Below are 72,089 nucleotides of genomic sequence, written 5' to 3'. Positions count from 1 at the left end.
GCTTGCATATAACAATTTGCAAGCAATAGTAATCACATCTGTCAGTGTCCATGGATACTGAAACGTATGCAAAGCATACAAGACAGTTCCTGCGAACACAAAATGAAGAAGCAAACACAAATGCATGGCAGGAATAATGGGTCCCTATCCCTCGAACAAATGACATTGAAAACCATGTGCCCATAGTCCAACGCAGTGTAGATAGTTATACCAAGTGGAAGTGAAACGCATCATATGTTAGCGCACCACCAATAGGTAAGTCCAGCCCAATGGTCAGGGTCACCAGCTGATCCATATTGTGAGGGAGAGTACACAGCTGGGCAGATGTGTCCATAACAAAAAACACGATAAATGCAAATATCTAGCGACCGTATGACCGAATTCTATCCCACAACGCATGTAATAGTCACAAACAATAGGTATGTCCGTATTTAACATACCATATGTGACAGGAAATAGAATAAGCATGTAAACAAAACAGAAGGAGCATATAAACTGCTACAACAGTAAGGCTACATGTAGGCTGAAAGGAATAGTATTATCCGTAGCATTGACTGTGGGTACGTGTTGTCCAGTACAATCGGATATGTGTCCGGAATATATCCCATCCTGGACATAGGAAAAGGTGGCATCCTACCAATTATTAGAACAGTCGGCCAAAATCCGCACATCTGCAGTCCAAGCTGAACTTGTCAGGATGTGTCACAGTTGAATGGGTATTACCCGGGTATACCAACCATGTCATGAAAGTTAAGTATGGGCATGTACCTATGTGCGTGAGGTATGGCATGTGGAAGGTCAAACATGGCAGGGTAGTCCACACAACCATACAGGTACCTGACATATGTAGGGTATGCAATGTGTTACCTTGACTGTGTCATGGGCCATCAACCAAAGCAGTGATGGATGGAGTGTCAGGAATATGTGTGTGTGGGGAGGTGGGTAATGGTATAATCCTCAAAGGTAAGACTGTGTCGTATGCAAAACAGATTATCTGGAGGTGTATGAGGGAGCAGCGGGTGAAGCAGAAAGAAACACAAAAACATGTATACACATCTGCAATACAACCAGACAGGCCATACTGTAGAACACAATCCCACAAACATATGAATATTAAAATGTGCGATACAAATGTACAGAAATGTCACCAGTACATACCCACAGATTGGTCCTGATGGAACTGGCCATATCAAATGCAACATACCTGGATGCATAATGGACTACCCAGCATCCCCCCCACAGCACACAACCTGCCCCCATACCTGAACGGCCACCAAATCCAGCCATACTTGGCGTACTAGTTTGGCACAGCCACATTTACACATAGTGACCACTATGCATATGTAGTAGGTAGTGTCACCGTAGGCAGTTTCAGGATTGCAAACTATGTATCCCTTGCATGTAAAACCCCCAGCACATTTTTGTAACACCAGAAGAATGGTCGGTATCATCTTGTTATTTTCGGTCTTGTTAAATTTTTGGATATCCCTCATGGGATAAGTAACCTGTGTAAACATTAGAATGGGTATCAAGACACAATGTCCAGTCCTGTAGACATCTGGACACAAGTTGGAATGTGCAGTAGTGGTGCATGAGACTGTCCAGCCTTAGATGGCCATGCAGAACCTACTACCCAGGATCAAACACCTGCCCGTGGCGCACGTGTCCCGACACGAATAAGCGAGAGAATATATTGCACACATTCGCATAGTGGCACATGGTATAAGGGTGATGAAGGCACTGACGTAAACAGGATACCCCCTGATCCACTGTGTGAGGGACAATTACTGTGGGTATAGGTGTGACCTGACCAACAATGATACAATGCCAAATGTCCTGTGATTGTAGGAAATAACTATGTACCATACTGCATGTAACAGTTGCCTAAAGTGGTCACGTCAGGATAGAATAAATGTAATTCATACAAGAAACAGGCAAACAACAAAAGTGCTAAAGGTATAGGCTCACAGCTAGGAAACTAATGAATGTTCTAAACCTGCACTGACCATGGCTATGTGTTGGCCTAATCAATCTGGTGTCCCCAGTAGGGTTACCACCTGTCCCACTTTGTGAGGGACAGTCCATCTTTGGTCAGTTGTGTCCTGACAAAAAATATTAAAAATGGCAAATGTCCTGAGATTGTAGGACATAATTATGTCCCATATGTTATGTAATAGTTGCATAAAATAATTATTTCTGTATGTAAAATACCTAAATGTTACAAGAAACAGAATAAGCAACTAAACCGCTACAAGAATAAGCTTTTATTTAGGCAAAAAAGTAAAGTTCTATCCTTTGTACTGACCGTGGGTATGTGTCGGCCTGTAAAATCTGATGTGTGTTTCGAAAATGTCCCATCTTGGCCATTTGAAAAGGTGGCAACCCTAGTCCCCAGAATATATCCCAACCTGTACATATGACAATGTCAATGCTACCAGTGGTCAGAGCATTCACACAATAACTGGCCAGCCTCTTAACCACTCACAAAGCCAGTGACCTTTGGAGGAAAGGTGTTGAATGAGAATGACTACTTACAACAATGAAGAGTAATAGACATGCCTCTCAACCTGGAAATATCAAAAATCTGGACAAGGCCCATGAAAAATAGGTACAAATCTGTATGCTGATTAACATCTAATTTGCATACATAATTATGTAACCCCACCCACTCCAATGGAATTGTGGGATACCAACTTTCGAACGCAAATTGAAGAACAGACAACCAAAACATGGCACCAGACCAGAGTCCCCCTGCAGCCATTCCAGTGTCCTGTTACCTGGCTATTTTTCCCCATTTACCATAAACACTAATGCATGCATACTGCTTTACTTCTACAATGATACATTTTGCAGCAGTATAAGTTTAGATTTGGCTTTACTGTAGAGGTAATGAATAAAACATACATGACATCATTACTGCAGTAAATATCAGTTACTTTGCAGTGAAGTACAATAGAAATAATATTACACTTGAGTATACTGTTAGGTTCCAAAAATGTTATGCTAAAGTACTCATGGTAGTCTAAACATTGTTAGACTGGCTGGTTATTTTATGTTTAGGCATAACATATTGTGTTACCCCTAACAGTTATTTTCATAGAACAGTCAAGAGCAGAAGTGACTCACTTTAAAGATGTGACTCATCTTAGCAGCTTATCAGTTGCTATAGGTACTTTGGTTAGCCAGCTAGAACGACGTTATTTATAAACCAGAATGAAGCATTTTTAGTTTACATGTCATATGAAGTTACCTGATAAGTTTGCTTTCCATGTAAATGTGTCATTGTTCAGGATTATTGGATGTTCTGAAAGTAATTCATTGTCATTCTAACACTTTCACAAAGCTAGTAGCAAAGAATGCCTACACCCTACAGGGATGTCTTGAGAAATCATAACCTGGCTTGCTATACACATCCCCACAACCATTGAGAGCAGTAAAAAACCTCTTTCATTTCAGCCTCTGTTCCCTGTTTTCAGGATCCTTATGTACTTTACTGGAATGGATGTCAAAGTAGTTGCCTTTCACTAATGAACCTTATACATGGACTGTGCGGTTATCATAGGCTGCAGTTGTAGCAAGGTAATCAATACTTACATCTAGGGATTTATGTCCATTAAAAAGTACTAGTGTATGGTAATGCACTGTGCCCACATAGGTAACACTGGTATTCATTCTCCTACATCAGTTCTTCAAGCTAAGAATCCTCTATGAATCATTCAGCATTTCCAAATCATAAAAAGAAGTCTGAGCGCACATACACACACACACACTTACCCTGAGTAGTGCCGGCTACGCTCTCCACTCTTCATGCTGCCATTAATCCTGGCTCCATGCTGCTGCCATCCATTTCAGGGCTGCCAGTGCCTTCATCCTGGCTCCACTCGCCACATCCATTTACCTGTATCAGCTTTGTCACCGCCATTAATCCCGGCCCTCTGTATCAGCTTTGTCACCGCCATTAATCCCGGCCCCTGTTCTCCATGCTGCTGCCATCCATTTACCTGTATCAGCTTCATGGTTAAAAGTTAACCGCCAGCCAGCAGGAAATGATGATGCGAGCTCCTTGAGCTCAATTCTGACTGGCTGGTAGCCTGACGGCGGTGACATCATTGCGCACGTGATGACGTCAGCTCCGACAGCGCGAAACTTTTAAAAAAGAAAAGAAAAATCCCAAGTGGCACCCCTTTATTTGGACCCAAAAACTCGGTAAAAACCGAGTAATTCGGAACGGTTGGGAGGTCTGGTAATAGACGCATTTAACTGCAGAACATTAGTAGTATTACGAATCTGTCAACACGTTCCAAGTTAATAGTACTAATATGATTGAAGTGTCCGTGATTGTCCCTGAGTTGTCATAGCCTTGTCCCTGTCACTGTAGAAACTAGTCCCCGAGTATCACAGAGGTCCGTACACATAAGTACACCAACCAACTGTCACATCTGTTGACAGGACTATTGCATACCTGTAGTGAATTTATAACTGATGTCCAGAATAATAATATTCGATCTATCTATAAATGAATGAAATAGTCAAATGGGAAGGGAAACACGTGGGACCCCCCCGACACCACCCTGCATTATGTAGTGGAACCACTCCCCACCCTAAATTATGTAGCGCCCACCTAATAATGTGGTTAGAGGTGCCCAAACACCTGCGTCTGTAAAAACAGGTAGAAAGTTAAAATCTGGACTAACTCCGTCCATGTGCTACATCTGATATTTGAACAGCGCCAGGGCAGTTCTAGTTACCAGTCAGCCGAGCCTAAACCCGGACCAGCACATGAACACCCTGACAATCAAACACGCATATGTGAGAGGACTGTAAGCATAGGAGTTCTGAATATCCCTGGAGTGAGTAGACATGCAGCACGGGTCCAGAGCAGTAGGAAACAGGGAATGTCATAAGTGTAGTACATGCGGTTTTCCCAGCAGGAAAATGGATGCTTGCTGTGTAAGGGAAGCGGTGAGGCATATGTCAGAGTTTCTATGAACCATGGGTATACATATAAATGGTCCAGAACAACAATATTGTAGTGGTTAGAGCATCTGCCTAATGTAAAGGCATTCCCGGTTCAAGTACGACTATAGCACATATTAATTGTGTAATGAAGGCCTCTGTGCTGTAAAGCCAACATTTATACATGTAAAGGTGACCGCGTTCACATGGGTCCATTAACCGGATTCCATCAATCAAAGTGGTACTTTCATAAGGAATAAGGCACATGTAATCCCAAAGAAGTGCCAGTAAACATATGTAACTCAGAATAAGTAGATGCAAGTGTGCCTGCGCCGGTGTACGCAGCTATTAGCATAGCAAATGTATGTTGTCTTGTACAGCTGTAACTTTTATATAGATATATATAGATAGATAGATGTGTATTGATAAATATCCACAAATATAACAGAAATATGCAATTATATATATATATATCTATATATATATATATATATATATATATATATATATATATATATATATATATATATATATATATATATATATATATATATATATATATATATATATATATATATATGTAAGGAATGCCGAAAGACGAAGGGAATCTAGAGCAAGTAAGGAATTATAAAGTGCTTGCAGCATATGTCAGATAAAGCTGCACAAGTGTGAGTAGAGCACCGCTATTCACACCAGAGGCAGGGTTATACCAGTGGCCATAACATCGTTGAAGTGCTACATCAACATTGTAAACAGACAGAATGTAGTACATGTTGCGACCACCTACACTTGTAACCCGCAAACCGTTCGTAATCCATAACACCAGGAAAGGCAAGTATGTGCAAATATGAATGGATGGTGAGCCTGTGAATACAAGAGGTGGTACAAAATGTGTGTAGGGCCCCAACGCTCTGGAGAGGGCAATGTGTAAAGGTGTGTTATGGCTGCGATATCAGGTGTATAATGGCTGTTATGCGTGGAAACTCAACAAGGGTGTGCTGGAGAAACTATGGATATGCGATTATGGACACAGGAGTGCTAGGGTATGTTGCGCTGGGTGCAATGGAGTGGCTTGTGGAGGTCAGCTAGTACGTAGGTGTGATTCCCAGATAGAGCAACATTTGTGTGGAGACATGCGTGAATGGGTGTATCATTGTTGGACGTTGTGCGTCAGGGCTGGCAGCCCAGCATGTAAAACCTATACGCCACCCATGAGCAGAACGGAGTTTTGCTGTGACAACCCCAAACCGGGAAAAGCAGAAAGACACAACTACATGAAGACATCAATATGTTGACGTACAATCTTAGTAACACAAACACTCATTCTATCAACAGTAATAATATGAATGTGCACAGAAACAAACACAGTAGCAGGAATAATAGGCTGCTCATACGAGTAATAAGCTGAATGACACTGTATCACATCACACCTATCAGTGGCACCCCAGATATGAAAACTGTGCGACATCTGTCCGCTGTATAACGTGCAATATACTGATCACAAGTTCACTGGAGTGAAGTGTTGCTGTCATAATGACTAAGGCAATAGTATACTGTTGAAGCAAGGATAAAACCCAATACGCATGTGTAAGTGTCTATGTCCAGGAAATATATAGGTTAACGGACACACAGATGTATACATAGATAAAAACATATATATATATATATATATATATAAATATATATATATATATATTTATTTATATATATATATATATATATATAAATATATATATTAATTTATATACACAGATATATTTATACAGATATATATATATATATATATATATATATATATATATATATATATATATATATATATATACACACAAGGATATACTATGGATATATATAGATAGATATATATACACAAACAACAGGTATTGATATATAGACATACACACAAAAAATATATATGTCATTGTAGATATACACATGTACATAACTAGGTTACTTTACAGCAATTAGGGGTAACATATCTACAGCCCGGGCACATGTGATTGGGAGGTCCAGTAAATAAATGTTGTACCCCCCCACACCGCCCAGTTAGGCCGGTCAGACATACAGACAGGCAATACAGATCAATTCACTGCCGCTGTCCAATACACCGGTAGGAATGTACTAGTGGAAGAGATCTGCAAGGTCTACACTTTAAACATGGATAACGGAGTCCCTTGCGGGACCCCAAAAATTCAGGGTACGTGTGAACCTGTTGTCATCGATGTGAGCAGGATGTAGGTGTACATGGAACAGTAGGTTGTGCAAGTGTGATAATATATGGGTTGACAAAACGTCCGACATGTGTCCCGAGATGGGGAGAGTGGGCAATGTGTAGGGGTGTGCTCATACCCCAGCTGCGCTCGCAGTAAGTATTTGTTATGACTGCTGTAGAGGGGTGCCAGCTAGGTGGATCATGGGTATGCAATAATGGGCTTAGGTGTGCAGGTGCTGGTTGGCAGAGATGTAGTAGGCCCACCCAGTGAAAGTCATTAATATTCCTATGTGGGCATAGCATACGCCTACACCTCCCAAACCTGGAGAGCACATCTACCGGATAGTCTGTAAACCATTGGGGGAATACATAGAGACCAAATCAGTGCCGTGTACCTGATTAGCATGGACGTCCATAGTTATGAATCATAATGTAACAAAGTCCAAGTAAACACTTCCAGAACTAGTGATATTAGGTGGACAATAAGAGTGTAGATAAACCAACAAATATCAAAGAAAAACGGACTTGCTTGACGAAAGTATGTTGGCACAATCCACCAGAAACGAATATCCAAATTAAACTCAGCAAGGTTTATTGTAAAAATCCACGATGTATAAACACATTTAAAAATAAAAAAAGCCACAATGCATAAAACAGTAAAGTAAGCGCTTTCGTTTGGCTCATGCCAAACTTTTTCAAAAAACAGTTTTACATCACTTCCTGTAGTTTATATAAGTTGAGTCAGTGATGTAATCAATTAAATAAATTCAAAAAATTAAAGGCATAACATGCTTTAAGGTTTTTGCCTATGTGACACAAATACATAAAATAGTGCTGTAGTAATATAATAATATAGTAATATAGCAGCAACTAGTGCTGTCTCATTGAGCATAACGCTGAAATCAGTGCTGTGCAAAATACTTATGTATTTATGGCATACATCAGTTGTGTATTTAAAATGCATGCACAAATATACTTCGTGCATGCATCAAATTTAATCAGATTAAAGCAACATGTCACCCGTAAATCGGGAATTAAAAATGAATAGCAATCGTAAAAGCATTCAATATAACCTTAAAAAGGAGAAAATGTGACAGAAAGTAAGTATGCTCTCCACTGTGAATCCCTGTACAAAGTAATTTCAAATTAATGAACTCTGAACATTAGCTTAAATGAATGTTGTGTATTAAGGTGACGTTTCACCTAAATGCATAAAAGCTAGTGCATATACGCTTATATGAGAAAGCGCTGAAATCCATATTAAATAAAATTATTTATAAGCTAGCCTCTAGCATGTTATGCCTTTAATTTTTTGAATTTATTTAATTGATTACATCACTGACTCAAGTTATATAAACTACAGGAAGTGATGTAAAACTGTTTTTTGAAAAAGTTTGGCATGAGCCAAACGAAAGCGCTTACTTTACTGGTTTATGCATTGTGGCTTTTTTTATTTTTAAATGTGTTTATACATCGTGGATTTTTACAATAAACCTTGCTGAGTTTAATTTTGATATTCATTTCTGGCGGATTGTGCCAACATACTTTCGTCAAGCGAGTCCGTTTTTCTTTGATATTTGTTGGTTTATCTACACTCTTATTGTCTTGGTTTCGGTATGGACATGGCTGAGACGGAGGTTGAATCGGCACCTGAAAGCATTTTGTGTAGCTTGACACAGCTTATTGAGAAATTAACAGACAGAATCGACCAATTGGAGCAGCGTACTTTATCACAAGGTTTGAATTTGACTCTTCACTCAAACCCTTTTGTGGACATTAATGGGGCTGGAACTAATGAACAAACTTCTGGTCACTTAACATCTGATAGACGAACTAGTGTAGTAGATAATGAACAACCATCTACTTCCGCTGATGTTAACCCAAGTAGGAAAAATGAAATTTCTTCATGGTTAAATAACACGTATGGCTTTTCAACGACCATGAAGACTACTACAGGTATGCACAAGTCATTTAATGACAAACTATCTGACTTAGACTATGTTCTTTTAAAGATCAAAAAATTACAAATGGACAATAACTATTTTCATGGATGCATTAAGAAAAATATTGTTCCAAAGGGACTACGAGTTTGGAGATTCCCTACAGGGCTTATTGTTAACTCACCATTACACACAGATTTAATTAAACTGTTTGACAAATTTGGGATTGACTATATGAATTTAGTCATAGATGACAACAAAAAAACAATTGATTTATTGACTGAAAAAGCTAATGAATTGAATTCTATAGTAAAAATGATCCAGCTTTTCATAATAATGATTTCGACTATCATCGAATTTTTAAATCAATTGATGAGAAAATGAAGATTATAAAAGAAAGAAAATTCAAAAAACTTGAACGTGACATAAACTCTTATGGTCAAGGTACAGCGTATCCTGCACCCCCTTTGTCTCAACAATGGGGAACGAAACTAGCATCTAATACTAATGGAAATAGTGATAATAACAGTATTTTTGTTTCTAACACCATGGGTGATGATAGTGAATTTGATGAGAATACTTTTTTAGAGGCAGATATGTTTCCACCCCTACGAAGATCAGAAAGATTAATTCAATGGCAACAATCCTTTCAACATCAAAACCAGAAATATTGGGGTCCACAGAACCAGACTTATACACGTGGAAGTTTTTCCAGAGGGCGGAACAACAACAACAGGGGTCAATGGAGGGGACATTAGAGCATCATATGTTGTCTGGCAAACTAACTAATCAGAAGCCCACTATGTACTCTAACACCACTGGTGATTTCACTGTGTATAATTATTCTGATTTTGCTTTTGATCAAAACATTTGTGATTTGTTTTCACGAGGCCAGACATTCATCCCTAGCAACAAAATAAACATGGTGTCCTCTATCATTGACTTGAAATTATTTGTTAGAAAATTAAATTTAAGTTTATTATTCCACAACAACAATCAAGTAATGAAACCATTATATGTTTATAGTTCCTTTAATGCTTCTCTTCATCCAACATTGGATACATTTGAAAGAATATGTGAACTTGATTTTTGAGCTCTTAATGCACACAGCAATAGGCATACAAGTCATAATTTGTCAAGAAATGAGTACAGTACTTTAAAAATGTTAAAGGAAGCAAAAAATATCAGATTTATTAAACCTGACAAGGGGGGTGGGATGACCATATTTAACACTTATGACTACAATGATGCTCTAGAAAAAATATTAAATAGTGAAACATACACGTTGAGTTTATTGAACGAACTAAATATTGCCTATAGACGTATTAGAGGCACTATCTATGATCTATTTATTGAAGGTTCTATCGACATAGACAAATTTAATTATTTAAATATTTGTCACCCCAGGACTCCAACAATGTTTGGGGTGCCTAAAATCCATAAGGACTTACAAAAACCCCCTTTCAGACCTATTGTTGATGCACAAGGGGTGATTACCAACCCTTTAGCAAAATTTATTGATAAGTTAAAAAAGTATATACCCATGGAAAAACATTTATTGAAAGACTCATGGGACTTTTTATCTACAATTGGATCTACTGAATACAATGGGAATGACATATTTGTCACTACTGATGTTAAAGACTTATATTCTGTCATTCCTCACGATACAGGTATAGATTGGTTTAATTTATTTTTGGACGAAAAGGGTTTAAATCAAACGAGTATTAATTTGTTTGATCAACTTATTGACATTATTTTAAGGAACAATTTTATAATTTTTAACAACAAAATTTATTTGCAAAGTGAAGGTGTGGCTATGGGTTCACCGTGCGGTGGCCTGTACGCAAATATAGTAATGTACATGTGGGAGAAGAAGTATGTTTTTAGTTCAAAATTTTTTAACTATTGTAAAATCTATTTACGTTTCTTGGACGACATTTTTATTTTGTGGAACGGTAATAGTGACACACTACATGAATTTTTAAATTATATTAACTCAACAACTACCTTTTTAAAATTTACAGCTACAATCAATTCCACTACCATATCTTACTTGGATGTTTTATTAGAAAAAGACATTACAAACAAAGAGTTTAAATCAAGAATATACAGAAAAGAAACATACAGCAATAGCTTACTACATTTTAACAGCTGCCATCCTTTTACACAGAAGAGAGCTGTTTTAAAGGGTCAATTTGTCAGGGCTTCAAGGATGACTAGCAAAAGAGATTATTTTATAGTTGAATGTCTTATATTGTGTGATATGTTTAAAAATAGAGGTTACCCTGACAATCTAATACACAATATTATGAATGAAGTTGTTGACAAAAGAGACAAATCACATTTTATACCCTTATTAAATTGTATAGATAAAACTACATTAAATGTATCAAATTAAAATGTGTTAAACCTCGACAATAACATCAATAATCATGTTACAATGGTTCATATTGATACTGGACCATTAAATAATATAGGAATGACATCTTTCACAAAGAGTTTTATTACAACCTTTAATTCAGACAGCACTGCTATAGATAATATTTTAAAGAAGAACTGGCAACTTATTAAGGCGGACACAACATTGCACCCTCATTTTACTGATAATCCATCAATTGTATACAAAAAAGGTGTGAATTTAAAAAAACACTTGGAACAAACATACAAAACTAAATATGGGAAAACGTTTAGATGTGGTAGATGTAAATATTGTAAGTATGTATTTGAAACAAATGAATTGATGATAAACAATATTAAGATCTGTTTAAAGGAAAAAGCTTGTTGTCACACAGAAAAAGTTGTGTACTGTGCCCTATGTAATGACTGCACTTCATTTTACATAGGAAAAACAGAAAGAAAATTGAAAGAACGTATAGGTGAACATATAAGGGCTATAAGAGATGGAAATGAATTAAATGCCTTAGATAAACATAATAACACATACACATTGCACAACTTTAAATTTGTAGTGTTGGATGTCCTAAAAACAGATATTAGAGGGGGTGCCTGGCAACTATTATTGGAAAGATGTGAGTTAGAATGGCAATTAAGATTGAATGCCAACTACTGGCCAGGCATTAACAACAGTTTATCCATAGGTAGTATTTTAAAATTGAAATCACCAGTTAGATAAATATGTCTTAAACTCATTGGGCCAGATTCAGGAAGGCTTACACGGAGTTCAAGAGTAGTGTAAGCCTACGTGTAAGCCTCCCGATTCAGGAAGAGCCCAAATCTCCGTGTAAGAGACAGCTAACATGTCCCTTACACGGACTGGGCGTGGAAATGCTCAATACCTCATTTGCAGCTCAAAGATATGCAAATGAGGTATCTGAGCGATCCACGAAGCAGAAACCAGTCCGTGTAACGGACATGTTAGCTGCAGAAATGTACTCAGCTGACAACTGAGTACATTTCTGTAAAATTAAAAACGGAGCTATGTCAGCTCCAAATAAAGGGTGCATTTGTTTCATTAAGCATGCCAATGGCCAAATATGTGGCCATTGGCATGAAAAACCTTTGCAAAAATATGTTATATAACTTTTTTTTTTTCCCACGGGATTTTGAGGTTTAACTGCAGCGCACACCCGCGGAAACTGGGTGCGCTACCTAAAACTAAACACCGAAGCTTATAAGCCCACAATTGTGGGATTTATGTATTACATGGAATGTCAATGGAGGGACTTGCAGACCAAAAACAATATGGCCTCCGTTTAGTGGTTGTCAAGGGGGGGAAGCTCTGTGTAAGACATGTAACTAGTCATTACTAGGCAATCCTATGTAAATGAGGGTTACAATACTGAATCACACTGCTACATAGGTAATGAGCACTTTCTGAGTAGTGTAAGAGTTAGAGAAGGGGGAGGAACAGAGTAAGAGGTAGGTGACATCACGGGGGGGAAGGATAGATACAAATGTACCAGATTGGAGGGCAATGTAAGATGAAAGATGACAGACAGACTTCAGGGAGGGAGGTGTGTCCCAACAGAACACTAGGAAAGTCAAGAAATTGAAGGTTTACGCTGTCCCTACACTCAAAGTTTCTTGAAATACGTGCATGCGCGCGTGTGCGCGTGTGTAAGGCATGCTCAACATATGGGAGTGTGTTGCAAACCGTTTACAATGGTTTGCACGGGTGTGCACGTGTGTGAGGCAGTGTGCGCGCGTTTTAACATGAATCAGCCTAGTTCACACCGTGTAAGGATGTGTGCGCACGTGTAACACCGTGTAGGGATGTGTGCGCGCGTTTAAGTGACTGTGAGCGTGTTTAAGCTGGTGTGCACATTGCTCCCCCTCAGGAAACAGTGAGGAAACAGGAAACAACTAAAATACACGGAAACTGCCAGAGGATACTGCTGCAGTTAATTGTTGGAAACAGTTGGAAGCAGGCAATTATGCAGGCAGACTAGAAGCCCAACCCAGCATTTAAAACACTGCAAAGAGCAGTGCAGGGTGTTTCTCACAAGAGATACTGCAAGAAAGTAAGCTATCAGAATTGAAAACTGAAAAAGCTGAACTCAGAGCAGAAATGCTAGGGGCTGCCATAGCTGTTATAATCAGGCAAAGGCGAATTGCTGAGGGTGGTGACAATGCAGATGCTGACAGACAACCCAGAGTGAGGAGAAGGAGAAGAGTATACAGGCCCAGGGTCACCTACCATGGGTTACATGAACTGGAGATAGTAGAGCGCTACAGAGTGGACAGAGACCTTCTGCAGCAGATTGTTGAGCTGTACAGGCCACATCTCACACACAGAACCAACAGAGGGGAACCCATCCCAGTGGAAACCAAGGTATGTGTTGGCCTAAGAATACTAGCAACAGGTACCTTCCAGAGACCAACTGGTGATATGATGGGGATATCACAGGCATCAGCCTCCAGGGTACTGCACCAGTTCCTAGATGCCATGTCAGCACATGTCGGTGATCATATATATGTCCCTAATGACCGTGAGGTTGTGGCCAGCAATATGCGTCTCTTCCAGCAAATAGTGGGATACCCTGAGGTGCTGGGTGCAATAGACTGCACGCACGTATGCATCAAAGCACCAGCTGGTGAGCGGGGTAGAGTCTACATTAACCACAAGGGATACCCCTCCATCAACTGCCAGGTCATGTGTGATGCCCAGGGCATAATAATGAATGTGTGTGCTGGCTTCCCTGGGAGCTACCACGATTCCCACATCTGGCATCTGACGCAGCTGTACCAATCATTTGCCAGTGGGGACTTCCCACACGGACACCTAGTGAGGGATGCAGGTTATGCACTTGAGCCGTGGCTGATGACACCCATCAGAAATGCACACACACCTGAACAGGAACGCCATAATGAGGCACACGCACAAACACGTAATGTCATAGAGCATGTGTTTGGGCTGCTCAAGTCACAGTTCCGGTGTCTGGACACATCTGGTGGAGCCTTGCAGTACACACCAACTACATGTACCCAAATGGTCATGATATGTGCTATGCTACATAATATGATCCTGCGGAAACAGCTGCAGCAGGACCAGCACAGGGCTGGGCCTAACATCCCCCCCACCATTGCCAAGGCCACCACAGGCAGAGGGTGACTCGGAGGAGGAACAACCTGACCTTGTCCCAGTAGGCAGAAGGAGGCATGCCCAGTATGCCCTGGCCTTGGCAAAGAGGCAACGCATAGCACATACACTTGGTCAATAGGAACATTGGGACTGATACCCGCTCTGACTCACTCATATAGTAACAGGGATGCCTAACATGACACAACCTGCTTCCAAACATGTACAGGGAGTGTAGTATGTGCATCCGACAGAGGCAACCCTGCAGCACCACCTGAGGCATGAATGCCATGTGTTAAGTAATGTAATACCATGTACCATATGCACACCTGAGGACCTGACTAACATCCACCCTCACCAATCATAAACCACAAAAAACACAAACCTAACTCATAGGTACCACAAGGGATAGTAACATAGATGTAATGCTACCCAATGCCAGAAGTATAAATCGTGCAGTGTAAATGCACACAGTATAGAGAATGTAGATATCAGTGCTGTAATAGAAAACAGGGTCAAAGCCCACATCAGCACCCTGACACTACCAGGTCACACCTCTGTCCTAATAGCAGGAACAGCCCCAGGCCTACTCTGGCAACGTGAGTGTCAAATGAAATATTACTGTCAACCTGGGTGCCCAGGTCCCTGATAACCTCTTCTGTGCTTAGAGGATTGCCACCTAGATGGGAACTAGGGGTAACCCTGTTGTTCCCGAAGGGTATGACTATGCATTGTTTAAGGCCATGGCTCTGGCACCAGTTATCTGTGTCTATGAGACCCTTCTGAAGGATGTCTGTGTCAGATGGGTTTCCAACTATGGTTCCCAGTTTGCAGTCATCTTCAAACTTTGTCAGCCATAATCCTCCTGTGTTTGCTTGTACTTCTGAAAAGTAGATGATGAACAAAAGTGGGCCCAGGACTGAGCCCTGTGGGACACCACTTGTGACAGCTCTGGAGTGTGACATGGCACCAGCAACTTTGACCCTGTGTGTTCTGTCACTTAGCCAGTTTGCAACCCATCCTGTGATGTATGGGCTCACATTTAAGCTGGTGATGTTTTCAATGATACCTGAGTGGGGTATTGTGTCAAAAGCCTTTGCCAGGTCAAGGTAGGCTGTGTGGACTGCCTTGCCCGTCAATGGCCTGGGGGACTGTCATGAAAAGTCAACCAAGTTTAAAAGGCATGATCTGCCCTTGACAAAGCCAAACTGGATTGGATCCAACGTCTGCAAGTCCCTATGTCTTCATTTATCATTCCCATTATGATCCTCTCCATAGCTTAGCAGACCAGGCTTGTCAAGCTGATGGGATGGTAGTTTCCGGGGTTGGTGGAGGCACATCCTTTGTGAAGTGGGTCCACCATTGCCGTATGCCACTCCTTGGGCACATATCCTGAGGTGAGGCTAAGATTAAACAGCTGCCCTAACTGCAGGTGTAATTCCTCATTGAGTTCATGGAGCACACAACTGGGGACACCATCTGGTCCCATGGATAAAGTGTTTTCCGCCTTGGATAGAGCAGTTCTCACCCCAGCATTAGAGATGTTTGGGGGGCTACAATCCTCTGGTGTAGATACCCCTCCAGTGGGGGGAGGGGGGGGAGAAATCTGCACTGAACCTGTCAGCCAGTATGTTGGCAATGTCTGTAGGTTCAGTGATATTTACATCATTCCGAACTAATTCTGAGCATATCTGGGAGTTCCCTCCCAGGTGTCAAACATAGGTAAAAAAGGCCTCATGATTGTCCCTTGAGTCCTGAGTGGGTTTACTTCCAAAACTTGCCTTGGATGATTGTATGGGGGAACCCAGTGTTTTACTCATAATGAGCAGGGGTGTCTTCCCTTCTACGGATGTCGCTCTATGTTGTAGTAGCTCCTTCCTTTTGTTGTAGAGCTTGTTTATGGCTGGGGTCCACCAGACTGGATGCTTGCCTGTGGTACAAAGAGTCTTTGTTTTGTTTGGGATTGCTTGATCCATGCAGTCCTGGAGGTGCTGGTAGAAGGCATTTGTAAGTGATACAGCGGCTTGGGTAATGGTGTCTGCTGGCTTGGGGGCCTTGAAAGAGACCACACCAGTCCTTAGAAATGTGAAGTCGGCATTTGAGACGGTCTTCACTGTTTGTTTTTCCATCTGGGGTGTGGGTGGGATGTGGACTCCCACTGAGATTAGTTCATGATCTGATCTCACCAATGATGGGTATACTGCTGGTGTTGAACAGTGTGACTCCATGTTTGTGATGATGAGTTCTAGTATGTTGTCTCCACTTGTGGGGATGGTGACCAGTTGTTCCATGGCATTTGAGTGTATGAACTCTTGGAACCTTTGGGTTAGAGTGTTGGGGCTTGACTAGTGATCCCAGTCTATATTTGGATAGTTGGAATCACCCAGTATGATGGTGTTTGGAGATACAGTTATCCCCTCCAGTGTTTTCGGACAGCTGTGTGAGGTACCTGAGTTGGCATGTAACATGCTACAAACTGCAGAGCAGTCTTGCCTACTGTTACTGGCACCTGGATGGTCTCCGATGCATCGTGTGTTGCCACCAACCTTCAGGTGAGGGTGTCCTTGATGAATATGGACACCCACCCTCCTTTCCTGGTGTTGTCCGGATTTTGGTGCCGGAACGCATGATATGAGGTAACACCCGATAGTGCCGGGGTGCTGTCAAAAGCCGTGAACCAGGTTTCAGGCACAGCACAGACCATCAATGTACTACATACTGAGAAGGGCGTCGAGTGTGTGCAGCTTGAGGTTGAGACCTCTGGCATTGAGCAGCATTACCCTTAGTGTCTTTCCTTTTCTGTGTTCTAGGGTGGTAGGTGTAGAATCTGATTCTTGCATAAAAAAGGCACAATGGGGGCGGCAAGAGCATCATCTGAAATCCGGAAGCCCAGGGGTGACAGGTGCAAGCCGTCCCTTGCAAATCAGTGTGGCCTGTCCAGCATGTCATCCCAGGCAGACAGACATTGGACCCCCTTTGAATGACGCCATAGTTTAAGCAAATTATTACAGCTGATCATCTTGTCTCTGTTTATGTGGCATCATACTTGGTGAAGGTAGTATACTGCTCAAGGTCAGGGTCATACCTGCCTGGCCTACATAATCAGAGGGATCCTCTATGTCTCTTTCCATGTAGTCCAGGGAGGTACATCTCAGGTCGTTCACACCAGCATGGATAATGACTGGGTCAGACTTGTACTTGCAGTTGAGTGACCTGAGTGCTTGCATTATGTGGTGGATTCCAGTGCCCGATAGGCAGCTTACTGTGACCTCCTCCGTACTCGATCTGGTGAGCGGGACGTAAGTGTCTCTGACTATGGAGTCACCTATGACAAGTGTGTCTGGCATTGTGTTTGGCCTTAAGGGCTGTGACTGTTTGGCACACTGACTCTGTGGTCTATGTGTTGCATGTGCTGTGCCCTGTGGAGGCAGTTGTGTGGGTGTCTGCTGTGGTGGCCGCTGCTGTTTTGGTAGAATTCTGATCAGAGCCTCCGAGTATGTCTTTGTGTGTCTATGTGTATGATTTTAAGTTGTGATAGTGCTATGTGAGACTGGGTTTGTGATGTGTGTGGTTACCTTCACCTTCTCTCTGGTCTTGCTAGTCCTATGTTGAGAGAGCTCAGCCTCCACTTTGGCTATATAGTTGCATCTCTCACATGTATGTGTGTTTTATGGGAGAAGGAGAGGGTTGTCAGTGTACATGAGCCAATTGTAACATTGCCTCAATATTCCCAGGTTCACCAGCTGAGCAGGAGAGGACACTAGCAACTGATCCCTAGACGTGCTAGAAGGAATAGACAAAACAATGTTGGAATACAGTGAGATATCAAGTCCCCCAAACCACATCATAGTGCTTGACTTACAATACCTACACATACACCATAGTTTCATAGTGTCATAGTTTACTAGTAGGCTATCTGCCCTAGTGCATGTATATGCCTAGCCATAGTGATGTGGCTATTGCCACCCCTTATAGTGGTAATAAGTGTACAGAATAGATTCCGAATATTGTGCCTCTGACTTAGTAGTGACACATTATGACCCCCTTATGTAATTGAATAACATGACTGTGCCTCTGTCTAGTCTGTGCCTCTGTCTCATATGCAGTTGTCCAGATGTCTCTTGAAGAGAGTCAGTGAGGGACTCTGTCCAACATGAACTGGGATACTCTGCTAGAGTGTGAGATGCCTCTGAGCTATGACTCTGTCCCTCGAGCATGTCTTATACATGTATGTGCTGAGGTTCAAATCTTCAGCTCTCATGGTTCTGGTGGATTTGGATTGCTTGCAGTGGAGCATGTCCACCAAATCCTGATTGGACATGGTCTTGTATGTCAGGCATAGGTCACCTGTAAGTATGCGGTATGACACTGAATAAATCTGGGTTTCCTCTATTCTGGAAGCATATGACATGTGTTGTAGACCCCTGATCTTCATGGTAAGGTACTTTTGGGGTCTCTCCAGCTGCTGCAAGTGCTGGGTGAGGTACATACCAAATGGGGCTTAGTAATCAATCATGGGTCTGATAAGTGAAGAGTGGGGAACAATGACCCACTAGATCTGGATGTGAATCCTATCCTGATCAGGTGGGCAATGTAGAAGGTCTTTCTAGCCACTTTAGCAACGTGAGTGTCAGAAGAGATGGCGACTGTCAACCTGGGTCCCCAGGTCCATGATAACCTCCTCTGTGCTTAGAGGATTGCCACCTATATGGTAGCTTGGGGTTACCTTGCTTTTCCTGAAGGGTATGTCTACACATGTTGTGCACTTTGACTTCAGGCCATGGCTCTGGCACCAGCTATCAGTTACCGTGAGTCCCTTCTGAAGGATATCTGTGTCTGATGCACTGTCCACTATGGCGCCCAGTGTGCAGTCATCTGCAAACGTTGTCAGCCAAAGTCCTCCCATGTTGGCCTGTACTTCTGGGAAGTACATGACAAACAATAGGGGTTCAAGGACTGAGCCCTGTGTGACACCACCTGTGACCAGCCTGGAGTTTAACATAGTGCCAGCAACTCTAACCCTGTGGGTCCTGTCCTTAAGCCAGTTTGCAACCCATCTTGTGACATATGGGTTTACATTTCAGTTGTTAGGGTTTTCCACAATACCTGAGTGGGGTATTGTGTTGAAAGTGTTTGCAAGCCAAGGTAGGCTGTATGGACTGACTTTCCCCAACAATGGCCTAAGTGACCGTTTTGAAGATGTCAACCGAGTACAAAAGGCATGATCTGCCCTTGACCAAGCCAAACTGGGATGGGTACAATGTCTGCACGTCCCCTATATCTTTGTTTATGAGCTCAATTATGATCCTCTCCATAGCTTTGCAGACTAGGCTTGTTAAGCTTATGGGGCAGTAATTACCAGGGTCCGTAGGCACCGCCTTTGTGCAGATGTGCACAACTGGACCCTAACCAGGCTGTTGTGCACACTATGGAAATGTAAAGCAGTGATAGGACTAAAGCCCAGGATACTGACCACCACAGTGAAAGTACTGAACCACTACACTATACAGTACTACAGTGTTAGGTCAGTATGAACGGATGTTGACAATTGTGTGCAAAGTATCCCATGCAAAACCTGCAGGCACAGTATACTCCTGTTGTGTTCACAAAAAGCATTTGGACAGTAGCTACACAACATGGCACAGAACACACAACCATAAACTGGAGGTATTTGTTGAAGGTCACACTCATCCACAAATGTGATGGGCTGCAGAGTTCAACATATGGAAAGCCCACACTGGGCATGCTCACACACTTAGATAAATGAGACATCTTTCACACAACATGCCATGGGAAGGCTGAACTTGGCATGCTCACACACTTGGTCCAAATGTTACTCCTAGCAACTGTGAAAACACACCAGAGGATGCTCATTCCCCTTTCTAGACACTGATCATGTAAGCACCCTATAAGTATATCAGGAGAAAAGAAATCTCTCAGTAATCCAAATAGCGCGCTCCGCTAATGCATCCGTTTCTAGTGTCATAGCATAGTTAAGTAGGGGTTTGAATCCAGCAAGTGTGTGTGAAGGGGGGTAAGTGTGTGTGTATGAAAAGAACATCCCTTTTGGCAACTGGGAAAACACACCACAGGATGCTCATTCCACTTTCTAAACTCTGATGATGTCAGCACCTTATAAGTATATCAGGGGAAAGGAAATCTCCCAGTAATGCGAATAGCGCATTGCGCTAATGCGTCCATCTTTAATGTCATAACATAGTTAAGTAGGGGTTTGAATCCAGCAAGTGGCAAGTGTGTGTGAAGGGGGGTAAGTGTGTGTGTATGAAAGAAACATCCCTTTTGGCAACTGGGAAAACACACCACAGGATGCTCATTCCACTTTCTAAACTCTGATGATGTCAGCACCCTATAAGTATATCAGGGGAAAGGAAATCTCCCAGTAATGCAAATAGCGTGCTGCGCTAATGCATCCATCTCTAGTGTCATAACATAGTTAGGGAGGGGTTTGAATCTGGTAAGTGTGTGTGAAGGGGGGTAAGTGTGTGCATGAAAGGAACATCCCTTTTGGCAACTGGGAAAACACACCACAGGATGCTCATTCCACTTTCTAAACTCTGATGATGTCAGCACCCTATAAGTATATCAGGGCAAAGGAAATCCCCCAGTAATGCGAATAGCGAGCTGTGCTAATGCATCCGTCTCTAGTGTCATAACATAGTTAGGTAGGGGTTTGAATCCAGCAAGTGTGTGTGAAAGGAACATCCCTTTTGGCAACTGGGAAAACACACCACAGGATGCTCATTCCACTTTCTAAACTATGATGATGTCAGCACCCTATAAGTATATCAGGGGAAAGAAAATCTACCACTAATGCGAAAAGCGCGCTGCGCTAAAGCGTCCGTCTCTAGTGTCATAACATAGTTAGGCAGGGGTTTGAATCCAGCAAGTGTGTGTGAAGGGGGGTAAGTGTGTATGAAAAGAACATCCCCTTTTGGCAACTGGGAAAAAACACCACAGGATGCTCATTCCACTTTCTAAACTGTGATGATGTCAGCACCCTATAAGTATATCAGGGGAAAGGAAATCTCCCAGTAATGCGAATAGCGCACTGCGCTAATGTGTCTGTCTTTAGTATCATAACATAGTTAAGTAGGGGTTTGAATCCAGCAAGTGTGTGTGTGAAGAGGGGGGTAAGTGTGTATGACTGAAATATCCCTTTTGGCAACTGGGAAAACACACTACAGGATGCACATACCCCTTTCTAAACGATATCACAATTATGTATGGCTTTTGATTACCACACAGAATGCCCATGTGTGCGGGTTGTCCCTCACAATAATGCATGACATTGATTAAACCAGTTATGGCAATGCACACATGATGTATGTGTGTGCTAAATACACATATGTACCTGTGACCTTCAATAGTTACCATGTGTGATGCCTGCCACATGTGAATACATGGTATTTGCACAGGGTAACATTATGACTGTGGTCTTCTGTGCAGGTGCTGCATGTGGGATGTGTATATACAGTGTGAGATGTAGATGCTATCATACACACCTGGTCTGGGGCATATAGTCTACATGTTATTGATGTACAGGTGCTGCATGTTTTCACCTGTTGTGGGAGTGGTAAGACGTTATTCCATAGCAATGCAGTGACTGCATGCTAAGAACCGTTCAGCTAGGGTGTTGTAGCTACACTAATTCATTAGCATTCAGTAATATGTCAGAATCCCTGGTGAGGGTCTGATGCCAACCAAGGTCAGGGGTCTACCAGCCTGTGTCACTTGCTCAGTGATCCCTTCCATGTTCCCTATCATGTATCCCAGTGAGGGACATCCCACATCAGCTGTGGTGGCATGGACAATGACTGAGTCATATGTGTCCATGCATCTGACTGACCTGTATGCTTGTGTTATGTGGTGGACCACAGTGCCCCATGAGCATATCACTGTGACCTACACCTTGTCCACCCTGGTGAGCATGTTCTCACTGTACTGGACAATAAAAGTACCTAACACAACTGCGGCAGTAGTGTTGTATAGCTGTACAGACTGTGCTTGTTTGACACATAGGATTTGTGTGCTATGTTTTATGCATGCTGTGTGCAGGCCTAATGTATGCCTGTGTGCCAGCTGCAGAGATGTCTGCCAGTCATGCAGGATGCTATCCTTAGGCTCCACAACTGGCCCGGTGTGTTTCCATGCTTGTATTGCTGTCCGTGTAGGTCCACATCAGATTGGTATTGCTGTCACTGTAGTATTTCATGCCACCAGACAGGTTATGCCAGTACTGGGTTCAGAGTGCTTAGTCCACAGTTTGGCCATGTGTTTCCATCTCATACATGTGTTGTACATCCATGGGTAGGGATAGGGTTGACTGTGTACATGTGGCAGCTGTGACATTACTACATGACACACATATTCCACAACTGTACCATAGAGGTGACTGACAACTGACCTTTGCACATGCTACCATAGTATTGAGATTGCATTGGTGATTAACAGCACACAGAGCCAATGGTGAACAAGATACATAGGTCCATAGGTTCATACAGGGATGTCTGCCCAGGGCATGTATCCACCTAGCCAGAATGTGTGTGGCTTTCAACATGCATTGTAAATCTGTCTTGCTATGCCCTTTTCCAAGGTTAGTATACTGTGCCTCTGTCTCACAGTGACACATAAGTGATACCCAGGGTAACCCTACAATGTCACGTCCAGTCATTAATATCACTCTTGAAGATAGTCACTGAGTCGCTCTGCCTAACCTCTATTGGGATAATATTCAAGAATGAAGGGAGCCTCTGAGTTGTGAATGTGCCCCTCCAGCATGTCCTATGTATATCACTCCTGAGGTTCAAGTCTTTCCAGCGTGTATCCTGATGGGATCTGGATATTCTGAGGTGCAGCATGGCCATTAAGTGAGGGTTTGACATGGCTTTATATGTCAGGCACAGATTGCCTATGAAGAGGCAGTATGCCACTGAGTAGAGCTGCTGTTTCTTTAACCAGTCGGTATGTGGCATCTGTTTGAGCCCTTTGATCCTCTTGTTGAGGTACGTATGTGGTATCTCCAGTTGCTGCAGGTGTCTGGTAAGGTGCATGCCGACAGGTTCATCATAGTCAATTATGGGCATGATGAGGGATGAGTAAAGGGGCACAATGTCCTCCCCTGATCTACATGTGGATCCCATCATGATGATGTGGCCCATATAACATGCTTTCCTAACCACTTTGTCCATGTTGTTGTCAAATGGTAGAATGCTATCAACCTGTGTACCCCAAGGTCCATAATTCTTTCGTCTGCACTTAATGGATTAACACATATGTGGTACTTTGTGGTCACTTTGTGTTTGACAAAGGAGACTATATGCTTTCTGTCATTCACCTTGAGGCCATGGCTGTGGCACAAGTCGTGTGTTTGCAAGAGGCCCTTTTGGAGGATGCGTGTGTTAGCTGGAGAGTTGATTATGGCGTCCGGTTTGCAGTCACCTGCGACTTGCTCAGCCACAGTACTTCCATGTTGGCCTGTACCTATGATAAATATATAATGAACATGACAGCTCCCAGGGCTGAGCCTTGTGGGACACCACTTGTACCAGGTTGGAGGCTGACATGGCTCCAGCAATTCTAGCCATGTGTGTTCTGCCCTTGAGCCACTGTGCAATAACCATAGTGACATTGGGGTTAATATGTACACTGGTGAGCTTCCCTAGAATGCACAAGTGGGGTATTGTATCAAAGGCTTATGCAAGGTCCAGGTAGGCTGTGTAGACCTCCTTCCCCTTGACAATGGCCTTGGTGACTGTTTCAAAGAAATCAAACAGGTTTGAGAGGCAGGATCTGCCATTAACAAAGCCAAACTGTGTATGGTGACATGTCTGTAGGTCCACAATATCTAGATATGTGAGGTTCATGATGATCCTTGCCATAGCTTTGCAGACAAAGCTAGTCAGACATATGGGGCGAATAGTGTCCAGGATCCGTGAAGGCACCACCTGAATGTAGAGGGACCACTGTTGCTGTACGCCACTCTTTGGCCACATATCGTGTAGTAAGGCTGGGATTGAACAGTGGTGTTATGTCTGGGTGTAGCTCTTCTTGTGGTTCATGTAGGACACAGCCTGGGACACTGTCTGGTCCCATTGATGCAGTGTTTATTGCTTTGGGAAGGGCATCTCTTACCTGAGCATCTGTGATGTCAGGGGGGGCAGCACTCTCCCGCGAGACATATTTGCCCTTTTAGTGTGGTGGGGGGGAGAAGGCAGCAGTGAACCTGTCCACTAGGATGATGGCAATGTCTGTGTGTTTTGTATTTTGTGTGACATCTTGGATTACCTCTGAGCATATCTGGGTAGTACCACCCAGGTTCCTAACATAACTACAGAAAGCCTTGTGATTATTCTCAGTGGCTTGTGGAATCTTCTCTCAAAGATGGCCTTAGACAATCATATGGGTGCCTGTAGTTGTCTTCCAATACTCATCAGTGATGCCTTCACATTTTGGGAGGTTGTTGTATCATGTAGTGGCGTCATCCTTCTATTGTATAGTGTGTTTATGGCTGGTGTCCGGCACACAGGACATCTGCCTTTGGAGAATTGGGTCATGCTTTCATATGTGGTTTCATGATCCATGCATTCCTGAATGTGTCCATAGAATGCCTTTATACAGGTATCTGCAGTCTGGTCCATATTTTCAACAGGCCTGGGGCCTTTGAAGGTTTCCACATCATTTATGAGGGGTGTGAACTTGCTTGACATGAGCTGTTGACAGACGTGCCGCCCTCCAGACAGAGCAAGGTGAGGGTCACATTTAGCTACCTGTCGGGTGATAGAATGTGCCACATAACACAGGCACACAGGTCACTCCACAGCAAGTACAACTATGAGGCAGTCATTGTCCATGCTGGTGCAAACAACCTGAGATGTACCTCCCTGGACCACATGGAAAGAGACACAGAGGAGCTCTTACAGCACCCTCTCAAACTCAGGACTCCCACACAGCCTTCATGCTGACACAGGAGAGTATAGATTTCTCTGCAAACACCATCATACTGGGTGGCGTCAGCTACCCAAACATAGACTGTGAACATTACACAAGCCACAATACCCAAGCTCTAGGGTTCCCATAGATCAGACATTCTTTAGCTATGGAACAGGTAACCAACCTTCCCACAAGAGGGGCAGATATACTAGACCTGATCATCACAAACATGAGTACAAAATGCTCACCACTGGAAGTATATCCCTCATTGTTGCAATCAAACCATATACTAATCACACTGGAGTACTGGATCCCCCACATATGCAAACCTCGAACACATCGATGTGTGTGTGGGAAATGCCCCTATTAGCAACTGTGACAGTACAGTACAGGATGCAGATCCCCCTTTTGAAACACTGATGATGTCAGGACTCTATAACTATATTACCTGCATTAAAGTCCTCCAGTAATTTGCATAGAGCGGTCTGCTAATGCGTCTTTCTCCAGTGTCATAACATAGTTAGGTAGGGGTTTGAATCCTGCAAAGGGAATGTATGTGTGTTAGTATGAGTGAGATTTATGTGTGTGCACTATGCTGGGAGGGAGAAGTGCCTTTTGCCAACTGGGAGAACACACTACAGGGTGCACATCCCTCCTCCTACACACAGATGATGTCAGCACCCTCTAAGTACAGCATTAGAAAGGATTTCTCCACCTACTGCAAATAGCACACTCTGCTAATGTGTCTATTTCTACTGTCATAACACAGTTAGGTATGGGTTTGAATCTTGCAAATGGAAAGTATGTGTTTTACTGTGGGTGGGGTTAGTGTGCGTGCGCAATGATGGGGGTGGGATGTGGCTTTTGCCACATGGGGCTATGCACTGCAGGGTGCACATTACCCTTAACAAGCAGTGATGTTGACAGCACCCTATACAAACAAAACTACAAAAGAGAAGGTGGTAGTACCAATAACACATGTAAGGTAACACTTCTTCAAGTAATGTCCACAAAACGAAGTAGGATAATCAAACAATTCTTTTATTCTATACAAACAACATGACAACAGACAACTGCCAGTACTCAGTATAGTGTTACATGCTACTGTAACACACACATGTACCAGAATATACCTAGATAGTGTTTTGAAGCCTGAATGTGGCAAGTGTGTGGATGTGGGATGTGTCTGTGTGTGCATTTCCATGGGAAACATGTTTGATGTGGCAATCAGGGTACCACAGTACCTGATGCACATTACATCTTTGAACTGATGAGGTTGCCTGCACCCTGTGAGTACAAGTAGAGAAGAGGAAGTCGGTAGTAAACAACATAGTGCACTTCTCAAATGTGTACCTGTCATGTATCGACAGCTACTCATGTAGGGTAATAAATAATGGGAATGGCAGGTGAGCGTGTGCATGTGTGTGGGTAGCAGGGTGTGTATAAATGCATGTGTGACAGAACAGATACATATAGCTGAATCTACATAGCACATGATGCGCATTCCCATAGTCAATGTTAGCATGTGATGGTGTGCAGCTGGTACACTTTGGTAAGTAGTATGGGTGCAGATAACAATTGAGGACATTCATACAGTTACTGCAGCAGGACTGCTGGGATATACACACAATCATAGTGGAACAGTGAACAGTTACCAACATGTTACTACTTATACACATCTATGTAGTCACCCTGTGCATCAGCAACGTGTTTACCTTTTCCTGCACCAATGTTGTAGTATGCAGGAGGTGGCACAGTGTCATCATATGCACAGGGTGTGGGTTAGGTTTGCCCAAGCCAGCCACTGGTAACACCAATTGACATGTGTGTGTATGTGTGTTTGTGAGGGGCAGCAGTACAAGGTGGACCAGTGTTGGTGCAGTGTGTGTGTGTATGTGTTTGCCCTAGGTGTTAGGTTTCTGCATGTGTGTAAGCACGCACACAGTCCCACATAATGGCTGCCATGTACAGGGTTTTGTGGACAGCCACAGACTGCACCTGTCAGGTCATCCAGATCAGTGTCTGTGGGCACGGACACGGTACCTGTGTCTGGCAGGGGTGCTACGGGCCGTATCCGGTACTAACCCAGACTGGGTACTGTCGTCAGAAGCAGGGGTGTGTTGACTGGACACAGTTCCCTGTTGGGACTGTCCAGAGCCACATGCACATGGTCTCCTGGGGCGTCTTGATGATAGCACAGACCCAGCATTGCTGGGGCTGGTGCTGGCACTTGAGGTGCGTGAGTGGGCCTGTTGTCGTCCCCGGCCACTGCCAGCCGGTGCTGTTGCTGGCATACGGCCACATCGACATCGCAAATGCACACCATCACCCTGGCCCATGGACATCTGGTTGTGGAGCAGCTGTTCTATGCCCCCACAACGTCTGTCAACGACATCTGTGAAGTTATGGATAGCATTCGCAACGTCACGCATGCCGTCTGTCATGGCTGTGCGACATGCTCTCAGCTCCCTCAGACCCTGTCTGGTGTACCTTTACATACGTGCCTGTGCCTGCATGACAGTTCGAAACATAGTGGAGGTTGACATACCTCCTTGGGCACGTCGGCCAGAGGCAGTACGGCCACGGATGCCCCCACGAGAACCCATGGGCGACTGTCTGCATGGTACCATTGGAGGACCCTGCTCATGGCTGCCTTGTGGGGATGCATGTACCACAGGTACCACATTACCCTGATCTATGCCCACTGCAGACTGTCCATCACCTAGGGACAATGGTGACAAAGGATGTAATGGCAGGATGACTGTGCGCATTGACGGGGTTGACAGCTGTGTACTGTCAATTGGCTGACCAATGGTGGACCCAGACACACCTTCCTGCACCATTACAGACATTTCATCATCATCAGTACCTGGGGCACAAGATTCAGGTTCCCTGCTGCAGGTCACCAGAGCAGCACCAGAACCTATGGGAGGAAAACAGGGAACACAGATTACAGTCTCAACACATATTTGACAGAGATGCACTTCAATACTAATGCACACATTCAAAAATGGACACATGCACTCATGGACACTAACACACATGCACACATGGGCACAGGCACACTCGCACACATGCACACCCCACAGTAAACAGTAAACACACACATCAGTACCGTGTTACACTACTCTTAATTTAGTACAACTGGGTATTACAGGTATTATTAAACACACTCACCAGCATGTCTACTACAGAGTTACACTACTCTTACTAGTATTATAAATTGTTTTTCACGTAATGTTAAAAACACTCACCAGCATGTATGGCCTGCCTCGTTGCTAGATGGGAGGGACCTGGAAGTGTGAAGAGAGTAATGTCAGTGGGCACAAGTGTGCCATTTGTTTTGCACATGATACAGTACAGTAGTACACTAGTTCCCTTATACACATCAGCTGCTCATAATGTCTGTATCACACACGCACAATTACATATCATGATGACAGATACATACCACATGCACACCTTATGCGTGCATGAAGTAACAGTGTACAGAACAGTCATATGTACATACCAGGAGTTAACTCTAATCTCACCCTTACCTCTCTTCAAACGACAACTCAAACTGTACTTCCAAAACCACTGGCTTTGTTCTTGTTGGACTCCAAGCTAATGTCCCTCTCCCCACCCTCTCTTTACCTTTAACCCCTCATTGTGCATAAAAACTAGCTTCTACCCTGTTTCTTTCACCTTGATGTCCTTCTATGCTCTGACCTACTTCTCCCATCCCTCCCACCTCCTCTTGACTGTCTTCCTTCTTTTCCTCACTTCCCTTCTTGACTCCTGCCTCTTCCCTATTATTTTATCTTTCATACTCCTTCTACTTCTCTACCCTTCTGAGCCCTAACTATTATCTATATGGCTTTTGCCTTATTGCATAACCGTTATGCTTTAGGTAGAATTGCTTTGAAACCAACAGTACATTGTGTATGACTCTAAACTGTTTGAGTTCCTTAAATGTATGTTGATTTAATTAACAGGCTGGTGTATATTTCTATTATGTTGGCTGTCTGTATTAACAACTTGTCTGTCTGCCTTTATTATGTTATGTGTGGAGCTTTTCTCCCCAGGCCTCTACTGAAAATGGACATATATCCAGCTAGACTATCTTGGTCAACAAATGTAAAAGTAATAACAATAAAAAAATATGGCATCTTACCTGCACGCTCGGTGTCTTGCTGCTGTGTGGATCCAACCTCCATCATGATGCATGACTGTTGCTGTTGTTGTTCTGGGGCTGGATCCACAACACTTAGCAGTAGCCCCTCCTGTCTGATGAGGGGGGATGTGTGGCCACCCCCCCCACCTGTGGCAACCTGTTGCCTGCGGATATCTGCAGCACGCTGGCGGACATTTCTAATCAAATCACTGCAGTGATGTCTCACCTGCTCATATGTCCTATCATGCATGCCAACATCATTTATCCTGCTAACTAGGTTTTGCCACAGTGCAGACCTCTCCTGCTGATTCTGGGTGGTGCGTGAGAACAGGATGGCATAGTCACGCACCAGGCTCTGGTGAATCACGTCATCCTCTGCAGCAGAATATGCTGGGTTCCTATTGGAGCCATGTTAACCTGGAAAGGTACACAAACAGGTTATCAGCATAGTATCTCAGCAATACATGGTACACATTCTATACAGGGAGTATTAAATTGTACTTATTACTGCTTGGTTGTAACTTGATTACAGTGTAGCTATCATTCTAAGTCATTTGGACTAAGCAATTGGCCTTCAGACCAGTTGTTTTACATTAGGGAGGTTTGTGGCAAGCACTGTGGTGGCAGGACACATATCTTTCATCCATTGAAGTTGGGAACTGCTGATTGAGGGCCCAGTGTACAAGTGTATTAGTTCTGGTATAGGCAGTTGGCCTTCAGGCCAGTTATTTAACATTAACAAGGTTTGTGGTCTGCACTCGTGTGTGACAATAGGCTGTACTCTGCCATTCATAGCTGGGGACATCTGGTTTCAGGTTTATAGTGCCTGCATATCTGAGCTGTATCTTACTGACATTGCTACACATTGTTTGCTGTAGCAAACACTACATCCAGGCCTCCTGGATCTACCTTTGTTTATATGCTTGTTATTTGTTAGCTTGTTATTTCACTGGTATGCTACTTCCACATAATACACAGCTTCTCAACACTTCTGTGACTCACTACTGATATCTGCATTGCTTACTGTACGTATTTCCATGTTACACATGACAGCAAGTGACTGCTTGTCATTGTTGCATTTACTTAATTGTGACACATTGCACTTAGGTTACCTGGCACTTGCTCACTGATGCTTTTATATCAGTCAGCAGTTGTAGGTAATATCAGTACACCCTCACTCCCCACTGGACCTTGTTTTCAATTATTACGGAATTCACAATAGTATTCTAGCATGTCCAGAGATCAGTTGTCAGTTCCCTCCCCAGTCCAGCTGGTGAGTGTGGTACTCCAGAGACAATGTTAGAACAGCTGCATGTACACAGACAACCCCCTCCTCCTAACAAAAAATTCAAACTCATGTGAGTGATGCAAACATATACCAAACTGGAGGCTAGGCTCTGTCTACTCAATACCGCCATAACCAGTCAGGTGGCGAAGGAAACCACACTCACTACACTTCCAGTCTCACATAGACCTACCACGACAGCAGAACTAACACATGATCACACATGAACATACTTGTAGGCTCGGACTACAGGTCTGCCTATGCAGCAGAGACCTCCTAAGCAGACACTCAGGCAACCACTACCACGGAAACGAACACGTGCAACACATATCACACAAAGCCAATGTGCTGAACACTCACAGCCATTAACAGTAAACAACACACCTCATACACCTGTACTAGGTGCCTCTATCATCAGGCACACTAACATCACATTCACCAGGCTTAATGAGGTGAGGGTCACGGTGTGCAGCCTGTCGGGCACTATGACCTGCCACATAACACAAACACTCAGGTAACCCCAAGGCAAGTACAGGTATGACTCAGTCAATGTCCATGCTGGTGTGAATGACCTGACACATACCTCCCTGGACTACATGACATGAGACAGTTCGGAGCTCTCTGAGCATGTAGCCCAAGACAGTTTGACCCTGACCTTGAGTAGCATCCTACCCTCACCAAGAATGATGTCACAATATCAAGGCACGATGATCCCTTCCAACAATTGACTGACATACTGGTGTCATTCACAGGTGTGCCAATGCCTGCCATCTTGGGGTGGTATGCTTTGCTAGGGACAGCTTGCACCTGTCACCCCTGTCCTATTGGAATTTGGTGGAGCCTCTTGCTACACCCATAGTGCCTGTATTAGGCAAGGCTCATAAGGCAAACCCACATTCATTTGTATCACAAAGGATGAGGAAGTAAGAGTGATGCTACTCAACACCGGAAGTCTAGATCTCAGGATGCATGCACTCACAACCCTACTTAGCATTCTGGACATCGATATCTGTGCAGTAACATAAACCTGTTTCAGGTTTCACAGGAGCACACCAGTACTACCAAGTTATATCTGTTACCATTCTTGTCGGCCCCAACACTGAAACAAGGGAGGGGGAGTATCAATATTCAATGCAGATTCTCACGCCTCCACATTGGTGGCAAAGTACAACATAGGTGTTAGGCCATTGAGTACAGAAGACGTAGTTGGGGACCTGGGGAAGAAACATGGTAGCAGTCTGTCATTTGTCAACCACATGGCCAACGTGGATTGAAAGACATGTTATATAGCCCAGCTAATCATGAGGGATTCACATGTATGGCAGGGGAGGTCATTGTGCCTCTTTACTCATCCATCATCAGGCCTATAATTGCGTACAATGCACCTTTTGGGATGTACCTAACCAGACACCTACAGCAACTGGTACAGGACAACAGTACCTCATCAAGAGGATGCAATGGCTCAAACAGATGTCATATGCTGCCCAGGTAAAGGAAATCCAGCTGGACTCAGTGGCATACTGCCTGTTCAGAGGCAATCTGTGCATGCCATATACAGCCATGTCCTACCCAGCAGTAATGAACATGCTGCACCTCAGGCAATCAGAGTCCCATACAGCCACATGCTCAGGAGACCTGGACCTCAGCACTGACATACATGGACATGCTGGAAGGGCATATTCCTAACCAAGAGGCTCCCTTCACTCTGTAATGAGCTCACACTACAGGTTAGGCAGAGTCCCTCATTGACTCTCTTCCATAGGAATCTGGATGAGTGGATGGAGATCATAGTTGTAACCCAGGTATCACTTCTATGTCACTGTTAGACAGAGGCACAGTATACTAACGTCGGACAAGGGCATAGCAGCATAACTTGTAATTGGGTAGTGAAAGACAAACACATTCTACTAGGCTTATCAATGCCCTAGGGCAAATAGCCTAGTATGAACCTATGAACATGTGTGTACTGCTATAGTACTTCTGCCATATGTTGCATGTGTGTGTGTTGTGGGGGATGCACAGGTAATGGCCAGATATTTCTGCACAGGCGACACGTCTGACACACACTGGGTGTTCATCCCTACATACTGGATGTGTGGTGCCATCCAACCCTGTGATGTGGACACACATTACTCAGCCTGGATATACATATCCGAACAACACCACAAGCACAGTACACTACCTTGCTATGTATGCATGTAATTACACAGTTATTCACTAGTTATAACAGTGATGCTATCCATGCAGCCCATTGGGCCAGTGGAAGCCACAACACACACCGCCAGCCCCTTTGCATATGCTTACCACAGACATCCCACATACTGCATGTACTGTGCACACACATATCTAACCCAGAACATCTGCACACCACTTATTAATCCTGTCCAGTGGTCTACAGATACAGGCACATTGTATAACAATAGCAGGAGGCTACTGCAGCACAGGGCAGATTCACATGAAGGCAAGGCATCTGTGGTCAGCAGTGTTAAGATGCTGCTCATTCACCAAATGCACAGATATTGGCAACATTGTTGCAGACAGTTTAGGTGCAGGTACCCCCCCCATTCTCCTACACATGTGGTATTAGTTATCCCAGATGACTGTAACCTCCCTATCCTCTCACATGTCCAGGTGAGAGCCACCCTCAACATTGCAGAACACATAGCATCACTGTTACGAAATGGTATCCCTGGATGTGTACTACGTTCACCCCTGGAGGACATAGCACCACATGACAGACTGATATTAATCCCTGGGTATACTACTGGATATGTACCTGAACAGTGCCATACATACACAGTGGTCCCACACCAATGAGGAGTAACCTCTACTGACCCTGGTAACTACTGCATCATATGCAAAACTGGCCTTGTGTTCTAAGCTATGGAAGTTTTAAGTATGGGCAACATGTACAGCAATATTACATATGTATATATTTCAGGACTATGTACACACAACCTATCTCATGGACATACCTATAGATAGTGAACTATGATACATTTGGAGGTGTCACAGTAAACACAGTATTAACATGCTACTTTGCATTACCTGTGTTTGTGGCAGCTGTTGCTGTGTCAGTGGTGCTGCTTGCTGCTTGCTGTTTTCTGCTGCTGCTGCTGGTTTTGCTGCTGTCAGTCTGTATATTTTCTTATTTCTGTTTCTCTCTCTCTCTCTTTCTCAGGTTTGTGCAATGACTGTATTGCATGTGTGGAGTGTGGGTACTGAATGCTTTTGTAGGTATCTGCATAGGCCCATGTGATGGCCACTGCACCAATTGTAAGGCAGCATTGGCTAATTGCATACAGCCAGTTGTGTACTGATTGCATGTCTCACTGTGATTTCAGGACAGTGCTATAAAAAGGTATGTGAGATAGGTGTTGCCCTTTCAGATTGTAAGGGCGTGGACCATGCTGGTATGCTGTTGCAAAATGTTCTGTGAGTGTGAAGGTTAGTACATCTCTCATGCTTCATGCTGTGTTGTGAATTCAGGTTGCTGCATTTCTCCCAGCTGTTCCCTGTAGTGAGTGTGTATGCATACTGACACCCACAACTATATTTATTATGTATTGCTATATATACATATGTGTACATATACATACTGTCATATATGTACATTAGCTGACAATATTGGGTACAAGCTAACAATTTTCAGGGCTGTTTCTGTTAACACACACTAGTATGGGAATCCGGTAATTGGGACAGTGAAAGTCTGTCTGCATGCTTAAGGTAGTACACATACTATATTGCCTTTATCTTCATTCCTACTAATACATGTTCCACTTATTTAGCACTATATCCCTGTATGAGAGTCATGTCTTGCTGGTAGGTCATACAGACTAGTATTACAATGGTCTTGTGGTAGGGCCTACTAGTATGCTTGTATTTTGCTTTCAAATTGAGTACAGGGTCTATCAATCAAAGTGCTGGAGGCACCTTCCAGCAGTTAAGGGGTTAGTAGGTCTCAAAGGAGTCAGGCTGTGTTGCAGATTCTGGCTGCTGCATTTATCTTCACTGTCTCCTGTAGTGAGTGTGTATGGATACTGACACCTACGACTATATTTCATATGTATTACTATATATTTATATATATGTATGTGTACATATACATACCTTCTTATGTGTACATTACCTTACATTATTATGTACAAGCGAACAATTAGTAGGGCTGTTTCTGTTAACACTGAACTAGTGTGGGAATCCAGTAATTCAGCCATTAAAACTCTACCTGAAATGCATTGGGTAGTACACCTCCTATATTGCCTTTATATTGATTCCTACTATTACATGTTATATTTATTTTAGCACTATGATTTTGTATGGCAGTCATGGCTTAGTGGTAGATCATACAGACTAATGTTACCAAGGTCCTGGGTTCGAGACTGGCAGAGGGAATTTATTTTTCTTTCCAGGTTTTCAAAATGAGTACAGGACCTGTCAATCAAAGTGCCATAAAGGCACTTTTAAGCACGTATAACCAGGTCTGCGCTCGTTTGCGCGGAGCTCACGCATGCGCACTGGCGGTGAGCTCTGCTAACACATGCGCACACCCGCGCTATTTTCTTTGAAAGAAAAGAAAAGGGGTGACAGGAAAGTGGTGAAAAAGGGGTCACAAAGAGGGTAAGACAGTAGGGAAACAAGCGTGGGATTTGCAGGAAGGATGTAGGTAAGGCCCATAGATGCCCATGTCTTTCGCAGCAACAGCTGTGTATTTCCATGTATTTTGGTGAGACATTTGAAACCTTCCACCCCTGAGAGAGGTGTCAGGACAACATTAATGTTTGTTGTAAAGCCAATTGTAATTAACAGTTTAAATGTCAAGCGGACATGTGTGCAACATGGACAGCTATGTATGGGGAGTAATTTTTTTGTGGGTACAGAGTGACGTTTTTTTTTTTTTTTTCAGGTGAGAGTGGTATGTCAGGTGAAGGAAGTCGGTATAGCTGGGGAGGTAGGTTGGGTAGGTTAACAGACAAGACAGACAAGATGCATACAGGGGCGGTGTATGACACACGTGGGGGGGTTACACAATTGACGGGGACGGAGGTTGGCATATCCAAGATGCATGAGCCCACAGATGGCAACAGTGGAACTGATATCCCCACCCATAGGCAGTTGCCACTGTTCCTTCACAGCCCAGGACGGGCTGTGCTGGGGGCTGTGTAGGCGGGGCAACGGGCAGGGCCGTTAGCTGTGCCACACGAGCCTCGAGCTGGCGTAGGGGCCCAAGAACGGAGTCTTGGGTCTCCCTTCGCACCACAGACCGGACACCTTGGAGGGTGAGTGGACGAACTCCTCCGGCCATGCTTGCAGAGGGGGGATGGGCCCCATCCACTGCAGCGCTTCCACCTGAAGGTGGCACAGGGCCACCGGAGGAGGGTCCGGCCTGGGCACTAGTGCCAGGTGCAGTCGCCAGCTGAGGTGGGAGAGGTGGGTCAGCTGGGACCTGCCTTCCCAAGCGTTCTAGGTTTGTGAGTAGTTATGTTAGTTTGGGTTAGTGGCATATTATTCCATTCAGATTAGTTGTAACAGCATGCATTGGTATTCCCATTAAACAAACACCCAGATATTAACACCACTGAACAAGGGGCATATCAATATCACATGCATTATTTGAACGGAAATACACAATCAAACAACATGCAGGGTTGATTAATGGCAACAGGCCATCAGATTTGCAGGTATGAACAGGGCACATGCACGAACAGACATGCATATATTTTTGAAACGGACAGATGTCCATGGTTAATGAAATGTTCACATACCAATATTTATTGGTTGTTTTTATATGGAATTATGGGGTTGGGTGGAGATAGAAAGTGATGACACATTCATAAGTTACACATTGATATACATTTGTAATAGGTACACAATTAAGTTGAGGCTGATGTTTCAAAATGATTTTTATTTGACTGTCATGCTACACCTGTTACAAATACATCACTATCCTACTTATTTTGAATTTGATCAGATACATCATCCTGCTACACTTTGATGACAGGACAGGGGACAACTATGGCTGTTTAGTCTGTCAGATAATCATTCATTCTATCTGCAAATTGTTTACTGTTATCACCATATACAGATTTTGGCCTAGACATTCCAGATTCAGACACACTGAAATCAGTTTGGGATGTTAATTTGTACTTCACACATGCATTTAGTTCTGTAGAAACACACTGAGGCTTATATATTCAGGGGTTATTACTACTTTATTTATTCATACATGACCCTTTCTGTCAGTCTCACACATCCTGTAACTTCACAGTTCAGGTTGGTGCTTCTAGGCTTTGTTCACATATTAGACCTGTGGTGATTCAAACACTTTCCAACAGCCTCACTTCTGTCATGATTCAGCATTTCAACAGGGGATAAATCTCACATGTGACTACCTCAGATTCTGAAGCTGTACTCTGGAGACTACTGCAGGTTATACTATATTTAATTAATGGTGAGACATCTGTATTACAGCACTATTTATTTCTATCAATTATATTTCCAGTTACACTTGCATACTGATGAACTTGTTGCAGCCATACCTGCAGACTTTCAATTCTTGCTTGCACATTATATTACTTTTAATCAATACACTGCAGTGTTCTGATACATGCTACACTATAATATTTATTTACAAGTACTAGGTGGGGTTACTAACCTGCATGGTGGCGCAGCCGTGCCAGCCTATGGTCATGCATCTCGTGGTTCACAGAGCGGACACCCGCAGCTGTAATACAAAGGAAGTAATATTGGACTACACATCTCCATGGTATCAGCCAGTTGAAATCCTTACATACATGAGTAAAATGTAACTTACTTAGTAGTGGGGCGTTGGGCATATCCCGGGCCTCCTGGATCCATTGGGTCAACTGGTCTTGCTTACACCGCTTCAGGTCTGCATGGTGGTGACGGACCTGCTCACCAGTGCGTGGAATGCCAGTAGCACTGGTCAGATCATGAGCCAACCGGTCCCATGCCTCCGCCCTATATGCTCCCCATGAGACCTGGCCCTGCATGAGTTGGGCCTCATGACGGTGGACTAGGAGCCAGACCATGTATCTGGACTCCTCAAAGCCCAAATGCTGTGCTCGAAAGCAATGTCCCTCACCTACTCCACTCATGCTGACTGCAGGTCTGTTCTACAATCGGTTATGCTGTGTATTCCCGCCTATGGGGCTTATATATACTGCTTTTCCCGCACATTTCTGTGATTGGCCATTTTGGAATTGTATCTACTTCACTGAAAATGCGTTATCATGCTCCATTCTGGATTTTATCCCATATATATGCTATTTCTGCATTTCTAGGAATTGCTGCCATGGCTTGGTGGTTTAGTACCTTGTCTCTAGTGCATGCTATCCTGGGTTCGAATCTGACCACTGATTTTTAATTTTCCTGACAGAAATGAGTTGAGGACCTGTCAATCAAACATGCCATAAGCACTTTTAAGCACTTAAAAGCAGGTCTGCACTCGTTTGCGTGGAGCTAACGCATGCGCACTGCCAGTTAGCTTGTGGGAGCGGCGCGCAAACGGTGTGCGCTGGGATAAACCTTAATTGGCTAGTGACACACATGTTGAGCTAAGCACAGCTAGTTGAAAACAGTTTCAGCCTGTTAAACCAGTGCTTAGCAACGGGCATACAGTTTGCAGCTTTTTAAACACTACGCAGCTACGGGCACTCTGTTTCACAGCAGCTTAGCTATCAGTACATTTCTAATTATTTTTATTATTGTGTTACTTCAATATATATGCTCCATTTCATTCCATTTTACAAAAGGGTATACTTTTACATTTGTACAATACTATCAGGGGCTTTTTTAGTGCTTATATACAAAAAAAAAGTTGTTGTGTGGGCTCAAACCCTGCCTGCCTATTCTTAAGCCGGCAACTCTACCGCTAAGCTATTTCATCTTGGCTTACTTTGCATATTTAGTTCTCATATCCTTCTCCACTGCCTGCTAACTGCAGTTGCGCAAGTAGCACACCACAAGCGCACAGTAGCACACACTTACGGGTTTAAAAAAGATAAAACAGTTTTTATTTTCATTTTATAGCCTCTGTTCACTTTGTACACTGATGGTCTGTGGGGGAATGTGTTGTGTAGTGTGTTTATTTACATTTCCATGGCCTCTCTCGTGGCTGTTTACTTTCAGCCATTCTACACTTCCGGGGGCGTGAACGCATGCAGGGCTTAGCCTACAGACACGCCCCCTACTCTCTTACACGGACCGTGTAAGAGTTACAGTGTGATTCAGCATGCCTCATGCACCTCATGCATATGCATGACATGCTGACATCACACCATTTAACTGCAGCCTCCGTGTAAGAGTTTTAACTCTTACACGGAGGCTTCGTGAATCTGGCCCATTGACATTTAATAGATATTTATAAACTCACTAATATTTAAAAACATTTATAATTAATTATTTACTAGTTGTTTGGTTATTTATATTCAATTTTATATTTTATATATTTATTATATGAAAAAATATTTTTATTATTTTTATAATCAACAAAGTTCATAATTAATAAAAATGTATTTAAATAAGTATAAATATATTATAAATATTTTAAAATAATTTAACCAATAGCATTTTTAAATTTATTTTAAATTCATTTTTTATATACATCGTATAACTAGACTTAGTTCATTACTCATCATTTATTCTCTACCACGTACTATGACAATATCATTCACTTTTGCGTTTTATATTATTGTATTGTAAACTAATTAATAAACTATTTAATAAACTATTTACCAACCTACTTCATAGATTATTTTATAGATATTTTTTAGATTCGTTATTGTAGTTATGAAACACACATACATTTACTATTCATTGCTAATGATTCTTTATAGAATAAAACCGTGTCGAGTGGTCTTTAAATATGTGCACATCTGACAGCTTTATTAGATTCTTGCAAGCGATGTTCTACTTCTACATACATATATTTATTGATTTACTTGTTTTGTCACTACCACCTAAGTAATATGGCTATTCGTAGTGACATAGTAAAGGGACATGAAGATATTATTTACACAATACTATACAAGTAAGGACATTACGTAAATTGTAAAATTATACATTAAGCATAATTCACACACTATTGATGGAATCTAGCTATAATTACATTATTACCTTATTTATTGTCATTATAAATTTTAGAGGCTAGCTTATAAATAATTTTATTTAATATGGATTTCAGCGCTTTCTCATATAAGCGCATATGCGCTAGCTTATATGCATTTAGGTGAAACGTCACCTTAATACACAACATTCATTTAAGCTAATGTTCAGAGTTCATTAATTTGAAATTACTTTGTGCAGGGATTCACAGTGGAGAGCATACTTACTTTCTGTCATATTTTCTCCTTTTTAAGGTTATATTGAATGCTTGTACGATTGCTATTCATTTTTAATTCCCGATTTACGGGTGACATGTTGCTTTAATCTGATTAAATTTGATGCATGCACGAAGTATATTTGTGCATGCATTTTAAATACACAACTGATGTATGCCATAAATACATAAGTATCTTGCACAGCACTGATTTCAGCGTTATGCTGAATGAGACAGCACTAGTTGCTGCTATATTACTATATTATTATATTACTATAGCACTATTTTATGTATTTGTGTCACATAGGCAAAAACCTTAAAGCATGTTATGCCTTTAATTTTTTGAATTTATTTAATTGATTACATCACTGACTCAACTTATATAAACTACAGGAAGTGATGTAAAACTGTTTTTTGAAAAAGTTTGGCATGAGCCAAATGAAAGTGCTTACTTTACTGTTTTATGCATTGTGGCTTTTTTTATTTTTAAATGTGTTTATACATCGTGGATTTTTACAATAAACCTTGCTGAGTTTAATTTGGATATTCGTTTCTGGTGGATTGTGACAACATACTTTCGTCAAGCAAGTCCGTTTTTCTTTGATATTAGGTGGACAGGTGGTGTAATACAGGTAATGACAGATGACAACATGTATGAGTCACAAACAGCATGTACCTCGACAAACGTGAATGAATACATATGCTCTGTGACTGTAAATGTGTCTGGTTAATAGAACCAACCATCTAAATGTGTCCCACAGGGTGTTATGCATTGTTCCTGACATGGTGTTCATTCACACCCATTGGTATGTGAGGTCTGCCAGTGACGGAAAGTGCATAATTTGCTGACCACCTTTGGTAGATGATAGCATAATAGATGAGGTTCAATACCCATACGCCATTGAGGGACACATCCGTCAGGGCAGAACATACCAACAGCCATGCATAGTATAGAAATATACATATCGGCACAAATCAAAGTGTAGTCTAGCAGTAGTAAGGTTGCTTATGCTACTACATATAACATACAGACATGTCAGGCATACAAGACCTGTAACAAGCAACCACTACAGACACGTACAACATGAGAATGTCCCCTAATCAGAGCAGTTGCAATGGCTAGAGTATTGTCCATACCTCTCAACTGTCCCTGATTTTCAGGGACGTCCCTGATTTTGACTGAAAGTTTAACTCTGTCCCTCTGAATCCTTCCTAAACTTAGTGACTTTTGGAGGAAAGGTGGTGAATTACACTTAATGACTAATGACAATATGTAAGAGTTATAAACTTCTTTTACTTCAGAAAATGTGTATTAATTGATATGCTCTGATTCTGTCAATGTTTCAAGTTAATAGCACTACTTTTTTAAAAGAGTCCCTGATTGTCCCTGATGTTTTCTTGACTTGTCCCTGATTCAGTAGAAATTTGTCCCTAATTGGTTGAGAGGTCTGGTATTGTCACATGACATATGCCTAATGAGGGACTGTCCCATGCAAAGTGGGAAAGGTGTCACTCCTACAGTCTCCCGTCATGCAATCTGAAAGGTGGAAAATGTACAGTAGGTATGCGGTAGCATGACTCGGCGGACAACTGCATTAACAAAATCATATTCACATGTCAGCATTGCAGAGTATCGGTTCCCATGTATCAGGCAGATGGGAGCAGATCGTATGAGGAACAAGCATATAATATGATTACGTCACTGGACAGGCCGCCGAGTCCGTACAGTCGAACGCCTGCTGTCGCCAAATGGTTACACATACCCGATACTGTAGTCATGAAGTCCGATGTAATATGCATCACAAGGGATCGCACACACCCAGCGTGAGTGACAAATGTAAGCAGAAATGTCGGTGAGCGAGCGGCTGTAAGCATGTTTGTCTACCAGTATGCCAGTAGTGCACTCTCAAAGAAATGTGGAGTCTAAACGGATATAAGGTGCTGTAACCAGAGGTCAGCAGTGCTTAACACTGTGCAAACCCATTCACAACTGATCCCACCTGCTGGAATGTGCCTTACCCAGTCCGTATCCAAAGGCGTCGGTCTGTCCGCAAACAAAGATCCGCCCTATTCACGTGTTGGTAGTAGTACCCTGTGCACATAGCTCTTGTGAATTAACAATAGACCATGGCATATGTACAGACAATAGACCACACACACACCATACAGCGCAGTCATCCAACAGTATAGCAATGTACTGGCAGATATGTCCGGACCACTGGTGCATGCATGCCTGGCTGTCCTGTGTTTCAGTGTGGGAGCATGCCCAGTATGACTGTTACACATGTTGTCGACTGACATTACCGTCATACCGTCATGTGTGTGAGCATGCCAAGTATGGTCAACTGTATCGCATGTGTCACATGTCCAGATAGTTAGTACTGTGTTTCTGACCCCTCCGTTCTACACAGACAGGTGTCATGCTGTGTCTGCAGGGTAGCTAATGGTCATGTGGCATTGACAGTTGCTACATGTCTGCATAGCATGGGGGGACATCTGACCACAACCACAGTCCTACAGAGCAGTGTGGGTGGTGCACATGACTCTCACATGTGTAGGTTGGATGGGGGGCACAGCTGACAGTTGTACACATCTGTCGCTACTGTACTGGTATGCCAGGTACTCCATGTCAGTGTGTGGACCTACCTAAATTGCTGGTTGAAGGGATACCAGTGTACATCAGATCCCAGCTTTAAATACAAGCACAGTGGTGTTGGACGTCCTAGCTTTCACAACCTACATCAAACTGCCTGGCCTGCTGTAGTCTGTGTGTGTCTTAGGGGGTTGGGTTCATTCATTGGGCATATCCATAGGCCATTGTATATCATTTATCTGTATTGGTCCACACCTGTCCAGCTGCATGGAATGTGTGTGGGATGTATGGACACACATGATGGTCAGCCTATAATCTGCAGTGAGTTAGGACACCCTGTGTACTAATGGCTAGCATTGTGACTCCGTATGTGCTACAGAGGTCATGGTGCCACTATGGATGTGTACTGTCTGCTGCCCTAACATTCGGCCACCGCAGTCACTTGTATGCTCACACACATACCATAGCAATGGGTAAATACACATTCTAATAAATCTGCCAATTGTTAGGTCGATAGACGTACCCTGGGGGTGTTCTGGACCTGAGGACAGTGCTGGAGGGCTGCCTATGTTGGATGCACACAGTGCACCTCCTATACATGGCCAAGCACAGGTAGTGTCATGTTTGGCATCCATTGTACTGAGTGTGAGTCAGAGAGGGAAAATCCGTGGGTATCTACTGTGTCAGTGCATATGCCTTGTGTTGCCTTTTTGCCAAGGGCAGGTCATACTCTGCACGGCCTTTCACCGACTGTGCCCTGCTCAGGTATTTCCTTCGCCAAATCACACTGTGCCTGTACAGACCTTGGCAGTGGTGTTGGGCTGTGTGGCCCTGCCCCATGCTGTTCCTGCTGCAACTGTTACTGCAGGATAAGATTGTGTAGCATAGCAAATACCATAACAACTTGTGTGCATGTAGCTAGTGAATACTGCAGGGCTCCACCGGATGTGTCCGGATACCAGAACCGTGAACTGAGCATCCCAAACACATGCACAATTATATGTCTTGCCTGTGCATCCGCCTCATTATGGTGTGAGTGTTCAGGTGTGCGTGCATTGCTGATGGGTGTAATGAGCCACAACACCAGTGTTTACCCAGCATCTGCCACTAGGACACTATAGAGGATGTCCATATTGGCATTGGTGTGGTACAGCTGTGTCAGTAGCCATATATTGGAATCATCATAGCTTCCAGGGCAGACAGCACACACATTCAATCTCATGCCCTTGCTATCGCATATGGCCTAGCTGTTGGAGGGTATGCCCCTGCAGTGACTGTAGGCCCTACCCCACTCCCCAGGTGGTGCTTCCATGTGTATGTGTGTGCAGGCTATAGCACCCAGTTCCCCAGGGTAGTCATCCATGTGGTTGAACTGATGTGTATTGCTGGTCTACTAATCACGTGTGTTGAGGGCATGTACGTGCTCACTAGCATGTGTTGACATGGCGTCCGTGAACTGGTGCAATACTCTGGATGCAGATGCCTGTGATATACCCATGATATCCCCAGTTGTGCTGTGTGAGGTACCTGTGGCTAGTACACCTAGGCTAACACATACCGTGGTATCCACTGTGATGGGTTTCCCTCGGCCTGTTTGATGTGTCAGGTATGGCAGGCACAAGTCAACAAGCCGCTGTAGGAGGTCTCTGTCCACCCCATAGTGCTCCACCCCAGCTCATGTAGCCCCTGGTAAGTCACCCTGGGTGTATAAAGTCTTATGTCACCCCAGTAAGGGTTGTTTGGCAGCATACACATCCTCACTGCCCTCAGCCTCCTGCACATGTTGGTTTATGTTCCCTGAAACAGCCCTTCTCATTTGGTTGAACTGTGTTGTGACATGTCCCTGCAGGTATACACCGGTGGTGTAGGGTGCGGAAGAAACCTGTGTGTATGCTGCTTGCTCACATTACCGTACTGTTCAGGTGCAGGCTGGCCATGTCATCTGCTGTTTGTTCTGATCAACACCTGTTTGTGCAGCCTGTACACCCTGCTACCCCACCACTGCTGTCGTCCCTCCCAATGTCACCAGGCAGGTATAGACACACCCCTAGCTTAGGCGTGCTAAGGCAGGAGCACTCCAGAGGCACAGTTCTACAATGTATGTACAGTATGCCTGACCCCCCTCCCATGCTGTCAACTGTATTTGAGCCCTGCACCCGGCTAACTACACACATATACTCCAGGGACCTGCATCACACCCTGGGGATAAATGGGATACACTATTGTCAACCTCATCTGCATAGTATAGTCTTCTAATGAATAGTCATATGACCCATACCGAACCTCCAAATTAATAACCACTGCTTAGTGTCATTCAGATCCGTACACAACTGGCAACAGGTGCCTTACTATCACCATATTCGATGTCCCATGGTCTTCCCAGCAACAAAATAACTGGTGTCTACATGACTACAACTCATGACCCTGCACACTACAGATGATGTACGTTACCACTACGCCATGGCAGATGTACATACATCCCAGGTTATCATGTACAGATCATCCGGCACAAACATTCAATAGTGCTGATGTCCCCAGACATATATGTTCACATCTATGTCTATCTCTCTATATCTATATATATCATATATATTATTTGTATACATATATACATAGACACACACACACACACACATATATATATATATATATATATCTACATACACACATATACATGTACACACATATGTAGATATTGCATATATATCACAACAGTAGACCACATGACAGCAAAGCATTAGACAGGAATGAAAAGGAAACTACATGTGCCACCTGCATCATGTAGTGTTGTTACTATCAAGGCTCGTGTGTTTTGTTGCGTCACATGGGTCAGACTGTATCAAGGGTAAGACTAGGGCTGCTGACATTTACTCACCAGACCTATTGGTGAATGTATGTGTTGACAAACCAGTGTCTTGGCAGAATATGCGGGCTGTGGACACTATATAGGTCAGCAACAAAACACACTGAACACATCCCGCAGCTAGCCACCCATAGATACCAACACATATGGTATAACTGCCAAACACACACACCTGCTATGCCTTGAAATCGAGCACCTACCTGTCTAGTCTACCACACTACTGCATTATGCAGTAACAGAATGTGCTACCGAGATTACTAGAACACAGCACTCCCAGAGGCATACTTCTAGGTGGATGACATCATCCGCAAAGGCAAAGATGCCAATAGGGAATGTATGGGGAGTGAGTCATCTAAAAGCATTACTCTGTCCCCAGGCAGCTGGAAACACACACACTTGGCAGGGCTGGGAGTCAAACATACATCTAACTACCTTATCAGACTACAGCATTACGCAGTTACAGAACACGTTACCGAGATTACTGGAACACAGCACTCCCAGAGGCATACTTCTAGGTGGATGACATCATTCGCAAAGGCAAAGATGCCTATAGGGAATGTATGGGGAGTGAGCCAACTAAAAGCAGTACTCTATCCCCAGATACCTGGAAACACACACACACACACACACACACACACACACACTTGGCAAGGCTGGGAGTCGAACATACACCTAACTACCTTATCAGACTATAGCATTACGCAGTTACAGAACACGCTACCAAGATTACTGGAACACAGCACTCCCAGAGGCATACTTCTAGGTGGATGACATCATCCGCAAAGGCAAAGATGCCAATACGGAATGTATAGAGTGTGAGCAGTCTAAAAGCATATTACTGTCCCAAGATAGATGTAGACAAAGACATGGCAGTGGTGTGAGCGGGACAACTGCCTACCTATGGAGCACTATTACAACACTACATAGATACAAGACGCGCCACAGACAGTACACCCTTCAAGACAGTCAACCAGTGTGTTCAATGTAGGAATCCATCCTGACGTGGGGTATGGACATCTGTTGCCTGGATGACCACCATCGCTATACAGGATTTCAATGGCCATGCCCATACACAGAGGCACATAACCGACACAAGGTGTCACTGGGCATGCTCACACACTTAGTATTGCATGTCCGTTTGGAATGTACTGTGTGTCCATCTACACAATGGCGTACTGGGCATGCTCACACTCTTAGTAGTAGTGAAGGGCTGTCTTGCATGCACATGGATTCTAAACATAGAAGGGCACAGTTTGGAATGTACTGTGTGTCCATCTACACAACGGCGTACTGGGCATGCTCACACACTTAGTAGTAGCGAAGGGCTGTCTTGCATGCACACGGATTCTAAACACAGAAGGGTACAGTTTAGTGTTACTGTCCCCATATACATGAAGGCCACTCACATGCACTGACCAGTACACACTCAAGAGCCATCACAGATGTCTCAGGTGCAGATCACAGTGGTAAATGCCGCATTCTACTATGTAGCCCTCAGACATCACCATGTCCTTGGACCAGCAACACACATCCATACATTACTACAACACCATGTGACTCATGACCAGTGGACTGTACATAGGTCTACAGCAACTGTGCAAACTACACATGTACTGACAGGGTTCCATCATGTGTTATGCAATGCAATGATACCACTGTTCATAACCAGGTCAGCTCTACACATAACAGGGGCCCTGGGTCTTACACAGCTGTAACAGATGATTGTCGCTGTACACCAAAGAACACTCATGTTTGGATATGACATACATGTAATCGCAGTGGATATGTACATGGCCCACACTCACACAACACATATGTACATAGCATAGCTTTTGCTGTCCTCCATGCAGACAAGTGGCTACAGCAATCACACGCATGCACATGGAAGGTAGGTCCATGGCTGTTGAATGCTAACAGTACATAAGGTAGCAATGTTGACCGAGGTAACATTCCCTCTGTACTATTTACCCATGACAACCATCATATCATACAACAGTCCATGTGTTATTTATGTCATCACACATGTCCACCAATTGCAATGCATACAAACATGGCTACATGACAGGAATGTAGGACCAACACACATGTACATGTAGTGGTGTGCATGCAGCTACCATGCATGTGCACTAGCTGATGTATGTCATTCATCTGTGCCTAACTACAACATGCAGTTGCAATGCAGTCCATCATTGACACCTGTATATGGTGAAATACTGACAGTACCATAGGATGTACATCAGGTATGGATGGATGTGTGTACATAAAGTGGTGATTCACCTTTTCAGATGGATGTTTGCTGAAGACGGCTCACAGGTGTGTCACAAGCCATCCTACCATTACATGTGCAAACACTACGCTATGTTACTGTTACTTGAAGGTGAAGACATACAACCTACACAGCGGTCAAGGTATTACTAACTGTAAATCACTTGACACCTGGAACACTTACATCCTCCCATGTGCATATAGCAGCACAATTGCCGAAGGTAGCGTTGGTACACATAATGCAGCCAATACTGCTGCATGTCTGTCAGATGTATCATCATATAGCAGGTGTATGATTCACAGTACTGCCATGTGTGTTTGCTTGTGTGACCATATATGCCACGTATGGTGGGGAATACATCCCAATTGTTACACACCCCTGTACACTGTTGTAGAGATCTGTACATACTGCAGTGTAGAAAGCATGACGTAGGCAGGGGTGGTGTGTGTATCACACACATGTCAGCTATCTGTATGTGAATGACATTTGTGGACTCCACAGTGTGTGTGTGTGTGTGTGTGTGTGTGTGTGTGTGTGTGTGTGTATGTATGTATGGCTGTCTGGTGCATGGAGTGAGGGTGTATGCTACCATACAGAACAGACAGTATCCCTAACCCCTCATGGTGATGCAGTCTACTACCCTGTTGATGCCATCAGTCTCAGCCTTACTGGCTACCTGTACATGTTCATTCTCTGTGTCACGTCGTGTGGGTGCACAGTACTGTGAGGGTGATTACCACATAGGCAGGGGTCGTCACCTCAACACTATCGAGTGTGCATTATAGTGTTGTTGACCCCGTGAGTGTGGGCATGTTACTGTGTGTTTTTGTGTATGTCTGTGTGTGTTCTCATCCTGTAATGTGACAGTGTATTACTGCTACACAGTGAGGCCTCATGCTATCAAGTGGCCTCTAATGTTATCATTGGCCAGACCGCTGTGTAAACCCCCCACACCATGTCACCATACCTGTGATGTGACCTGGTATGGATGTCACGTCTCTAGCCACTATAGCCTGTTAAACAGCCCACATGCTTCTGGATCAGTAGATGTGTGGACATCTGTGGAATGGTAGCCTTACTAACAGTGAGGTTGAGGCTACGTATAGCATGCTGGTATTGCCATACATGCCCGTGAGTACTCCACATTTACACATGTGAAACTGCAAACACTGCTACTTATTGGCACATGCAAGTAGACCTTAAGGAGGGAAGCAGGGCATAATTACGAACATGCTGTTACCGTTGTTACCAAGACACATACTGTGAACATATAACAATGCTTTATAAACCTGTACTACATGGTATGTCTGGTGCGTGTCAACAGTACACAACTAATGTAATATACACTTATCTCACTATTCTTTTCACCCTGTGCATCAGACCATATGAGCATGTCCCTGCACCGATGGTGTGGATGACAGGGATGCGGCACAGGCATCATCATATGCACAGGGTGATAATGTTTGCCAGGGGCATAGGCTGCAACAGTGGATGACATCATGTGTGCGGGTAAGGGCCGGTGATCTGACTGGACATGTGTGGTCGTTATGCATGTGGGTGTTGCGGTGTCCTACAGATGTTTCTGCTGTGTGCGTGTGTGTGCACCCAGGTCTGCCTTTTGTCAGGCCTACACAGGGGTATTATTTACAGCTCCAGATTGTACAGACTAGGATGTACAGCTCACTGTGTCCGGCCATGGCCACATGACCTGTTCCTGCCAGGGGTTGCACAGGCACTACCAGGCGGAGGTACAGACTGGCTACTGTCCGATGACACATGTCCACTGGAACCTTGTCCCTGCTGGGAATGTCCAGGGCCATGTCCACATGGCCTGCTGTGTCCTGGTGTGGACAGCACAGCACCAGCTGCACTGCTACTGCTACCGGCACTATGGGAGCAGGCATGTGAGGTGGCTCGTTCATGTTGACCTGCACAGGGTGGTGTAGCTGGCCTATGTCCACGTGGCCTATGCCTCACTCCTACCAGATGTTCCAGCACAGACAGCTCACACTAGCAGATTGCCATGCCACGGTCAAGAATTCCAACCATGTCACCCAATCGTCTGTCCAGAACATCAGCAATCTGCTGTTGAACATTTGCCAGTGCCTGGATGTTGTCATTTAGAGTACGGATAGCAGCCCTCTGAAGCCTCTGCCCTTCTCTGTTCTGCCATTCAGTACATGCCTGTGCCATCATCACAGTCTGGAACATGCGTCTGGTGACACCAGCTGCTGCGCTCTGTCCTGCAGATGCATGTCTGCCAGTGGTCCTCCTACGAGCGGCACTGGCCACATGCCTGTGTGGCACATCTGCAGTCATTACACTGACACCATGGTGTGGAGACACACCTTCTGTAGCCACCACACATTCCTGTTCCAAGCTAAAACACTCTGACTGTCCTTCCTCTATGGCCACTGCTGATGGGGTATGTGTTGGCATGAGAACTGTGTTTGGGGAAGAGGGGGACATAGCTGGGATGGCATCCATTGGAACAGATTCAGCCCCTGACAACCCTGCCTGTACCTCATGCATATGTTCATCACTGCTAGTATCTATGGGGACACTAACATCAGATGGACCACAGGAGGGTAACGCACCTACATGACCTGTGAATGCAAAGAAAGACTCTACATTACAATAGACACACAGACACACCATGCATGTGATTTGACAGATGGCATGCAGCATGCATGTGATACAGCAGACGGCATGCAGCATGCATGTGATTTGACAGATGGCATGCAGCATGCATGTGATACAGCAGATGGCATGCAGCTCAGACAATAATAGTGGTAGTTAGCATACCTCCCTGGGTTGCACACAACAGCAAGCAGGTGTCATATCAGTAGCCATGCGATTCACACAATAATGGTAGTAAGCATGCATCCCTGTGATACACCATGTGGACCAGCACAGGTTAACAGTACACATGGCTGAAGTGGCCTTGACATGTAATCTGCTGACATTTGCATTGACATGCATACATGTCTGATATAATGGTGTCCTGACACATGTACAGCATTGTGATGGGTATCACATTGCAGTGTTGTCTTTATGCCCTACAGATAGAATGCACTTTTAGCAAATGTGCATGAGCATTGAAGGGTAGCGTGAGGTGTCTACATTGCTATACAGTGTGAAATACAGCCACTGTGCCATTGCATGGCATCATGAGGCATCTATATTGCTCTACAGTGTGTAATAAGCGTACAGTGCATAGCCATAACTGCATGCATACACATTACATAACTGTGGATTGTGACCCACATCACTGAGGTGTATACACACCAAACCATGCTGTGTCATGTGACAGGTCACTGGAAGAAGTACGGATGACAGCCCTGCACACCTACTACAAAGTCTTAGCTGCCTGGCAACCATGTCCACACATGGCAGACTTGTCAATACACCATGTCCCACATGACATTAATGTACCACACACACGAGATGCACGGCTGACAGTGATGTCCTACAGCAGCAAGGGAAATGTACGGTATCTGTGGCCTGATGTGGTGTCAATGTCTGTGGAAGCTGTACAGGTGACTACTGTCATGCTATGACACAGTCGTGATGTTCAACACATCTTATATGGTCGAATTAAGTGACACCTCCACTAGCTGTGCACAGGCATTTAGGATGTCCAGTGTTCTACATCAACTATATAATCAGTCAACTAAGGCTATAGTTGGACCATGTGTGGAAAATGTGCAACAGGGTGTATACACATCACATCTACTGTGTGGCTACATGTCTCTGGCCATCCTACATGGCCATGTGTGAACATGTGTTGGCCAAATGTTTGTGATGGCTGTCTATCTCACATGTCTGTGTTGTCCCATATGACATACACCCATAGATGTCAGATATGTCACTGTCCACAGGGCTATCCAGACAACGGGTTGTATGTTTGGTATGTGGGGTATGTATTATGGGATAGTGAGACAATATTGCAGCCGGTACACTACATGTCTGGGACATGTCAGATGGCATGTCACAATGTGTGCACCCATTGCAGGGGCATATTACACAATGGTGACTCCTGTGGGTTGCCCATATCCCAGCTCACTGTGTGGTACTGTTTGTGTACCACACATGTGTTGTTCCAATGTATAGTACATATGCCTACATTGAAAACCTCCACTGTTGTATGCACAGCTGTCCACACATCTAGCAATGACAGATACTGTGGTTTCATGTCGGTGTTTCATTTAGTTTGTAAATATTGCACATGGGTAGCCAGTGTGAATGATGACAGATGCGACCTGTATATCGTGACTGGACCATACTTTATGTGTACATGTGTTAACGGGCCACATGGCGAATAGATATATGCATTAACATACCTGATACTGATAACTGTCTCACCTGCAATGAACTGATGTTTGTGCAGCACACCAGAGGTACCTGTATAGGGGTGACACAGAAGTTTGAACATTATCCATGACTGTATGACAGCCATAGGGTGCACAGTACATGTTAACACATTCGCCTGTACAATAGCATATAGTATGCACATGTGTGCATACACAGGGTAGCATACTGTAGTATGCGCCATGTGTGTAAACATACCTTGCATATGATGTTACATTACATATTGTACAGTGACACATGCAACTAAACGGGATATAATAGTCATATGTGCAGTAGTGATTTACCAGGCAACCCCAGGCTTATTGGTTGAGAGACACCCACCTCTACGATGGCAGCTAGTGTTTGTGGATGCTGTTCTGAGGGTGTCCTCAGGCTGGCCAGTAGCTCCTCAGTGGGTGTGAGTGGGGGCTGGGTTGGTGGCCCACCACGTGTTCCACCTTGTTCCCTGGTGATTGCATTGGCACGTTGTTTCGCATGTCGTATCAGGTCCATGCAGTGTCTGCGCACCTGCTGGTAGGTGTGGTTACGGCCACCCACATCATTTACCCTCCTGCGAAGGTCCTGCCACAGGTCGTCACACTGCTGGGCATGCTGTAGCACATGGCTGAACAACACCTCATAGTTCTCATGGAGGTACGGGATGAGGGCATCATCCTCCTGGCGGCTATATGCTGGCAGGCGTGAACGAGGCATTATTTGGAAGCCATAATGATGGTGACAGGTCACAGTATCACAGAGATGTACAGAGATACAGCTGCACATACATTTGTATTAAATCTAGTACATCTGAACAGTTATCTTTGCAAATCGTCATGACACTGACATGCCTGACATGTTTATGTCACACACATGTAACACCCGTTATGCATTGGATATCATCACCATATATGTGTGTCACCTCATTACATTGTTCATACTCCATATGAATGCTGTCCTGATGAGGGCATGCCTGTTTGCCTGTACTGGTGTTCTTACCTATCAGCACATGCCTGGATGTGTCCACAGTAATGCTGTTGACCTTGATGCTGTGTATGTCACATATCAACACATACACTGCCTTAATGGACATGAGCAGTGACAATGCACACAAACACACAGAAACCTTTACATGCATGTGTTTTGCCATATACATCTACACGGCACTGTACAGCAGTTCAACATCCTGCCACGTATCGCCTGTGTTGCACATGTGATAGACATGGGACAATGGCTAGCCAGACATCATTCGCAGGGATGGTTATCAACTATAGCATGTACGGGCAAGGTTTTCTAGCTGTATCCAACAGCCATTTTGCCACTGCGAGGTGCATCAGTGCCACATTACTGATCCAGACAGTTAATAATACATCTACCATGCGGTCATCGCACCATGTATGACAGAGATGACTTGTGCAGCTTTGATGGATAGGGTTGCATGGTATGGCAGGACTATGTAACATGTATGGCACAGGGATCTGTCCAGCATGTGGCGATCCTTGTAGTAGGATGGTAGCTGTCCATGACGTATGTCTTTCAGATCAGGATATGTATGTGTAGCATGTCCAACATCACAGTGTAGCACATGTCTTTATGCAAGGTAGCCAGCATGCTGCATAGTGGAGATGAGGATTGTGAAGGCTGGTATCGCCCATCCACACATGGCCAATACCCCTTAAAGGTGATATGTGATCTGATATTGGTCACCCGAGTGCTGAGTATGCCTGTCCAATGATCTCCATGCTCATGGATGGCACCCTGTCATGACATGGGTGCCTCGTATGACTACCTAATAGGCCTGGAGACGTCACCAACTCAGGGAGGTGAACTGCACAGCACCATCCCTTACACAGTGTCCATAATGTTGACCTCTGCCTAGGTGGTAGTTAATGGGTACAGGGTTATTCACCTAGCAGTGACAATGCTATTATCAGCTGTCAGATTGTGCACATATGTCACACACCTCACCCACAAAGCCCATTCTGTATGTTGTCCACAACACTGAGACAGCTATTGCTCCTAGGTCATGGCCATTCACATACTTACATACACAGATGCCTCCCATTTGTCTGTGTGGTATGGGCTACAATGCGGGGGGAGTACAAAACATTAACCCTGTTTTACTGTAGCTGCCACTGGTGTGATATGCACGTCACTCAGACACCTTTTGTAGTGTTGCTTCTGTCAACAGGCCACTGGTAGAACACTCCTGTGACATACAAACATACATCTAGTATACTCAGTGTAGATGGAACACGGTATGGGTGATGATGTCCTATGACCTGTCACTGGTATGCTATGCAGTGTGAAATCATCCGTACTGTCATCTACTTCTGTACTGCTAACATCTACGTTGATAAAGGTTCATAGACTTGCAAACCATACTCAGCATGGTAATAGTGCAGTGCCTCCAGTTATGACTGTCATCTCCACTTGTGGGTTGATATTATCCAACACCCTATCTGTATTGCATATTCATGCTCAGCACTTGTTCAGAACATGTAAGCACTTCATGAGCTGCTAATTACTATAGCACCCATGCCAACTCATTTCTTACAAGTACACTGTCTGTCCTTACATTTCCAGATTGCTTACAGTACAACAGCTGTTGTACACACATAACATATCTTGTGAGACATGGTTGAATATACAGGCGTGTCCAAGTTTCACTTACCAGTGTTATTGCCTGTCTATATGATGAATATGGCAAACATGTGGCAATAGAGCAATTGTCTCATGTACACAGTCAATGCTCACCTCCCAACATATGACACTACAGCCTGTGGGAGATGCACATATGTAGACATGCTGGGGATAATGCTCTCACCAACCCAGACTGAACCTGACATTCATGTGGGGACATTTAACATTTGCAACACACCCCACTCATCACATAGTCTCACTGGATCTCCACCACCACAGGCCACACATAGTATGAGTACGACATTTGCAGAACATTTCCATACTCTGTGTAGGCACCAGAGGCAGCCCCCATCACCAAACACAACAACCCAGACTGAACCTGACATTCATGTGGGGACGTTTAACATTTGCAACACACCCCACTCATCACATAGTCTCACTGGATCTCCACCACCACAGGCCACACATAGTATGAGTACGACATTTGCAGAACATTTCCATACTCTGTGTAGGCACCAGAGGCAGCCCCCATCATCAAACACAACAACAATTACTTATAGCCCACAGACTCATGTGTGCCCATCAACTACAGCCAATAGGGTGTTATAACATACCCAACACACCGGTCATAGGTGACTCTGTAGGCGGTCACATTGGTACGTCAGAGATCACTACAGTGGCTGTACTGTACAGAGGTGCAGGTAACACATGGCTCTGTTGTTCACAGACAGGACACTACCCTAGAGAGGTGCTGCCAGTGTGAACACTGTAGTTGGGCTTACACATAGACTTGCCAGGCAGCATAGTACCTCACTATGAACCTGTGAAGCTATTACATGTCCTTTGTGCATGGTTAATTGAGTAGCTCTTCCATTTCAATTAGCTATCATGCTGTTACAGTGTCCAGTGACTACAAGCCATATGTATCCTGTTATTGTGTATTGTACATGCCAATAGACAATACCTTTTGTTTGCATGATATAACAGTTATGTTGTGTAGAATATCTGACATATCTACCTATAATACTGTACATTATACATATTTTACACATTATCCCATAATGCAAAGCATACTTGTACAGCAGGACCACCTTAGGCATGTTATTGTTGTTATATGCCCATACACATGCCTACTGTGACAATATATCAACATATACTATCCCCTGCTATGGCACGTACTTGTTGGACATACTCTACCACTGATGGCGGGTGGTGTGGAATTGTTCTGTTTAAAGCCCTCATGTAACATCCCTTGTGATGTATGTGATGTTTACCTTGTGGCCCACAGCAGGACACACAATTTCTACAAGCATTACTATGCTCAACAAGACATCACTACATAATACCCTTTCCCACTTTATGCATTGCGTACACTTTTAATTAACACAAAACAGGCTCTACATACACTAACATACTGAGTGTTCTACATACCTTGTTAGCGTTCCGAATCTTCGTAGATATCTCTCTTACACCTTTACTGTTTAAACGGTTCTATGGTATGAGCATACGGTTTGAATGCATGGCAAGTCATCCTTATATACGTCGATACCTGTAACATGTGGTTTCCTGCCGCCAATTGGTGTTCCTGAGTAAATTATTACATGCACATCAGCTGTGCAGCTACTCCATTCACCAATTACGTGGCAACAGTGGGATATAATTGAATTCTCCACTTGGGCATTGCCCTTTTGCCCTACCTTCGGGGAGATGGCCTGTATGTGTTTTGTTGTGAAGAATTGCAACTGCTATTTGTAGAGACATGGATATTTTTAATTCATGTCCCCTGTGGATTGTGTGTGATGGCTAGAGTATGTGGTTCTACATGTGAGTGTACCTATCATCTCAACCATCTGATAAGGGAGTAGTGCAAACAAAACCTGTAACATCGCCATCTGTTCCATTATACAACAGCTACGATTTCACATGGTGCCTTTACAAATGTGTCTCTCACAAGGTATGTTAACACCTCTGCAGATGTAATTGAGTGAGTGGATGTTTGTGATGTTGTTACAGTCTGTATTGCAATTGTTTCGGGTGTGGGGGAGATGTAGGTGGGTGTACATAGCATATACGGGTTTGTGGGTACTGCATTTCTACATATTCCATATATGTGTGTGGGCTCCTTCCCTAATTGAAGACCTATCAATTAGTAGACTGAACTATGTTTGTTACGGGCTTATACATTGAGTCATTGTTAACTGGTTTCTATATAGTATGCAGGTGAAGTTGATACTTCCATACCTCTGGAAATACAATGATATGTAAAGGAATGTTACTAAATGACAGCTGTCTCGTGTATTTCTGTCACAGATATTTGCACTCATTGTAGTTGTGTTGGTGACTGAATGTCTTTGGCATGGGCTGCCACCTTTTCAAATGGCCATAGTGGGACATTTTCTGGACACACATTGGTGTTTACAGGCCAACACATACCCACGGTCAGTACACAGGATAGAACATACTTTTATCCTGAATACATACTTATTCTTGTAGCACTTTAGCTACTTATCATGTTTCATGTAACATTTACGTTTTGTAGATACAGGCATAACTATTTAATGCAACTATTACATAATATATGGGACATAATTATGTCCTACAATCTCGGACATTTGCCCTTTTTAATATTTTTTATCAGGACACAACTGCCCAGGGAGGGGCTGTCCCTCCTAAAGTGAGACAGGTGGTAACCGGATGCCTACGGCCAGCTATAACCACACCTACCATAATGATCTACCTCCGAGTTAGCACTAACAGACACATAATGCAAACACACACACACACACACACACACACACACACACACACACACACACACACACACACGCACACATTACAGTCCCATGGAAACACACACGGCACCCTCAACATAGACATACACAGACTACAGCAATCACAAACACAGTTGAACACAGTACCTACGTGGACCGCGACACCGGCAGCGATAACTAAATGTCCCTTAATATCGTGATAATATTATATGTGGTTCCAGTGTTCTGGTACTGTGTTCTTTCGGTCTTTAAGCCTCGTGATTATGTGTGTCGGTATGTGACACATTCCATAGTTGGCAGTATCCTATTTATTTCTACCTCCATGGTTGTGTACATGTCGTTGACCTATCTATATATTTGCAGATATAGGTGAATCCGTATATCTCAACATATATCTCTCTATCACCCTTTCTATCTCTGTTTTATATATATATATATATATATATATATATATATATATATATATATATATATATATAAGAGAGAGTGTGAGAGGGAGAATACACCTTTCATTGTGTACCTGTCGGTGTATACTGTTTCCTGGACTCCGCACATTTGTGTTTGAACCTGTCACATTACACACCTGCTGTTGATACATCTTGGGTAGCTTAGTGTTAGGTGATTGCGTACATGATTTTGTGTTCTACTCCTGGCAGTGGACGTTTTACCCTTCAGAGCAGGTACTATTAGTACAGGGGTGCATAATGCTAGTTTCATCTGTTCTGGACATCATTGACCGTGATCTGCGCGATATTCAGAGAAGCTTAGCCCTGTTTCGCACATATCCGTATAGTCATGTTTAAACGACGCTTACCAGCACTCGGCAATGCATATTCCCACTAACATGTGCTAAACCTGATCTGATGACCTGCATCCAACATCCATTATTCGTGCCTTCGGGATTACGTAACGTCCCTTGCAGGACGTGGAACCGGGAACATGCACGACAGTCAGTGCATTTACCACTTGGGCATCTGGGATTTGTACACGTGTTATGGCATTTTGTATGTGGACTGTACTATGGCTGTTACTCCATACTGCAATCAAATGGGTAACTCAGTCAGTTTACATATGGATGAGACCTATTAAAGGTATGTCCAAGTGATGTTTAATGGATGTGCTCCAGCATTGGGAATGTATGTCACAGGGAGCCACACACTATAATGTGCTACACCTTCACACAACCATAGGTGGAGCATGCTAGGGTGACAGATACCTGTCATGGGTACACCCCATGCTTTGCCACTACATCCATGATTACATTATATGGAGCCCCTCATTAACACACCAGGGAATTCATGCAGATTGTGTGTGGGGAACAGTGATTACATACATGGATCCCACAATTGGCTCTGCTCCACTGAGGGACAGTTGGTTACTCAATGTGGTGGCGACAGCAGACACTGTTTGCCTCAATTGATGAATGGCCTCTGACAATCGGGCATGTACCTACTGATGTACCTAGGAACCTATACATACAGTACCAACATATGCTGATAGGTGCGTGTACTGTTCAGGTGTTGACATTCCTTGTTCCAATAGCTGTTGTGTGTGCAATGGTTGTGGGTTGCCTATGTGGGATTCACACAGTAGGCCACCTATACATTACAATTTACAGGTGGTCATGTGTGTGTGCCATCCATTTTACTGTGTGTGCAAGTGGAGAGGTGTGTCAGTCCGTAGAGGCCTACACTGTCAGAGTATGTGCTATACGTTCCCTCTTTGCCAAGGTGTAGGCATATTGGGCATGCCTCCATCTGCCTACTGGGGCTGGCACAGGGTGTTCATGGTCTGAATCCCTCTGTGCCTGTGATGGCCTTGGCAATTGCGGTGGGCTGTGAGGGCCTTCACCATTATGTCCCTGCTGCAGCAGTTTCCGCAGGATCATATTATGTAGCATGGCACATATTATGAAGATGTGGGCACACGTGCCTGGAGAGTACTGCAAGGCTCCATCAGATATGTCCAAGCAATGGAACCGTGATTTCAGCATCCTGAACACACGCTCTAGGATGATTCTGGTTTGTGCGTGTGCCTCATTATGGTGTTCTTGCATGGGTGTGTGTGCATTTCTGATGGGAGTCATCATCCATGGCTCCAGTGCATAGCCAGCATCCCCCACAAGGTGGCCATGTGGGATGTCCCCCCTGACAAATACCTGATACAACTGTGAGGCATGCCAGATGTGGGAGTCATGGTAGCTTCCAGGGCAGCCAGCACACACATCCATGATAATGCCCTGGGCATTGCACATGACCTGGCAGTTGATGGAGTGGTATCCCTTGCAGTTTATGTAGTGCCTACTATGCTCACCGGGTGGTGACTTGATATGTATGTGCATGCAGTCTATCACACCCAGTACCTCTGGGTAGTGTGCCACATAGTGGAAGAGACGCATATTGCTGGCCAACTCCTCCTGAGTTCGGGGGAAGTATATATGCTCATTGGCATGTGGTAACATGGCATCCAGGAACTGGTGTAGTACCCTGGATGCTGATGCCTGTGAGATTCCCATTATATCTCCAGTTGGCCTTTGAAAGGTACCTGTGGCTAGTATTCAAAAGCTTACACATACCTTCGTGTCCACTGGGATGGGTTCCCCTCTGTTGTTTCTGGATCTCAGGCGTGGCTGGCACAGCTCAACTATTTGCTGTAAGATGTCCCTGTCCACCCTGTAATGCTCTACTATCTCCAGATCATGTAGCCCGTGGTAGGTTACCCTTGGTCTGAAGACTCTTCTCCTCCTCCGGGGCCTGCGGTGATTGTCAATATCATCCTCCACAACACCTTCAGTCTCTAACACATGGTGATGAATCACAGCTATGGCAGCTCCCAACATGTACATTGTAAAAGTTCCCTGTCTGTTTACACTAATGATGCAGTGTTTGGGAATACACAGGTGTGTGTGAGATGCTTACACACTTTATACTATTGTGCTGTGAACACTGATGATGTCATAGGGTGTGTATGTATGATCGTAGCTACAGGGTATATTATGTGTTTTACGACAGGTACTATTATTGTGGTGCCTTTGGCGTTGAATTACATTTGGCTGCCGTGGATTACCTCTTGCCCTTTCCTTTACATTTCTTAACATTTCACCTCCCATTTTCTGGCATGCATCCTTATAGTCTACACTTTATGGTAACCTTTACAAATCCCTGTCAATATTTAAAGCTTCAAGAATATCAGTAGGAAAACTAAAATTAGGAGGAAGAAGGTCTGAGTTATGCCAGAATGGTGTGTACACTTAGTGTAGGTGTTATTGAATCCCGGGGAATGTGTCTCAAACTTTACAAGTATACAGAAAATAGTGTATATATCACAATACAATGTTAACTAATTATTATTATGTAGCTAAATACAAAGGCATAAACACATATTATGATGTATAGTCACTCAGCTCGTAAGATCTGCATAGAAGCCATACTCACCACTTAAGACTGCCAGTAGCTGAGCCAAACTGGTATACGCACACACACACACACACACACACAGACACAGACACACACAGACACAGACACAGACACACAGACACACAGATACAGACACAGACACACACACACACACACACACACACACACACACACACACACACACACACACACACACACACACACACACACACACACACTCCTCCTAACAGCTTGGATGCATGGCTGTACATATGAAGCACCCGGTGGCTGTATTAGTTGAATACATCCCAACATCTTGGAGGAAGAGAACATCTGCAGATGAGTGTCAGACAAGTGCTGTCACTGTATTTTGTACAACAGCTTTAGAGGTATTCACAGTGTCTTTTGTTGGCACACCCAGCATAGATCAGCAGGACACAGATATGCAGTGATAATACACCTCACAGTTATCCCCCTAACATGCACATGGCACTGAAGATAAATTAGCAGATGTGCAAGAGTGCCATCCCTGCTGAGTTTTCCGCCACACAGTCTATAATTATTCTGTGTAAATTGGGAGGATGTTGCTAATGCTACGGTGAGCACCATGAGATCATGGAACACAGACATTAGGAAATGTCTAGTCTAGTGAGTTTTGTAGTGAACCGCACTACTGCAATAGGCACCTTAGTGTATAAGATTGCCAGTGCCATGTTTGTCCATATTGGCAGTACTGATGGCAACCAGGCATGTTATGTACCCAAGGTGGTTTTGTACATGGGTCTTTGCAGAGATATTTGAGTTGCTGCTCCACAGCTATGTCTCCATTGTCAGAATGCCTTATGTTCCTCATTATGGTCAGAGAATGGTAACTACATCCAGACTTGGGAGACATCAACAGTGATCTCGATCCATGTCCAGGTCACAAAGTAGCATACCACTCCTACTACAGGAGGTCTGGAGCTATGCCATCCCTCACCAATAAGTTGATATGAGGTCATGTTCACATTATGATATCCCTTCCCTGCCACAGGATGAAGTGATCCCTGACAGCCAAGATACACTTGGACACTGCCCCTACTTTGGGTTCCTCTGATGTCTTTCTCAAAATTAGAATGCATTGACAATCTTGTGTAGATGATGATGCTGATGCAGAACACCTTCCCTTCTGTGTTGTATTGATATGATGTGTAATGCGCAATGCCACCCCACTGTGTATCATCATGAATACACTAATAGGAAGACTGCATGCATCATTTTTAGTCAATGCAACACTGTTACTTTATGATTGCCATAGCCTTTAGTTGTTGACCAGACATTATGTTGCAGTGCTGCCATATACTGCTTTGATGAATACTGCGGGGGACTTTCTGTACACATCAGTCATCCAGTTACTGTTGTCCCCTACTGCTGCTGCTTTGTCATGTAGGACATATTGTAATGCAGCCCTGTACTGGGGTTGCTCATCTTGCTTCTGCAATTATGCGATACAGCATTGCCCAGATAACAAAAATATTTCTGTTCATTTTAGAGAGGTAAAAGTGACCCAAGAGATATGCTAAGGCACCAAAAACATGCTCTCATCAAACTAAATAGATGTCTGATTATATTTTAAGTCTAAACATGGGCAGTGTTGAACTGCAGGTCTGCCACAGTTTCTAGATTATATAACATACCAAAAACAACAGTGAAACCCTAAAGTGGATTCATACACAAAGGACAACCAAAAGAAGAAAAATTGCACAAAGAGCCTGTGTGAAAATGTTTTACATTTTTGATTAATGAGTTCATCTTTTAAAATGAATAAGAAGTTATGTACCTACCATAACGTTCCATGTTAGTTGTCTTCTTCTCTCCTTCTTTCTTGCTGGATGGGTTCGGAGCCGATCCTCAGCTCCAACTCGGCCTTCTACTAAAGCTTGAGAGCTATTTACTGGCTCAAGGCTTCCCCATGTCCCACAATGCTAGGCGACAGATACCCAGATCTCATTTGGCAGAGCTAACACCATGGAGATACCTGTCCACACTACAAGGTTCACCTACAGTGCTAAAAACAGAGGAGGACGTACCCTATAAAAGAGTCAACCAGAAGAAGAAGGCCTCCAAGGGGATTCTTCTCGGTCTGTCCAGGCTAGGGGGATGGAGGGTGGGATGTAAGAAAGAAGGCGAGAAGAAGACAACTAACATGGAACGTTATGGTAGGTACATAACTTCTTAATGTTAAGTTGTCTATCTCACCGTCATTCTTGCTGGATGGGACAGCGTCCCTAGCACCTTAGCCCTGGGTGGCTCATCGGAACAGACTCTTGAGCATAGTGGAACCAAAGTCAGCTTGATTCCTGGAGGCCATATCCAACTTGTAATGTGAAATGAAAGTATGAGGAGTGGCCCATGTGGCTGAAGCACAAATAGATTCCATTGGAAGTATTGCCTGAAAAGCTACCGACATAGCTAATGCTCTGGTGGAATGAGCTTTTGGTTTTGTAGGGAGTTCTTTATGTCTCAGTTGGTAAATCAAAGTAATAACAGAGGCCAACCACCTAGATAAGGTTACTTTAGAAACTGGCAGGCCCTGCTTGCCCTCAGCATAGGACAGGAAGAGTTGGTCCGATTTTTTAGTTTGCTTAGTCCTATCCAAATAAAAACAAAATTGCCTGTGAATGTCCAAATAGTGCAACTTTTGTTCAGCTCTGTTCGAATAGTCAGGAAAAAAGACAGGAAGATCAATAGTCTGATTCAGATTTGCCTCGGAAGGTATTTTGGGTAAAAAGGAAGGATTAGTCCTGAGTGAAACTTTATCTTTGTGAAAAACAAGATAAGGAAGACGAATACAGAGGGCTTGAAGTTCCGATACTCTTCTAGCTGAGGTGATGGCTACTAAGAAGAGAGTCTTCCAGGAGAGTAATTTTAAGGAACAGGAAGCCGCAGGTTCAAAGGGAGGGAGAATCAATGAAGTTAATATCAGGTTCAAATCCCATGGAGGTGGGGGATCTTTAACCGGGGGCCTAAGTAAAATAGTCCCTTTAAGAAAGGCTTTGCAAAGTTTGTGGGACATGATGCTGGTCTCTGACAGGCCAGGATGGAAATTAACGATAGCAGCCAACTGAACTCTAGTGGTAGCAGATGAGGAACCTGCTCGAAAAAGTTCTGCCAAAAAATCTAGAATGTTGTGGACAGGGGCTGTAAAGGGGTCTATATTTCTAGCTTCTGCCCAGAAAGAGAAACATTTCCACTTACTAGCATAAGTCTTTCTGGTAGTAGATTTGTGCGAAGAAAGGATGATTTCACGCACTGGCTGAGAAATATGTGGAAGCATGGCTAAGGTTGGAAGTGGAGCAACCAGGCTGTGAGGTTGAGAGACTGAAGGGATTGGTGCAGCCCGCCCGACTGATGGACCAAGAGGTCTGGCACTGGGTCCAGATTCCAAGGCTGCTCCAGTAGGTGACGATGCAGGAATGGGAACCAAATTTGTCAAGGCCAGTAAGGGGCAATGAGAATCATCCTGGATCTCAATGCGGTCGCTTTCTGAATTAGTTTAGGAATTAAGGGAAAGGGTGGGAATGCATACAGAAGACCCCGGAGCCAATCGTGAATTAGAGCATCTCTGGGGGAGTGGCCAGGGAGGGGGAGGAGAGTGAAGTAGTCGTTGCACTTGCTGTTGAGAGGGGCTGCGAAAAGGTCGCAGCAAGGTTGACCCCATCTGCGGAAAATTTTGTCCGCTACTGACTGATTGAGAGACCACTCATGAGGCATGACAATAGCTCTGCTTAGCCTGTCCGCTATGACTTTGGACTTCCCGGGGATGTGCATTGCTATCAGAAACCGTTGAGAGGAGATCGCCCACTGCCAGAGTCTGAGTGCTTCTCAACATAAGGGATAGGACCTGGTTCCGCCCTGCTTGCTTGATGTACCACACTACAGACATATTGTCCATCTGAATTGCAATAGTCCCAGTGGGTAGAGAATCCTGAAGAGCTTGCAATGCTAAAAGTACCACTCTCATCTCCAAGACATTTATGTGCAGGTGGTACTCTAGAGGTTGCCAAGTGCCTTGGACAGTCCTGCCCTGAAAATGCCACCCCCACCCGATCAGGGAGGCATCTGTTGTAACCGTGGCAACAGGAGAAGGAAGAACAAATGGTCTGCCTTGAAGTACTTGAGAGGAGACCATCCACCAAGAAAGGTGGTCTTTGCACAATTGGGTGAGTACTATGTTGTGAGACATTGGAAGTTGCTGAAATGACCATTGGGTAAAAAGCATCCATTGAAGGATCCGCATATGAAAATGAGCCAGGGGAAGTAATGTGATTGCTGCTGCCATGAGACCCAAGGTTTTCAGTATAAATCTGGCCTGAATTCTCTTGCACTTTAGTAAGGTCTGGACATGTCAGCGAATGTCTGATACTCTTTCTAAGGGAAATTTTGCCGACAGTTCTTTAGTATTTAATCTTGCGCCTATAAAGGTTATAGATTGACAAGGTGACAATGCAGACTTTTTGAAGTTTATAGAGATACCTAGCTCGGAGCAAGTTTGGATGGTATAATCCCTGGCTCGCAGTAGTTGATGCCTGGTGGAAGCAGTTATGAGCCAGTCATCTAGATATGGAAACACCTGGAATCCTCACCGTCTCAGGTGAGCCGTAACCACTGCCATGCATTTGGTGAGCACTCTGGGGGCTGTGGTGAGACCAAAGGGCAGGGCTCTGAATTGATAGTGACTGGCTCCCAGCTGGAAGTGGAGAATCCTTCTGGAGCGCCTGTCCATTTTGATATGATAGTACGCATCCTGAAGGTCTATGGAGCACATCCAATTGTCCTGACCCAAAAAGGGTAGAATGGACTGAAGTGTGACCATCCGGAACTTCGTTCTTTGAACAGATTTGTTTAACCTGCTGAGATCCAAAATGGGTCTTCAGTCCCCTGTCTTTTTTGGTACCAAAAAGAACTTGGAGTAAATCCCGGATCCTTGCTGATCTGCTGGGACTGGCTGGATGGCCCTTTTTTTTAGCAGTTTTGAAACTTCTAATACTGCTTGTTCCCTTAGACTGGGTGGAACATCTGGAAGGGACCTGTTTGTTTGTGCAGGGGTGTGGACAAAGGGGATTTTGTAACCCTCGGATATGATAGACCGTACCCATTTGTCGTGTGTGAGTAATTGCCAGGCTTCTGGGTACAGCGACAATCTTCCCCCGACTGCCTCCGAAGGTAGACAGTCGGGCAGCCCCTTAGGAGTGCTGAAAGGGTTTGTCAGAGAAAGATTCTCTGCTACCCTGATTTTGTGGACCCCCTCTGCCCCTCGGGCGGTGTCTATTATTGTTCCCTCCTCTGCCCCTGGAGGAAAACTCGCCACGTGTGTCAGGCACGACTCCCTGGGGTTTCCAAAACCACATTTTTCCACTCTTCTGACCTTTAGGGTATGGTCTAGAGGGAGTAGAAAAACAGACTCCCATGGCAGAGAGAGTCTTGCCTTCCTGCTCACACCTAGTAAGGGTATCCTTCACCTGTGGTCCAAACAAAGCCGAACCATCGAAGGGGGTATTGGTGAAGGATGCCTTAAAGGGGTCAGCAAAGTTACATAACCACATCCAGGCATGTCTTCTCAAAGCCATGCCTGTACCTGCGGCCCTACTCACCCCATCGGCTGCATAAGAAATGAGCCACATGGAGGAGTTGACTATAGAGTTAAGGGTCGCCAGCTGGGAGTTAATCTTTTCCTGAGACCCAGCAGCTGATGGATCCTGAAGGGTATCACCTAGTTCCTTGAGAAGATCCCTTTGAAGGTGGGTGAAATGGCACAGATAATTCAGCGACCGCATGGAAAAGGTCGCTGAAGAAAACATCCGCTTCCCATACCTGTCCATTGTCCTAGATTCTTTGTTAGGTGGATGGACAGGCACTGAAGGGTCAGCCAACTCCTTCTTGGTGGCTGCTGCCACCACCATGGCATCAACAGGGACACCTTTTGTTAGAAACTGTTTGTCAGATGGGGCTGTAATGAATTTAGTGGGCCTGCGGTGAGTTGGTTCCACTGAGTCTGGGGCTGTCCACGCCTTCTGAGTGACCACTTCCATGAGCGGGTCGAAAGGCGGAGACACCCAGGAGGTGGAAGGGCGAGAACCAAACACGCCCAGGTACACCGACTCATCCTCGGAAGGGTTAAGGGCAGTCCAGTTCCCCCTCTGCCTAAGGATCTCAAGGATGTCTGAAAAAGAGACATCCTCAGAGGGGGATCTTGGGGACCCTTCCAAATCCTCCAAGTTGGTGTCAGACATGACTGACTCGGGGGAGTCAACATGTTTCCTCTTACATTTCCTCTTCCTAGGGGGCTCCTCTGAATGATCACGGGAGGCCTCAGAAGAGGAAGATCCACCCAATGGGGCGACCTGGAGTATCTGTTCTCCATGCTTGGGGTCAGGAGGGTGGACAGAGACCGATGCAGGCACCATGGGGGGAGGAGCCGAAGGGGCTGATCACCGAGCTGACACAAGAGTCAGCACACTCCTCATGACCTCAAAGGTGCCCCTTTCAGGCAGAGAAGAGGGTCCACACTCCAAAGAGATGTGAACCCCTCCCGGCACCAAGAGGGATGGCTCCGAGGCCGATGTCGGGGCCGAGCTCACCTGCACCGAGGCCTTGAGAGGGAGAACGGGGTAGGACAAGGGTCTGATGCCACTCACCCCCTCGGAGCTGACGAGGGAGTCTTGGCACCCAGATCCCTCCAAGGACGGAACCAATTAAGAGATCGGAGCTGAAGAGGGAGCGGAAAGGTGTGGTATCAGCTCCGATGTTCTGATGATTCGAGCCCCAAAGAGCTCCAGCTCTGAACACAGTGGAAGAGTCGGAGGAGGAACAGTTGAAGACACAGGAATAGCCACAGTCTGTTGAGAAGGGCTAGTCAAAATTTTGGCCAGTGCCTGTGACTTTAGGAGCCTACTGACCACCCTCTCCAGGTCATGATCGGATAGCCTGGAGGACCGAGAGGAGTGGGACCTATGGCTCCACTCCGATTGAAGAAATGGAGATCCCAGAGCTGAACGAATGGACTCTAAAGAGGGGGACCTTGAACGTTTTCAGCTCAGAGAAGGCTCTGACACCAAGGTCGGAGCTGACTGAGGTCTTGAAGTGTCAGTTCCAACCGGTACCGACGATGAGGCAGGAGCTCCGCTCGGCGACGGCTCCAAACAGGGAGCCAACAGTTTGGCGGGCTTTAAGGATTTACCCAACAGAGGCTTAACCTGGGATCCTTCTGGCTTAAGTAAGCCCCTCAAAATGAGCTTGTTCCTATGCTCCTGCAGGACTCTCAGACTGAAGGCATGGCAGACCGAACAAGAGTCCTGCAGGTGTAGGGGGCCCAAACAATAAACACAAGAAGTGTGACCATCTGTCAGAGACATCTTCTGACAGCACGAGTCACACTTCTTGAAACCTGAGACTTTGATATCTTTAGACATATTAAAAACAAAAGGATACCAAAGGAAACAGGTAACTAGTGCTTAAAACAAGGCACACACACACAAGCACTAGGTAAAACTAACAGTACTAATAATAGCTATACAATAATAACAATAACCACACAACTAATACTAACAAATATATATAATACGAGAACAAACTATAAAAGTAGTTAATAAGGCCTAACACTACCCCAAAGGGCTGGGGGGGGAACTCTATAACAACAATAAAAAGGGAGTTTCTAAGTGGGATCTCAAGGGGTACACAATATAATTAAACTAAGAGGGAGATTAGCAAAACTCTAGAGAATATTAATTTTAAAATTTACAAGAAAAGATTTATACGACCTGGAGCCAGTAAAATCACAACCTCATAGCTGAAGCGGCAAATGAGATCTAGGTATCTGCCGCCTAGGATTGTGGGATATGGGGAAGCCTCAAGCCAGTAAATAGCTCTCGAGCTTTAGTAGAAGGCTGAGTCGGAGCCGAGGATCGGCTCCGAACCCATCCAGCAAGAATGAAGGTGAGATAGACAACTTAACATCAAAGATTTTGTCAGAACAATTACAAATAATATACCCCTCCCTATAAATATTTTCATAAAACACGAGATTATATACAATCTATCACATTAAAGGCAAACACCAATACCAAAAAAATACATTCACGAATTTTCATTCACAAATCAAAAACTTGATCATGCTTGTATTTTAAAATGCTGCTAAGAAACTCATGTTCATTCAAACTCAGACTTCTGTCTGATTCCATTTTAACTGCCAATGTAATTCTCTAATTAGTAACTCATTCTTGCAGTCTTCCCCACGTTCCTTCTGCTGTATTATTTCCAGTATGAAAAAACTAATTTATTGAAATTAGAACAAATATTGACTTGTTTAGCCAAAGCATTCACAGAATTGTTTTTGCATATTGCATGCATATGTTGGTAAATGCAGTATTTTATGGCCTCATTTGTCATATATAAAATGCAGGACATGACAGGCAGGTTGACAGGTGTACCACTCCTGCTGTATTATAGTTATAACGTCCTTTGTAATAGTAAACTGCATTGTTTGTTTCCAATGGTGACAAAAGTGCCTACATTTATAAACATACACTGTTTACATGTACCCCATTTATACATGCCTTTGAAAATAGAATGCATTGTGTTGACATTCATATTTTCCAGTTGAGCTTTTATGTTCATGCCATTCCTGGGCACCCTTCCAGTTTTATCAAACAACCCCTCCTCAGCCTGAAAAACATTGCTGTACTTTCTTATTATTGCTTGTACAGTATATGTATATTGTCAGTGGAATAAGGTAAACAAAGTGAGTTAACATAATTGGAACCCTCTTTTCTGTCCAATATAGATTTAATTAAAATAGGGCAAAGGAATCAAATCTTTTTGTGTTCAGTTCTTCAATAACATTGCTAATTAAATTGATAGGATGTTTCCGATCCAAAAGCATCTGTTTCAGATCACCCACCTCTTGTTTAGAAGTAGCAGCATCTGAAGTCAAATGACAAAGTCTCAAAATTGTCCCTTGACTATGTTATGTTTCACCAAATGAGAATGTTCACTCGTATAATGCAAAAAGGAATTATAATATATAGTTTTTCTATATATTTTTGACCCAAATTGTCCCTTAGTAATGTCTTTATATACTGTATGTAACCACCCAAAAAATAATTCCTGTTGTTGAATCTTCATGTGTTAAAAACATGGGAGTAGTGTCAGCTAGATACCCCGAAAAATTGTTCCAACTTAAGAACATCTCCTTTCCATAATATAAAAATATCATCCAAAATTCTAGCATAAAAATGGACATATTGAAAATTATTTGAATTAAAAACAATAAAAGGTTTGTGAATACTGGTGAACACTGGTGCAACTGAGACACCCATCACCACACCAAAATTCTGCTTAAAGTACTCCCCCTCATACTTAAAATAATTATTGGATAAAACCATGTCCATTGAGTCACAGACCAAATCTATTTAATTTCCAGCCATCTGGCTGGAATCAATAAGTAGTTCCATAAAAAGATCTATCATTCATTACTGTGTTCCTTAATAGATCAAACAAATACAGGAGTCACAAAGGTCTTGTGGAAATGTATACTGTGCACTTTTAATCTTACTGTCCACGTAAATCACAAAAGGTCCTGTTGTACTACCTATGGCAGAAACTATAAGCCACAATGGAGGATTATTTGTATATTTGTGAATATAAGGTATTCTAAAAATGTATGGAATTTTTGGCTTTTTTACCTCCAAAAATTCATAAGATTTTTGTTCCATCACCTGATAAATCATATAAAATGCATCAGTTTTATTATAAGCAAAAAAATACTTCATTAGTGGATGCAATAGAATGAAAAGGTTCATCATGAAAAAAACTCAGTTATGAAACATTTTTTATTTTTTTTTCACTTAACAAAATTTGTACATACATAATAAAAATGGGATGGAGAGGTGGATTGAAAAGGCTATTTATTTATTTATTTATTTATTTACTTATTTCACATTTGTTAACCGGGTTGGTCCAGCTGAACACATTGCCCATTTTCAGTGGAGACATGAGGAGAAAAGCTCCAATAAAAAAGTAATTATTTGCTTATTAATACAGACTAAAGTATTAATAGCATAGTATACAGTATACAAAAATACAGTAGTTGATAAAACATACAGTGTTGACAGAGAAATATTTAGGAATACATATAGTTTGGGAACTAGTACAAGGAGGAATATGCAATTATCAGTCAGGGATTTTTAGAGGTTAGGAAAATTTGGCAGAGATAGAAGAATTAAAGAGTAAGAGAGTGATCAGGTAGGATCTACAAAGATTAATTTTCCATGTAGGCATAGTGGCACAGAGCTTACACGGAAGTAAGCAGCCGTGTAATTCAATAAACAGACCTGAGGGGCATGCAGGAGCATGCCAACACGGAAGTGTCCGTGGCATGCAAATCACCTCATAAGCAGACGAATTGCATTCAAATGAGGGTTTAAAGCAATCCAGCAAGCAGATAGGCAGTTGTGCAGATCCCGTGTTGGTGTCCAAAGTGTACACAGAAAAATTACATGTACATGAAATTAAAAAGTGAGCAGAGGCTGTAAAAGTCTAGTTAGGAGGTCAGAATTAGCAAAGCAGACAGAGATATGTGCAAAAATATGCCCTGTATGTCCAAAAAGCAATGGAAAATAAATTAAAATATTTTTTAATACCCATATTATGTTTGTGCGCAGCATTGTGCAAGCATGTAGTTATGCAAAAAAAATATTTAAAAGCGTAAAAACAAAAATAAACAAAAAATAATAAAATATGTGACAATAATGCATTATAGAGCCTTGCATGGAGTATGTACAATGATAGATGTCT

Source organism: Protopterus annectens, chromosome 8.part0, assembly GCF_019279795.1.
Source record: "Protopterus annectens isolate FY-2018-M chromosome 8.part0, PAN1.0, whole genome shotgun sequence".
NCBI classification, from domain to species: Eukaryota; Metazoa; Chordata; order Ceratodontiformes; family Protopteridae; genus Protopterus; species Protopterus annectens.
Note: the sequence above shows the minus strand (reverse complement) of the source record.